Source organism: Saccopteryx bilineata, chromosome 3 (assembly GCF_036850765.1).
Source record: "Saccopteryx bilineata isolate mSacBil1 chromosome 3, mSacBil1_pri_phased_curated, whole genome shotgun sequence".
Lineage (NCBI taxonomy): Eukaryota > Metazoa > Chordata > Mammalia > Chiroptera > Emballonuridae > Saccopteryx > Saccopteryx bilineata.
In genome coordinates this window covers 294,411,199-294,472,338 of record NC_089492.1, presented here as the reverse complement: position 1 = coordinate 294,472,338, position 61,140 = coordinate 294,411,199, and the positions used below count along the sequence as shown (strand labels likewise).

Sequence of the window (61,140 nt, the reverse complement as noted above, 5' to 3'; positions counted from 1 at the left end):
GCAATGGGCAGTGGCAGCTTGTCCTGGGCTTACTCTCTGATTCTGTTTGGACGTGTAATTGTAGGTTGATTGGCCAGCAGTCTAACCCTGTCCTGAATCCCTGCTGAACCAGAAGGTAAGGAGTTTCTCCTTTCCCTCTCCTAGTTGGCTTTAATTCGACCCATAAGTCCCTAATCCATCGTCAGACAGTTTTCTCTGGTCAGCCTCACATTTTGAGAGGTTTGCCATTTTTCTGTCCCCGGGACAGCAGATTCCAAAAGTCTAAGCACTTAGCCAAATCCCTCCATATTCTCTTTGAGCCCCTTCTTAGATGGTGACGACCCCTAAGCAGGATGACTCCACATTCCCAGGAGAGTTTTCTCCTTTGAGATTGTGATTAGAGGTGGGAACGCCCTCTCTAGATTACTAATCTCCCCATTGGGCTCTTCGGAGTCAAAGCCATATGACCAAACCCCGTTGGGCTGTGTTCTACTCATTTTCTTTTGCCATACTTCCTGGCCACAATATAAACTAGACAATGACTCCCATTGGCCTGAAAACGGGACATTCAATTACAATATTCTTCGAGACCTTGACAACTTTTGCCACTGGACTGGGAGGGCATTAGAAATTCCTTATGTGCAGGCTTCCTTCTCCCTTCACACCTGTCCTTTATTTCTGTGCCACTTATTCTACACGCAGGCTGCTTTTGTCCAAAGAAACCTCACCTAAAACCTCCACTCCTAATCTTTCCTTCTCTGTAGACTCCCAACTCTCTCCTTCTCCTGCCTGACCCCAGGGGACATCTCTCTCTAGGGACCGCTCTATGGTCCCTCTGCAAATCTCTTTCACTCGAGTCTCTTCCCTTCAGAAAGCCCCCTCCCTTCGCAGGATGATGTTTTCTCATTCACCTGCAAATACCAGTCTCTCTTTCTCCTCTCCTGCTGTCTGGAGGCCCCTCCCTTCTCCACTATGTTCTTAAATCCCTCCTCCCTCCTTACAGATGGCTGGCTCTCTTTTTCTTCTTTGACCCATCCTACCCCCTCCTCAGAGACTCACTGTGCCTTTCATTACTCCTCGTCCTCTCCCCTCTCCTCAGAGCTCCAAATCTTTTTCACTCCTCTGACCACGTGGCACCAACCACCTCCTCCTCCTCCTCCCACAGATTCTGATCCTCCTTCTTTCCATCCAGCTGCTCACACTGTCCATCCATCTGCTTTCTCTCTTCCTCCTCTCTATGCTGGCAACTCCCTGCATCTCAAAAAACTTAAAAAAGCAGAGTTGTTTATTGAGCTGTGTGAGTGAGTAATCTGTTTTGTCTCTTTGTCAGAAAATATCTCTAGTATAATTTGAATTGAAATTAGTAAAGCAAGACTATACTTTCAGGGATCATTTCTATAGTTTGTTACTAGAGAAGTTTCTCTGATCATGTAGAGTGCCCGAAACCACGAGGAGGAGTTGTAGTGTTCTCTCCTGAGCGTGAAGCTGGCTCTTGGTGTTGCTTGTGCAACTGCCTTTTGCCATTGATGATCGTTCTTTTCTTCCTTTGGGAGAGTAAGAGGGAGAGAACGCAGTCTGAGTGGAAAAAAAAAAAGAAATAAGTAAAGCACGCTCATTTAAATTCCTTAATTCATAATTTGTAAAATCTTTGTTTAATGTGTAATGGTGTCTGTTTCTAAGGCCTTAAGCCAATAATTTCCCACCTCTTAAATCAAAGCTTACTCATTCCCATGGACTCTCCCTGCAATTCCCCCATCCTTCCTGTTCAAAAACCTCCAGGGGCTTATCACCTCATACAAGACTTATTCCTAATCAATGAGGCAGTAGTTCCCCTCCATCCAGTAGTCCCTAATCTCTACAAGTTACTGTCACCCATTCCCTCAAACACCACTCACTTCACAATCCTAAACCTCAAAAATACCTTCTTTACCATTCCTCTACACCCTGACTCATATTTTTTGTTTTTTAATTTATTTTATCTTATTTATTCATTTTTAGAGAGGAGAGAAAGACAGAAAGGGAGAGAGAGAAGAGAGAGACAGAGAGAGAGAAGGGGGAGGAGCTTGAAGCATCAACTCCCTTGACCAGGCAAGCCCAGGGTTTCGAACCAGTGACCTCAGCATTTCCAGGTCGATGCTTTATCCACTGCACCACCACAAGTCAGGCCTACACCCTGACTCTTACTTTCTGTTTGCATTTACCTTTATTTAAACTGACCCAGACACTAATGCAGCCCAGCAACTTATATGGACTGTCTTATCCCAGGGGATCAAAAAGAGCCCATACCTGTTTGGGCAAGCACTAGCTCAGGATTTAGCAGCATGTAATCTCAAAACTAGTACTCTCTTACAATCTGTAAATAACCTACTCCTCTGCAGCCCCTCCCTGCCTGCCTCAAGGAGACACACAGCCACCCTTCTTAACTTCCTCACTATAAAGGAATATCGTGTCTTCTCTGCTAAAGCTCAACTTCATTATCAGTCTGTAGTCTATCTAGGCATTGCCTTTACCCCCACCACCTTAAGTCGCACCCTAGATTGAACTCAGACCCTCCGCAGTCTCCAACCACCTACCACCACAAATCAAATCTTTTCTTTCCTTGGTCTAATAGGCTTCTTTAGACACTGGATTTCCAATTTTGCTCTCTTAGTCAGGCTCCTCAGTGAGATCTTCTGAGCATGGCTTTTCAGGTCTATAATGACCAAGGAAGTAACAGAAAAGACAAATAAGGCCCAAAAGAAGTCAGGAAATACCAGCTTTTGGCTTCAGCACCCTAAAGGGCTTCATAGGATTCCATAATGGCCCTGCTCCTGAGTGGAAAGAAAGGTCATTGAACTGAAGCCCGCCAGGCTTCCTGGCCCCATCAAGGGAAACATTATTGCGGTGGAAAGAGGGACATGAGAAGGTAAGCTTCCCCCCTTGCTCTAGGGAGGGAGGGTTCAGTCTCTTCTACCCTGCTCCAACTACCTGTGACCTGACCTTACCCAGCATGCTGGGAATTACCACTGAAGGCTCAAGGACATCGTTCAAGAGCCTATTTTATTTCTTCCAAGGAGCAGATAAGCTGACTCATTTCTTGTAAACACAAGGGCCATCTACTATGCCTTGCCTGAATATTTGAGTTTTATTTATCCCTCAAAGATCTCTACTATGGGTATTGACAGTCTGATTTTGTTACTTTATTTAATGTATAGTATCTCCTTTATTTCTCTGGTCTCAATGCCCCATGCTTATTGTAGGCTGGGACCTGCTGCTAATTCCAGCTAGAAGCACTGGTTATTAGGACTTAAACTCTAACTTCAAAGTGTAGAAATGTAACCACCCTTTCCCTAAGTAATTGCAGAATTTACAGGTTACTCAGCAAACTGTTCAAAGACTGTCCAAGAGGCGCTTCCAGCATTACATCACCCAAGGACTGACTTTTACATGGACAGGTCCACACACCATGATCCTGACAACTCCCACTGCTGCTAAAGTAGAAAAATGGCATGTCTTATTCCAACTACAAACTGGAAGCTGGTTGGCCTACATATGATAAATATATCAAAAAAACTAAAGATTCTTTTTTTAAAATAATTTATTTTTATTTTTATTTATTTATTTATTTATTTTAGAGAGGAGAGGGAGAGACAGAGAGAAAAAGAGAGAGAGAGAGGAGACACACAGAGAGAGACAGAGAGAGAAAAGGGGGAGGAGCTGGAAGCATCAACTCCCATATGTGCCTTGCCCATGCAAGCCCAGGGTTTCGAACCAGTGACCTCAGCATTTCCAGGTTGATGCTTTATCCACTGCGCCACCACAGGTCAAGCACGGATTCTTTTAAACTGACTTTAGAAAAAGGGAAACTAGGGTACAAAGAAAGTCAACTTAACTGTCACTAAAAGTTAAAGATATTTAAATCAAGAGTCTGACTAGAAATTGTATGGTTTTAATAATAGAAGGTGTAAGATATGGAAATACTTTTGAAAAAAAGGAAAAAGCAAGCCATTATGAAGGCTATTTATTTCTGGATAAGAAAGTTTATGAAAGTTGAAGGTTTATATAAGTTGTAGAAGGTTGATGCAGGTTGTAGGAGGTTTGTACTGAGAGAAAAGTATTTGAACAATCAGAAAACTGGTTTTCAAAGAAGGTTTAATCAGTCACCCTAGCTACCAATCCTCTACTCTCCCCACTTATTAGGGTGGCTCTCTCCTCCACCCTGACCATCTGGAGCTCAGAAACAGAGAAATGAAACCGACCCCTTGTCCTTCTATTCTCTATTCACCTCTCAGCCTGCCTCACCCAATCAGGAGCTTTCTACTTGTGTGAGACCAACACCTATATGTGTGTCTCTACTGATTAGACAGAAACCTGTACCCTAATCTATCTCACCCCAAATATCAACCTTATCCCACCCTGTGAGCCTCTTCCAGTTCCTAGTACATTACCTATCAGTTTAAGGACCAAACAAGCTGTACAAGTAATCCCTTCTTCTTATTGCTTTAGAAATCTCTACAAAAGTAGGTCTAGAGGTAGGGGGACTGGCCACTTCCCTGTTTTATTTCTACTCTCTCTATCTCTAAAGCCCAGCGAATTTGTAAAAAACAAACTAAGTGGCCCTGGCTGGTTGGCTCAGTAGTAGAGCTTCAGCCTGGAGTGCAGGAGTCCCGGGTTCAATTCCTGGCCATGGCACACAGGAGAAGCGCCCATCTGCTTCTCCACTCCTCCCCCTCTCCTTCCTCTGTCTCTCTCTTCCTCTCCCAGAGCCGAGACTCCATTGGAGCAAAGATGGCCCAGGCACTGAGAATGGCTCCATGACCTCTGCCTCAGGCACTAGAATGGCTCTGGTTGCAATAGAGCGACGCCCCAGATGGGCAGAGCATCGCCCCCTGGTGGGCATGCCAGGTGGATCCCAGTCAGGTGCATGCAGGAGTCTGTCTGACTGCCTCCCCGTTTCCAACTACAGAAAAATAAAAAAAATAAAAACAAAACAAAACAAAAAAACTGAGTCACGGAATCAGTGGTTTCACTCAAACTGGGTGTCTTGACTATTGCTTTCATTGGTCCACTCTCCTATTTATTTTCCTAAATTTTGAACCCTGCCTCTTATGTTTGTTCACTAGTTTCTTACAGAACCGCATGCAGACCTTCGCCAATCAGAAAATTGGAAAAACCTACCTAACTCTACACACCAACACTGAAACTTGCGCTCGTGAAACAGAAAAATCTGAAACCCTATATCAGCAAACCTCCTAAATCCTATCTTTCAACCCCTACAGGTCCCCTAACCCTAAAGCTCTCCCATATCCCTGAAAAACTAGGAGAATGAATAGCATTCTCCTCTTAACGCTTCTCGGAATTTTACCCTTCACATAGTAAAGGGACAAGATCGCTGGGTCTTGTTGGCTGAAGAAGAGCCTACAAATGGGCATGAAATATTTTTTTTAGCTCAAGCTAACTGCTCTCTCCAGGGCTGCCAGGAAAGAATATATCTAACTTTACCATGGAAGAACTTTCACCCCCTGCTATACAACCCTCCTTATCCAAATACTTGCCCCTTTCTTTATCAAGTTCCTACAGGGCAGGATGACAGAAATCTCTAGGATTACCTACAATCAAATGCTCCTACACTCCTATTCCCCAATACCCCAAGGAGAACTTCACGAGGGAAGTATCAAATAGGTAGGGATGACAGCAGAAAGAAGGCACCCCTCAGCCCGAGAAGTTCCTTCCTGAATGTTCTTCAAACCCCCTTCCTTTTAACCACACATATTCAGTCCTTCTAAAACTTACACCAACAGGTCCCCTGTTTCTAAAAATCTCCACATGTCCTCCCATTCGAGAGGAACCAGACCAGTATGTCTCATGAGGCTCATCCAGGAGACCATGTATCACCATGTCACTCTGTCCACTCAGCACTCGCAGCAAGCAATTCACAATTATTATCTCGCAAAATATTTTTACTTCCTCACTCAGGTTTTCAGAGACATCACCTGTTTCAGACCTCACAGCATGGAAATTGATGACCTCCTTACTGGATGAGAAACTTGGCTTAGCAAGGGATTCTTGAGTTCTTTCCAGAAGAAGCAATAATTTTTCAATTTTTTTCCTCTTTCTATTGTCACTCCTCACCGTATATTATAAAATTAATAACTGCCTTTCTTTTATATGTAATCACAGAGTTGAGAAATAATAGATATGTAAATTCCAATCTGCTCTCTTGATGTTCTGATTATCTGTCAGACCTCACCCCTACTGGACTATCTGCCCTGAGGCAGAGGAATTCCAAGAAGGTGGTCAACCTGCCCCAAGAGGGAGCATTCCAGAAAGCTGAAATCCTAAAACCATTAAGTGGAACATACCAGAACTTTGGACTCAGTATCCCCTCAGGCTCTCCCAAACACTATATAATTTACGTCTAGTCTGTAACCGGCATTCTTCTCCCCGGGATAAGTGCCCGGCAGAGTTCCTTTCTTCCTTTCAATAAAGCCTGTTACTCTGGTTTTTTCGGACTCCCATGGATTCCAACAATTGAACAGAACATTTCTGTAAGAGCATCACAGGCAAAGAATCCTAATGTAGGTTTGTCTTCCCAGAAGAGTCACCCATGTGAAAGTTGAGAAGCAGTCTTGAGAGACATTTTTGTCTTGGTTGATCAGCAGAGAATACAAAAGAGCCAGAAACAGCTGAGGTGTGGGGCATGTTCAAAAGAATTTTATTTCAGTTCAGAGTATGTCTGGAACCAGGATCTGCACGAGAAAAAAAAGCCTTTCAGAAGACGTGTGCACAGTGTCTCACTTGTGAACAGCTGCAATTTTAACATGTCCCAGAAACCTTCTGCTTGTTGAGCGGTTGGGCAGAGCATTCTTACCAGCTCCGGACATATTCAACAGTTGGCTTCTCACATCAGGGACCAGTCAAATGAAATGTCTACATCTTGGATGACTTCCCAAAGGAGAAAAAATTATTACAACTGGAAAAATTATAAGAAAGCCACTGGGTGCAACAAGACACTTTTTCAGGACCGTGGTGTCCATCATGTAAGACATCGTTTTGTGTGTCCTGAATGTAAAAAATATTTTACAACAGTCTCTATCCTTTGTTATTATCAGAGCCTTCACAGTTGAAAAAGGCCTTATGGATGCAGTGATTATGGTAAATCCTTTCCCAGTAGCACTTACCTTTGTTATCATCAGAGATTTCACAGCGGAGAAAGGCCTTATGAGTGCAATGAATGTGGAAAATCTTTTATCTGTAAGAATGACTCTCATTGACATTAGAGAGTTCACACAGGAGAAAGGCCTTATGGGTGCAATAAATGTGGGAAATCTTGTACCATAAACTCTAAAAATCGTTATTGTCAGAAAGTTCACACCAGATACAGGCTTTCTGTGTGCAGTGAATGTAGCAAATTTTTTTTTTTACTAGCGATGGCCTTCATTATCATCAGAAAATTCACACTGGAGAAAGGCCTTATGTGTGCAGTGAGTGTGGAAAAGCTTTTTCCAGTAGCAGTGGCCTTTGATATCATCAGGGAGTTCACAAAGGAGAAAAGCTCAATGAGTGCAATGAATGTAGGAAGTCCTTTGTTTTAAGATATCAAAAGTTACAGAATTAATATTGATATTTTAGGAAGCTTGAAGAACATTTTATTAATTTGGGCTAGGTGTGGAGAGAGATTTTGAAAATGATCTTTGTACTTGTGTGGTTAGCATCAAAACCAGGATGGCTGATGGCATTGAATTGTAAATGCAGAGGGGAAGGAGAGTTGGATTCTCCGACCTCCCCCCACACCTGTGAGGAAGCTAGTGAGAAGCTAGCCAGGTGGCAGAAGAGAAAAGATTAAATTAAACCTTTTCTTATATTAATGGGCCATTTACAGGCATTTGTCCCTATGGAAACTACCCCTTCTCTCCTGAAAGCATGTAGTTAATGTATGTATCTCTGGACAAAGAAATAGCAAATGAACACTAGAAAATATAGGAATGTCTTTTTTTTCTTTTTTCTTTTTCTTTTTTCTTTTTTCCGAAGCTGGAAACAGGGAGGCAGTCAGACTCCCGCATGTGCCTGACTGGGATCCACCCGGCATGCCCACCAGGGGGTGATGTTCTGCCCCTCTGGGCGTCGCTCTGTTGCATCCAGAGCCACTCTAGCGCCTGAGGCAGAGGCCACAGAGCCATCCCCAGCGCCCGGGCCATCTTTGCTCCAATGGAGCCTTGGCTGCAGGAGGGGAAGAGAGAGACAGAGAGGAAGGAGAGGGGGAGGGGTGGAGAAGCAGATGGGCACTTCTCCTGTGTGCCCCGGCCAGGAATCGAACCCGGGACTTCTGCACACCAGGCCAACGCTCTACCGCTGAGCCAACCGGCCAGGGCCAGGAATGTCTTTTAATATGTAGAGTGACATTACTATTGTGTTACCTTCTAAGTTTTAATGTGTAGAAACGTTTTTTATGAATCCTATAAACAAATGTTATAAACTTGCTAACGAATTGTGTCCCATCCCCTCCTTCATTCTTTTCCCAAACCTGTGTAGGTGAAAACAAAGGTTATAAACTTATGCCATGCCATCAGGCTTTTTTCCTGCCCATGTAAACTAAGGGTATATAACCAGTCCCTAGAATATTAATCAGACACACGATTTGGGATTGCTGCCCCGTGTATGCTATATGTGGCCAGCATATTTATTAAATTTCCTCCTTTAATAAAACTCTTCAAAACTCATCTGGACTTGGTGTCTCTATGAAAACCTGCGGAATTGAAGATTGGGTACTTTACAACACCTTTATCACAAAAATTTCTGTTCATCGTCATCAGAGTTCACACTGGAGAATGGCCTTTACAGTGCAGTGAATGAGGGAAATATTTTCCCTTCAATTTTCACCTAAGCACATGACAGTTCACATTACAGGACATTCTTAGATGTATTGGAAATGTATAGTTTTTAAGTGTTTTAACAACTGTGTAGGTAACTTTGAGGCTTTGTTTGTCTAATTTTAATTTTCTGCACCCAAATGTCTATGGTATGAAGATTTTCCATATGTTTTACTTAGGTGGGAAGCATGTGTGTCTACATTGTACTTTCTAAGGTGTCCAGGACTCTTGCCAGATTTATGTCTTTGCAAAATTCTGTGTCCAAAGTATTTCACCTGTACCATCTAGCAGGTGCCCACTGTTTACATCAACCACCATCCTAATGTCTTAGAGAAGCTGATTTTATTCCTCTGATTTGCTGGAGGAAATTATAGGTAATTGGAACTGTTAGGGGATCAGCACTTCTTTAACTCTGATAAGTTTGACATTGACCTGACTCAGTGTTGACCTGCGAGATCATCGTCTGTGTTCAGTTGCCAGCTTGCAGAGGGACTGCTTTTTCAGGGACCTGATTTCCCTGAATATCTATGATGTATATATTTGCTCAAGCAGTCTTTAATTTTGGATGTTTTATTTACTGTGTTGTAATAAGTAAGTTATAAGTAGATTTTGGCTCTAGGGTGTGAAGAATTCAACAACTTTTACATGGCTCTCAAACTTTCTCTGCCTTCAAAGGAAGGCACAGTGTGGTGCTGAAATTAGCTTTTGTCAAATTTTTTTTTTTTTAATTTTTTTTTTTATCTTTTCTGAAGCTGGAAACAGGGAGAGACAGTCAGACAGACTCCCGCATGCGCCCGACCGGGATCCACCCGGCACGCCCACCAGGGGGCGACGCTCTGCCCACCAGGGGGCGATGCTCTGCCCATCCTGGGCGTCGCCATGTTGCGACCCTCCTGGGTGTCGCCATATTGCGACCAGAGCCACTCTAGCGCCTGGGGCAGAGGCCACAGAGCCATCCCCAGCGCCCGGGCCATCTTTTGCTCCAATGGAGCCTTGGCTGCGGGAGGGGAAGAGAGAGGCAGAGAGGAAGGCGCGGCGGAGGGGTGGAGAAGCAAATGGGCGCTTCTCCTATGTGCCCTGGCCGGGAATCGAACCCGGGTCCTCCGCACGCTAGGCTGACACTCTACCGCTGAGCCAACCGGCCAGGGCCTTTTGTCAAATTTTTATTGTTGCCCATATCCTCCTAGTATAAACTGTTAGATTCAGTGGCCATCATGTGGAGCCTGTATTCTATGAGTTTTAAGAGACTCAGAGATCACTTTGAAGTGTTGGTAGGTGTTCCAACATCACTTGCTTCTGGGAACACATATTTTTTCTTTTTTACAAGGACAGCTAGTATTGGTGAAAGAAATCATTTTTTGAAAGTGTTGCAGGCCCTGGCCGGTTGGCTCAGCGGTGGAGCGTTGGCCTGGCATGCGGGGGACCCAGGTTCGATTCCCGGCCAGGGCACATAGGAGAAGCGCCCATTTGCTTCTCCACCAGCCCCCTTCCTCTCTGTCTCTCTCTTCCCCTCCTGCAGCCGAGGCTCCATTGGAGCAAAGATGGCCCGGGGACTGGGGATGGCTCGTTGGCCTCTGCCCCAGGTGCTAGAGTGGCTCTGGTCGCGGCAGAGCGACGCCCTGGAGGGGCAGAGCATCGCCCCCTGGTGGGCAGAGCGTTGCCCCTGGTGGGTGTGCCGGGTGGATCCCGGTCGGGCGCATGCAGGAGTCTGTCTGACTGTCTCTCCCCGTTTCCAGCTTCAGAAAAATACAAAAAAAAAAAAGTGTTGCAAAGGGCTGTGTGTGTGTGTTTTTTTAATTCACTGAGAGAAGAGGAGAAAGAGAGACAGACTCCTACATGCTCCCTGACCTGGATGCAGCTGGCAATTTTATTAAGGGGCGATACTCTGCCCATTTTGGGCATTGATTCATTGCTCAGCTACCAAGCTCTTCTTAGCTTCTGAGGCAGGTGCAATGGAGAATTCCTCAGGCAAGTCACTCTATTTGACCCATGGCTGCAGGAGTGGGTGAGAGAGAGAGAGAGAAGTAATTGGAGTAGTGGTGGGGAAGCCGATGGGTGCTTCTCCTGTGTGCCCTGACTGGGAATCGAACAAGAAATATCAACATGCTGGGTTGATTCTCTACCACTGAGCCAACTGAACAGGGCTCTATGTGTGCTAATGTCTGCAATTCCATGCCTAACATTTTCACACTAACAACAATACCTGTTATCATGCTTCAAAATGCAATTATTCCCTATTTAAAATATTCAATTTTTCAAGTGATATAAGATAAACTCTCATTTTATGTTTATATTATGCATCTTAGCTTTTTCATTTGAAATGTTTGTCCTACATTACTTTGTTATATTTGTCTTATGTATCATGGTGTAACAAGATAGATTGTTTTGTAAAATTTTCTAGATTTCCCAATGTAGACATGCATAGCTTGATTGTGATGTGCTCAGTTGACCTTCACAGATAACATGTTTTCATATACATGAAGGCAAGACCCTCCACTTGCAACATGATTATAACATAATGAAGGCTCAGATGATGCTTTGAATTTTTTAGAAATAAGTATTTAAGTCAAAGTATGAATATTATTATATTTGACCTATTGCTTAGGCATGCTAGGTAGATTTTAATTCTGTAGCATGTGAACATAAATTTTATATGCACTTGGGAACCAACAAATTAGTATGACTAGTTTTACTGCCATTATTCACTTAGTTACACTGGTAGATAACCCGCATTGTCTCAGGAATGCTCATAATTGCATTTCTTTTTTTTTTTTTTTTTTTTTTTTTAAAGCATACATTTTTTTTTTTTTTTTTTTTTTTTTTTTTTACAGAGGCAGAGATAGACAGGGACAGACAGACAGGAACAGAGAGAGATGAGAAGCATCAATCATCAGTTTCTCGTTGCGCGTTGCGACTTCTTAGTTGTTCATTGATTGCTTTCTCACATGTGCCTTGACCGTGGGCCTTCAGCAGACCGAGTAACCCCTTGCTGGAGCCAGCGACCTTGGGTCCAAGCTGGCGAGCTCTTTGCTCAAGCCAGATGAGCCCGCGCGCGACCTCGGAGTCTCGAACCTGGATCCTTCTGCATCCCAGTCCGACGCTCTATCCACTGCGCCACTGCCTGGTCAGGCTAATTGCATTTCTTTGATGTGCTCAACATGTACCTCATTGTTTGTAATAAACTAGAGGCAGAGGCCTCCAATCAAATATAGGTTGGCTCTAGCCATACTGCTGAATATGCAGAGCTGAGACGTCTATTAGCTTGTGTTTTGTGACATTAAGTTTGCATAGTGGGCCCAACTGAGGCAGTGCACATAAATGTTAGGTTTTTTAAATCAACTTCCCACATTCTACTTGAAGAGGCCACATGTTAGATGGCCTAATGAACAAGAAACAGGACAGGTGCCTGACATCATAAGGAGCAGATCCTGAAGACAGACATGCAAGAGCATCTGCTAAAGTAAGTCACACATGCACGCCATACGTAACCGTGTCCTAGAAATAGGCCCTGGCCAGTTGACTCAATGGATAGGGCATCAGCCTGGAGTATGAGCATCCCTGGTTTGATTCCTCATCACAGCACACATTAGAAATGACCATCGGCTTCTCTTCTCCTCTCTCTTTTTTCCTCTTGCAGCTAATGGCTCAGTTCATTCTAGTGTCAGCCCCAGGCACTGAGGATTGCTCGATTGATTTGAGAAACAGCCCCAAATGGAGGTTGCTTGGTGAATCCCACTAGGGGCACATGTGGGAGTCTGTTCTAGTCTCTCCTCTTCTCACTTAAAAAAATTATGACCTTGCCTGACCAGGCAGTGGCGCAGTGGATACAGCGTCGAACTGGGATGCGAAGGACCCAGGTTCAAGACCCCTGAGGTCGCCAGCTTGAGCGTAGGCTCATCTGGCTTGAGCAAGGCTCACCAGCGCTTGGACCCAAGGTCACTGGCTCGAGCAAGGGATCACTCGACCTGCTGAAGGCTGGCGGTCAAGGCACATATGAGAAAGCAATCAGGCCCTGGCCGATTGGCTCAGCGGTAGAGCATCAGCCTAGCGTGCGGAGGACCCGGGTTCGATTCCCGGCCAGGGTACACAGGAGAAGCGCCCATTTGCTACTCCACCCCTCTGCCGCGCTTTCCTCTCTGTCTCTCTCTTCCCCTCCCGCAGCCAAGGCTCCATTGGAGCAAAGATGGCCCGGGCGCTGGGGATGGCTCTGTGGCCTCTGCCTCAGGCGCTAGAGTGGCTCTGGTCGCAACATGGCGATGCCCAGGATGGGCAGAGCATCGCCCCCTGGTGGGCAGAGCATCGCCCCATGGTGGGCGTGCTGGGTGGATCCCAGTCGGGCACATGCGGGAGTCTGTCTGACTGTCTCTCCCTGTTTCCAGCTTCAGAAAAATGAAAAAAAAAAAAAAAGAAAAAAAGAAAGCAATCAATGAACAACTAAGGTATCGCAATGAAAAACTAATGATTGATGCTTCTCATCTTTCTCCCTATCCTGTCTGTCTGTCCCTATCCCTCTCTCTGACTCTCTTTCTCTGTTTCTGTAAAAAAAATAAAATAAAATAAAGTTAAAGCCTGACCACGTGGTGGCGCAGTGGATAGAGCGTCGGACTGGGATGCAGAGGACCCAGGTTTGAGACCCCGAGGTCCCCAGCTTGAGTGCAGGCTCATCTGGTTTGAGCAAAAGCCCACCAGCTTGGATCCAAGGTCACTGGCCCCAGAAAGGGGTTACTTGGTCTGCTGAAGGCTCGCAGTCAAGGCACATATGAGAAAACAATCAATGAACAACTAAGGTGTTGCAACGTGCAACGAAAAACTAATAATTGATGCTTCTCATCTCTCTCCATTCCTGTCTGTCTGTCCCTGTCTATCCCTCTCTCTGACTAACTGTCTCTGTAAAAAATAAATAAATAAAATAAAATAAAAAGTTAAAAAAATTATGACCTTTACTAGAGTGCATTAGAAAGCACTTAATATTTTTGGTGTATTTTGGGGGTGTATGACCCAATATCCACACTGGGCAGGCCAGAAACTGAGAACCAGGCCCATGCTCTGGGCTGGAAGCCAGACCTGTTATTAACCTTTTATATCTATCTGTCTCTTAACTTTATTTTATCTTCAAACGAAGCAGGAATAATATCTGAACCAATAACTCCATCTGACCACTTATTTTTGGGTGAGCCCACACTCTCTTTGTTCAATATGTACTGCATTTCTTATAAAATTTCACTGTGCTTGCTTCTGCAGTTGTCTTCTCTGAGTTCTTTCTCCCAAAGAACACAAGACTGAAGGCTGAGGATTGAGATCCACTTTTGGAACGACCCTGGCCTGAATGAACTGACAGTACAACTCAGGCTTTTAATCTGATGTCATGTTTTCCACTGGAATTTTATCTATTGTGCCAGCTGTCATTGAGTGTATTTGGTTGAAGTAATTGCTTGATGGTCATTGGTTAAATCCATGACTTTTTGTACTTTTTAGACATTCCTGTATTTTACTTATTTTTATCAAGATATCCTTTTTTTTTTTTTTTTTTTTTTTTTTTTAGATAGAGGGCAGAAAGAGAGAGAGAAAAAGGAGGAGAAACAGGAAGCATCAACTCATAGTAGTTGCTTCCCATATGTGCCTTGACCGAGCAAGCCCAGGGTTTCGAACCAGTGACCTCAGCATTCCAGGTCAAGGCTTTATCCACTGCACCACCACAGGTCAGGCTCAAGATATCTTTTATTACATAGAAATTATCTGTAGAGAAGAAAAAATTTTAATTTATACTTGCTTGCCCTAAAGCTAAGGTAAGCAATTGTGCTCTCCCAGGGATGACAGTTCTTTTTTTTGTAAGTTACATCCTCTCTCTAGAAGTGTCCTCCTATATGTCCTCCTTTTTGATATTGGAAGACTAATCTGTAAATGTCCACAAGTGATTGATGCAGTCAATCCATTGAGTGTGATGTAATGTATTTGTATTTAATGAGTACTTTGTTCTTACAGTGATTATTAAAAATTAATAGGCATGTAAGCATAATTACATTATAAAATATTACAAATGTTTTTATTATACATTTATCTTTTTTTTTTTTGTATTTTTATGAAATTGGAAACGGGGAGGCAGTCAGACAGACTCCCACAGGTGCCCGACCGGGGTCCACCCGGCATGCCCACCAGGGGGCGATGCTCAGCCCATCTGGGGCACTGCTCTGTTGCAACCATAGCCACCCTAGCTCCTGAGGCAGAGGCCATAGAACCATCCTCAGCGCCTGGGCCAACTTTGCTCCAATGGAGCCTTGGCTGCGGGAGGGGAAGAGAGAGACAGAGAGGAAGGAGAGGGGGAGGAGTGGAGAAGCAGATGGGTGCTTCTCCTTTGTGCCCTGGCTGGGAATTGAACCCGGGACTCCTGCACGCCAGGCCGACGCTTTACCGCTTAGCCAACCGGCCAGGGCCGCATTTATCATATTATAGTGTATTATTGTTGCAATGAATAAAATATTTCTTTTATTTACAATATTGTTTTTCTTCAATTAATTTTTATCCTCCATTTCATTGTAAAAAAGTTAGTCACCTTACTAAAGCGCAGTCTGTGCATCAAAGCGAGGAAGGAGCTTGATAACAGCGATGTTCTGGTCATTTTTTGTTTGTTTGTTTGTACAGAAGCAGAGAGACAGAGAGAGGGAGAGAGGCCCAGACAGGCATGAAGGGAGAGAGATAAGAAGCATCAGTTCTTTTTTTTTTTTTTTTTTTTTTTTACAGAGGCAGAGATAGACAGGGACAGACAGACAGGAATGGAGAGAGATGAGAAGCATCAATCATCAGTTTCTCGTTGCGCATTGCGACTTCTTAGTTGTTCATTGATTGCTTTCTCACATGTGCCTTGACCGCGGGCCTTCAGCAGACCGAGTAACCCCCTGCTGGAGCCAGGGACCTTGGGTCTAAGCTGGTGAGCTCTTTGCTCAAGCCAGATGAGCCCGCACTCAAGCTGGCGACCTCGGGGTCTCGAACCTGGGTCCTTCCGCATCCCAGTCCGACGCTCTATCCACTGCGCCACCGCCTGGTCAGGCGAAGCATCAGTTCTTTATTGCAGGACTTTAGTTGTTCATTCATTTGTTCTCATGTGCTTTAACTGGAAGGCACATGAGTGCCCACCGAGTAACTCTTGATCAAACCAGATGATTCAGAACTCAAGCTGACCACCTCGGGGTTTTAAACCTGTGTTCTCCGTGTCTCAGTCCGGTGCTCTATCCACTGTGCAACCGCCTGGTCAGGCTTTTTGGCAATTTTCAAAACGTCATTTGGACAGGGACACTTGAATTTCCCGGCAATACACCTGCGGGAGTCAGAGCCTTAGCTGCAAGAAAGAATGACCGCCTTGGTCTCCAGGAACTACATTACCCAGAAAGCGCTGCGCTGTCGACCGCAGAGAACACCAGAGAAGATCTCGCAAACGGTGTTTTCGCTCAGGTACAAGGCTTAGGGGCGGGACTTCTGTGGTTCTTGCTTGTGGTTGGTAGACTCTTAAGATCAGTCATTGATTCTGGAACGGTGAGTCGCGGTGGATATCGTGAGGAAGGAAAACGGGAGATTCAAGAATCCTGGTTCGTGCACGCAGACGGAAGTGTGTCTCGGTGACGCTCTCCCGGGCGACCTGCGCCAGGGTTGGTACCGGGACCTCCGGGACCTGAGCCACCTGTTTGCCCGCCGCGCCCGCGCGTTCTGGACTCCCAAGAGTCCAAGGGCGATGGCGGCTGCTGTGCTGAGGCGCCTGGCTGAGGTGAGTGCGGCGCTGGGCAAATGAGTTTGTAAACCTTATGTTTGTTTAGTTTCTCACTTTTATTGTTTAAAAATGGCGCTGGGCTGCCTCGTGTGTGCTGGCCCGCAGAGCAAAGCAGCTGATTGCAAATTGTGGGTTGCATTCCTGCCTGAGAAGCGCCATTGTTTTTGCTAATGTGTGCTGGAGGAGACGGTTTTGCACCAGAAAGTTTTTTTTTTTTTTTTTATTTTTTATTATTATTTTTTTCATTTTTTCTGAAGCTGGAAACGGGGAGAGACAGTCAGACAGACTCCCGCATGCGCCCGACCGGGATCCACCCGGCACGCCCACCATGGGACGACGCTCTGCCCACCAGGGGGCGATGCTCTGCCCCTCCGGGCGTCGCCATGTTGCGACCAGAACCACTCTAGCGCCTGAGGCAGAGGCCACAGAGCCATCCCCAGCGCCCGGGCCATCTTTGCTCCAATGGAGCCTTAGCTGCGGGAGGGGAAGAGAGAGACAGAAGAAAGCGCGGCGGAGGGGTGGAGAAGCAAATGGGCGCTTCTCCTGTGTGCCCTGGCCTGGAATCGAACCTGGGTCCTCCGCACGCTAGGCCGACGCTCTACCACTGAGCCAACCGGCCAGGGCCGCACCAGAAAGTTTTGAAAGAAAAGAACAGTAGGGGAAGAAAGATTCTGCCCCCACCACTGGGAGGTGCAACAGGATTTCTTTTTCCTCCCTGTGAGGAAGGAGGGGCAGGCCTCCTCTTACCTAAGTAGAAAGAAATGAATAAAATGCAAAAGAAAGGACCCTGCAAAGGGAACCGAGTCAGGCAGTGATAAATCAACTACATCTCATAGTTCCCTCAAGGAGTGCTTAAGAGTCACTTACAATATAAAGCAACAATAGCATGATCTGTATTTAACTATGGCCAGTGATCTGGAAACCCTTTCCCCCTTATTGACCTCACCGAATCTTTCCTACTACTCTCCTTGAGTCCTGGGAAACCTTAAACAAAGAAATCACATGCCGATTGCTTAGATACTGTAAAACTATATATATTGTTGGAAACCATGGGAGTCCGAAAAGACCAGAGTAACAGGCTTATTGAAAGGAAAAGCCTGACCAGGCCGTGGTGCAGTGGATAGAGCATCGGACTGGAATGCAGAGGACCCAGGTTCGAGACCTCGAGGTCGCCAGCTTGAGCACGGGCTTATCTGGTTTGAGCAAAACCTCACCAACTTGGACCCAAGGTCGCTTGTTTGAGCAAGGGTTTACTCGGTCTGCTGAAGGCCGCGGTCAAGGCACATATGAGAAAGCAGTCAATGAACAACTAAGGTGTCGCAACGTGCAACGAAAAACTAATGATTGATGCTTCTCATCTCTCCATTCCTGTCTGTCTGTCCCTCTCTGACTCTCTCTCTGTCTCTGTTAAAAAAAAAAAAAGAAGAAGAAGAAAGGAACCCTGCCGGGCACTTCTCCGGGGAGAAGGGCACCAGTACAAGCTAGTAATTTATAGGTTGAGAAAGAATCTTGAGCATGTGGGTGTTGAATCAAAAGTCCTCGTATGTCCGGAATGCTCCTCCTTGGGGCGGCTTGCCAGCTTCTTGGAATTCCTCTGTCTGGGGGCGATAGTCCAGTAAGTAAGGATGAAGTCTGACAGATAAGTGGAACATCAAAAGGGCAGTTTGGAATTCCTGGTAAATTCACATATCTATCATTTCTCAACTCTGTGGTTACATATAAAACAAAGGCAGTTATTGCCTTGGCCGGTTGGCTCAGTGGTAGAGCATCGGCCTGGTGTGCAGGAGTCCCAAGATCGATTCCCGCCCAGGGCACACAGGAGAAGCACCCATCTGCTTATCCACCCCTCCCCCTCTCCTTCCTCTGTCTCTCTCTTCCCCTCCCGCAGCCAAGGCTCCATTGGAGCAAAGTTGGCCCAGGCACTGAGGATGGCTCTATGGCCTCGGCCTCAGGCGCTATAATGGCTCTGGTTGCAACAGAGCATCGCCCCCTGGTGGGCATGCCGGGTGGATCCCGGTCGGGCGCATGTGGGAGTCTGTCTGACTGCCTCCCCATTTCCAAATTCAGAAAAATACAAAAAAAAAAGGCAGTTATTAATTTTATAATATACAGTGAGGGGTGACGAGGAGAAAGAACAAAAAAGTTGAAAAATTATTGCTTCTTCTGGAGAGAACTCAAGAAGGAACCTTGCCAAGCCAAGTCCCCCATCCAGTTAAGGAGGTCATTAATTTCCATGCTGTGAGGTCTGAACCAGGCAATGTTTTCGAAAACCTGAATGAGCAAGTAAAAAAATTTTGCGAGATAATAATTGTGAATTGCTTGCTGCGAGTACCAAGTAGACAGAGTGACATGGTGATACATGGTTTCCTGGATGAGCCTCATGAAATGTGCTAGTCTGGTTCCTCTCAAATGGGAGGACATGTGGAGATTTTTAGAGACAGAGAAGCTGTTGGTTTAAGTTTTAGAAGGACTGAGTATGAGTGGTTTAAAAGGAAGGGGATTTGGAGAACATTCGGCGGAAACTTCTCGGGCTGAGGGGCGGCTTCTTCCTGTTGTCATCCCTACCTATTTGTATTTCCCTCGTGAAGTTCTCCTTGGGTTATTGGGGAATAGGAGTGTAGGAGTATTTGATTGTAGGTAATCCTAGAGATTTCTCTCATTCTGGCCTGTAGGAACTTGATAAAGAAGGGGGCAAGTATTTGGAGAATAGGAATGCAGAGATAAAGAGGGTTGGATAGCAGGGGGTAAAAGTTCTTCCTTGGTAAAATTAGAGATATTCTTTCCTGGCAGCCCAGAAGAGAGCAGTTAGCTTGAGCTAAAAGAAATGTGTCATGCCCGTTTGTAGGCTCTTCTTCAGCCAAGAAGACCCAGCAATCTTGTCCTCTTACTATGTGAAGGGTAAAAAGAATGAGAAGCATTAACAGGTGAATGCTATTTATTCTCCTAGTTCTTCAGGGGTAAGGGAGAGCTTTAGGGTTAGGGGACCTGTAGGGCTTGAAAGATAGGATTTAGGAGGTTTGCTGATACAGTGTTTCAGATTTTTCTGTTTCGGGAGGGCAGGTTTCAGGATTGGTGTGTAGGGCTAGGTAGATTTTTCCAATTTTCTGATTGGCGAAGGTCTGCATGTGGTTCTGTAAGAAACTAGTGAACAAACATAAGAGGCAGGGTTCAAAAGTTAGAAAAATAAATAAAAGAGTGAGTGGATCAATGAGAGGCAATAGTCAAGACACCCAGTTTGTGTGAAACCACTAATTCCATGTTTACGAATTTGCTGGGCTTGAGAGAGAGAGAGAGAGAGAGAGAGAAAGAGAGTGAGAGTAGAAATGAGACTGGGAAGTGTCTAGTCCCCCTGCTCCTAAAACTACTTTTTTAGAAATTTTTAAACAACAACAAGAGAAATTACCTGTATAGCTCATTTGGTCCTTAGATTGATGGTTAGTGTATTAGGAACTGGAAGAGGCTCATGGGGTGGGATTAGGTTGACATTTGGGGTGAGATAGATTCAGGTACAGGTTTCTATTTAATTAGTAGGGAGCCACATATATATAGGTGTTGGTCCCACACAAGTAGAAAGCCTCTGATTGGGTAAGGCAGACTGAAAGGTGAATAGAGAATAGAAGGACAAGAGGTCGGGTTTGTTTCTCTGTTTCTGAGCTCCAGATGGTCAGGGTGGAGGAAATAGTCTCCCTTAGCAGCAGTGGGAGTTGTCAGGATCACGGTGTGTGGACCTGTTCACGTGAAAGTCAGTCCTTGGGTGATATAATGCTGGAAGCACCTCTTGGACAGTCTTTGAACAGTTTGCTGAGTAACATGTAAATCCTGCAAATAATTAGGGAAAGGGTGGTTACATTTCTACACTTTGAAGTTAGAGTTTAAGTCCTAGTGACCACTGCTTCTAGCTGGAATTAGCAGCAGGTCCCAGCCTACAGTAGGCATGGGGCATTGAGACAAGAGGAATAAAGAAGATACTATATATTAAGTAAAGTAACAAAATCAGACTGTCAATATCCACAGTAGAGATCTTTGAGGGATAAATAAAACTGAAATATTAGGCAAGGCACAGTAGATGGCCCTTGTGTTTACAAGAAATGAGGTCAGCTTATTTGCTACTTGTAAGAAATAAAATAGGCTCGTGAACAATGTCCTTGGGCCTTCAGTGGCAATTCCCAGCATGCAGGGCAAGGTCAGGTCACAGGTAATTGGAGCAGGGTAGAAGAGACTGAACCCTCCCTTCATGGAGCAAGGGGACAGCTTACCTTCTTGTGTCCTTCTTTCCACAGCACAGACGTGTAAACCAGTGGGGTCAGGAAGCCTGGCAGGCTTCAGTTCAATGACCTTTCTTTTCACTCTGGAGCAGGGCCCTAATGGAGTCCTATGAAGCCCTTTAGGACACTGGAGCCTTAAGAGCGTATGCCATAATCTGGTATTTTCTGACTTCTTTTGGGCCTTATTTGCTTTTTCTGTTACTTCCTTGGTCATTATAGCCCTTAAAAGCCATGCTCAGGCCTGACCTGTGGTGGCGCAGTGGATAAAGCGTCGACCTGGAAATGCTGAGGTCGCCGGTTCGAAACCCTGGGCTTGCCTGGTCAAGGCACATATGGGAGTTGATGCTTCCAGCTCCTCCTCCCTTCTCTCTCTCTGTCTCTCTCCTCTCTAAAAATGAATAAATAAAATTAAAAAAAAAAAAAAAAAAAGCCATGCTCAGAAAATCTCACTGAGGGGCTTGACTAAGAGAACAAATTGGGAATTCAGTGTTTAAAGAAGCGAATTAGACCAAGGAAAGAAAAGATTTGATACGTGGTGTTAGGTGGTTGGAGACTGTGGAGGGTCTGAGTTTGATCTATGGTGAGACCTCAGGTGGTGGGGGTTAAGGCAATGCCCAGATAGACTACAGACTAAGAGTGAAGTTGAGCCTTAGCAGAGAAGACACGATATTCCTTCATGGCGAGGAAGTTAAGAAGGGTGGTAATGTGTCTACTTGAGGCAGGAAGGGAGGTGCTGCAGAGAGTAGGTTATTTACATATTGTAAGAGAGTACTAGTTTTGAGATTGCATGCTGCTAAATCCTGAGGTAATGCCTGCCCAAACAGGTGTGGGCTGTTTTTGATCCCCTGAGGTAAAACAGTCCGTGTAAGTTGCTGGGCTGCATTAGTGTCAGGGTGTGTCAAAAAAACAAAACAAAACAAAAACAGAAAGTAAGAGTCAGGGTGTATAGGAATGGTAAAGAAAACATTCTCTTTTTTTTTTGCATTTTTCTGAAGCTGGAAACGGGGAGAGACAGTCAGACAGACTCCCGCATGCGCCCGACCGGGATCCACGCTCTGCCCACCAGGGGGCGATGCTCTGCCCCTCCAGGGCGTCGCTCTGCCGTGACCAGAGCCACTCCAGCGCCTGGGGCAGAGGCCAAGGAGCCATCCTCAGCGCCCGGGCCATCCTTGCTCCAATGGAGCTTCGGCTGCGGGAGGGGAAGAGAGAGACAGAGAGGAAGGAGGGGGGGGTGGAGAAGCAAATGGGCGCCTCTCCTGTGTACCCTGGCCGGGAATCGAACCCGGGTCCCCCGCACGCCAGGCCGATGCTCTACCGCTGAGCCAACCAGCCAGGACCTATATAAGTTACAAATTAAGAAATTTAAATGAGCGTGCTTTACATGTTTCAATTAAAATTATATTAGAGGTATTTTCTGACAAAGAGACAAAATGGATTACTTACTCACATAGCTCAATAGACAATTCTGCTTTTTTAACTTTTTGAGATGGCAGGGAGTTGTCAGCATAGAGGGGAGGAAGAGGGAAAGCAGACGGATGGACAGTGTGGACAGCTGGATGGAAAGAAGGAGGATCGGAATCTGCAGGAGGAAGAGGAGGTTGAGGTGCTAGTGGTGGCGCACGTGGTTAGAGGAATCAAAAAGATTTGGAGCTCTGAAGAGAGGGGAGAGGACGAGGTGGAGAAGGGCATAGCTGTAGCCGAAGTCGGTGGGGTGGGAGGATGGCTCTAGCCAAAGCCGGTGGGGAGTGGGGAATGTGTCAAAAATGAATAAGAGACAGAGCCGCCCTTCTCTAAGTGGGTGGTGGGGTCTAAGAACACAGTGGAAAAGGGAGGGGGCCCTGGCCAGGAGGGGAGGAGAAAGAGAGAATGGTATTTGCAGGTGAATGAGAAAGAAGATTCAGCGAAGAGAGGGGAGGGGGCTTTCTGGATGGAAGAGACTCAAGTGGAGAGATTTGCAGAGGGATCAGAGAGGGATCCCAAGAGAGGGGTCCCCTGGGAGTCAGGCAGGAGGGGAAGAGAGTTGGGAGTCCACGGAGAAGGAAAGATTAGGAGCAGAGGCTTTAGGTGTGGTTTCTTTGGCCAAAAAACGGCCTGCGTGTAGAACAGAAGGCACAGAAATTAAGGACAGGAGCGAAGGGAGAAGAAAAGTCTGCATGTAAGGAATACTGATGCCCTTTGTTGGGCAGATAAAATGTATTATGCTCACTTTGTTAAAGATTACGCTGCCCACTTGAGGCCGTAGCCCAGGTGATATTAATGTGTGTTGAGAATCCTTGTAGTCTGGGGCTTGGTTTTGGGATTAAGCCTTTCCCACCCTTTTTGATGTAGGGCGGTACAATCCAATCATGCCTCAGAGAAGTGACTTTGTATTAGAGACTTCCCTGTTTTGTATATTAGATTAAGAGTTTGGACTACTACACTATAAAATGGGGACGAAGTGGGAGCTTGGGCTCTCTTGGTTCCTGGGATGATGAGCAGAGAGCAGCAGAAGGAGGCCACGTGGAGTAGGCCAGGAGAAGCAGCCAAGATGGCGGAGTGCTGAGTGAGATGCCAGTTTGTGTAGAGTTTGTATCTGAGATAAGGAAGGAGATGGGGAACTGAGGAGAATAAGGCTGGTGAGCTAGAAACCTTTGATTCTAGGAAACTCGGATAAGTTAGTGGCTTTGTGATTGGGTTTGGAGCCCAGAGTGTATGTTTTTACTTGCCCACCGGGTGCAAGCTAGGATTAAAGACTATGGCCCATCAGCTTTTGGCTCCGTTGTTTCTTTGCCGACTGTCCGAATCCAATGCGAACCTGCATGGGCCAGGAGGCTGCTGTGATAGTGGCCCTGGCCGTGGCTTCTGGCTTTACACCCTTCCCAGTCTGGTGGCAAAAATTATTTAGGTTCCTCAGAATATTGTAATCGAATGTCCCGCTTTCAGGCCAATGGGAGTCATTGTCTAATTTATATTGGGGCCACACCATGTTATGGAAGAAAATGAGTTTTTTTGGCTTAAGGTCAGACAACTTAGTGAGGTTTTTTTTATGAGACATCCTAGAGGGGTCTGGTCAGAAGGCTTATACTCTGAAGAGCTGTGGAGACGGGTGAGCAAAAGGGGATGTCCCCGCCTTTTGTCACTGTCCCAAGAGGAGAACATCTCCATGTGGGGGAGTCTTCCCTGATAGAGATTGTCACCACCTGTGAGGGAGATCTGAGGACAAGAAGTTCGAGAGAGTGGAGAGGTTTGGCTAGGCGCTTAGTCTTTCGTGCAGTCCACTGAGTCTGAAAGTCAAACCCCTCAAAACATGAGGCGTGTCAGAGAAAACCGTTCGACCAGAGAAAATTTTGTGGAAAAGAGAAGCCGACCAGGGAAGGGGAAGGGAGAGACTTCTTACTGTCTGGTCAGCAGGAGTTCAGGACAGGGTTAGACTACCAGCCAATCAACCTACAATTACACATCCAAACAGAATCAGGGAGTAAGCCCGGGATGAGCTGCCTCTGCCCATTGCTTCCCTGGTTGTAAGTTTGGACAGCAAAGAGGGATCATCCAGGCAGTTAGTACCCTGTCCCAGGTTTCAGCACCAAATGTTGGAATCCATGGGAGTCCGAAAAGACCAGAGTAACAGGCTTTATTGAAAGGAAGAAAGGAACCCTGCCAGGCACTTCTCTGGGGAGAAGGGCACCAGTACAAGCTAGGGGGACGAATTTTATAGGGTAAGAAAGAATCTTGAGCATGTGGGTATTGATCAAAGTCCTGGTATGTCTGGAATGCTCCTCCTTGGGGCGGCTTGCCAGCTTCTTGGAATTCCTCTGTCTCAGGGTTGATAGTCCAGTAAGTAAGGGTGAGGTCTGACAGATAGGTGGAACATCAAGAGGGCAGTTTGAAATTCCTGGTAAATTCACGTATCTATCATATATAACCTGTGAGAAAATCAACTTCGGGGAGCTCGTGTTTTGGAGCTACAAACCCTACCTTCCCTGCTGGCTTTAATAAATTCTCCTTCCATTTATAAGTTATCTGAATGACTATCCTTTGTTGAATCACTTCCTGCTACACCTGATCTCTTGCCCTCTGGGAGAAAAGCAGGTTTCTGCTTTTCCTTGGCTTTCTTGTGGCTTTCCTGTCTTGGGGAGACACCAATAAAGAGAATGGCCCACCATCCTTGGGCTGCACTGTTTCTTTACCGTCTGCCTGAATTCAGCAAGAAACCTGTATGGGAATGGTCACAATGTTGGGAACCCTTGGCCTTACAAGCAGTCAGTCATGTCTAGACTGGGAGGCAGAGGCCTCTACTTTCATTCTTAGGGTCTTTGGAACCATAGAAGGTTATGAACAGAGAGGAACATGGGTTTCAAGGTGTCTTAAGTCTTGCTGAGAGAGAGGACAGACTGCAATGGGGTGATGAGGACAGTGAGGCCTGGGAGTTGAGCCCGTGTTCAAGGTCACAGAGCTGGGAAGAGGCAGCACTGAGGACTGAGTCCCAGAGAAAAGACAGTTTGCTGGAGGTCAGAACTGGTTAGACTCTAGAACTGGTTAGAGAGTAGTGGTTGTGTCTTCCCACTGGTTCCAAAGGTGGAAAAACCACTTATGTAAACTGGACAACTCAGGATGGGGTGTCAGCGATTCTCTCTGGTCCTGACACCACCTTGTAGTGTCTGGGGTCCTGATGCCTCTAGTGCAGTGATCAAAGGAGGGTGAAAACACCCAACAACTTGATAAAGGAGGTAGGATTTATTTAGCATGCACAGCTGCATGACCCCGAAATAGACAACAAAATTCGTGCTCCCTGAAGTTAGATTTATTACATATTATATACCTTTACAGCTTGAGCTTTCATGTGACAAATGCTAGATTTCTATGACTTCTTTGTTTGAAGGCCTACATGACTTTCATGTCTTAGGGAGGGGAAGGAGAGAGGAGGCCGGAGGGTCTGTCCTTGATAATCCTTTCATTCATTCTTCTTATTGGAGCTGCAATTTCCTTCCCAGGAACTGATAACAAGCAAATTGCACACCCCTGGTCTGTTATTTTCTAGACTTTTCTGTCTGGTCTTATTCCCTCAGTCAAGAAGACTGAGGTCACAGGCTGGAGTGTAGGATCCCAGACATTGCAGGCCCCACCATTCTTCTGCTTTGTTCTGGTTTCTCCTTCCTCACCTCCAGACTGTTTTCTTGCTATTTTCTTAGTTCTTGGATGCAGAAATCCATGTAATACCCCCAAGCCCTGTGTCCTGAGTACAGGCTATAGGTGAAATAACCATGCCCCAATATGTGCTCATAAATGTAAACAGATCTGGAAGGTTAACCCAGGAGAGTCGCCAGCATGTCAAAATGCTTGTAGATGCCACTGAGTTGAGAATAGGTAGCAGATGGTTCCATTCTTTGTGTTGAAAACAAGGAGCAGGGAACTCTAGATTAATATCTGTAAAATGGCAGAGTGACAGTGTTGGCATCTACAATATAATGGAGATAATGGAGCATTTGCATAGGATAAAGGAGTGGGTCTCTCCTGGGTTTAACAGGCTCTGTGCGTCTGCACAGTGAAAACAGATAATGGGGTTAAGGGAGGTGGCAGGGAACTCAGGAGAAGGCATGTGCTATAACCGTAGTAGTGCTGATGGACCAGCGTTGTTGTCATGGTTCATTGTTTTGTTTTGTGACAGAGACAGAGAGAGGGACAGATAGCGACAGACAGACTGGAAGGAGAGATGAGAAGCATTAATTCTTTGTTGCGGCACCTTAGTTCTTCATTAATTGCTTTTACATATATGCCTGGACCCAAGTTTGAGTGGTGAGAAGACGGTTGTGGATTGTGAAGGGACAGCACATAAAGTGCAGAGTGAAAGGGGTCATTTCTTTGTGAAATTTCCATTGGTTTCTGGGTGACAAATATTGTACTAGTGATCAAAATGAGACAAGGATGACATCAGAGCCTCATTTAGGGCTTTTTCTAGATTTGGGATCCCTTAGACTGCTTCAGTGTTTCAGAATCCTCCTGCTTGAGTACATTAAGCGCTCTCTGGATACTATATATGAAACTAGAAAGCCCGGCAGTCATACGAAATGACCGCTGTTCTAGATATTATAAATTGTAATTAAAATGATTTGTGCAAAGGTGTCTGCTAATTCAAACTGAATTACCCAGGGCAGGCGGCGAGGATGCCCCTTTGCTTACTGCCCCATGGGGTTTCCCCCTTCTACTTGCTTAATTGCTTAAAGTAGAGTGCAATGAAGGAAACCACTAGTGGTACATTTCTTAAGAGCCACCGCTAGCTCAATAAATAAAGGTGATTTAAATAATAAAATGTTAATTCACATGTCAAAGATCTCTTTGTACACATTTCTTGTGTACATCTTTCCATCATTTTTAAGCTCGCCTTGCAGAGGACCATCAATTATTTTTAACTTTACGTCCGTTCTTTCATGAACTCTTGAACAGGCAACATAAAGTTGACCGTGTCCAAATGCAGGCTCAGGTAAAAAAAATGCCAACAGCCTGACCTGTGGTGGCGCAGTGGATAAAGCGTCGACCTGGAAATGCTGAGGTCGCCGGTTCAAAACCCTGGGCTTGCCTGGCCAAGGCACATATGGGAGTTGATGCTTCCAGCTCCTCCCCCCTGTCTCTCTCTCTCCTCTCTCTCTTCTCTCTAAAAATGAATAAACTAAAAAACAATTAAATTTTTAAAAAAATGCCAACACGCTTAGGCGTTTGGCCCTGAGACTTATTGATGGTCATAGCAAAGGCAAGTTTTACAGGAAATTGTCTACGTTTCAATTGAAACGGCAACCCTGTTTGAGATGGAGCCAAATCAATTCTTGGAATGACATGTATTTCACCTTTAGAGGAGCCAGTCAAAGACTTAGCTATTATGACATTACTTTTCAATTGGAGAACCTCTAGTCTTGTACCATTGCAAAGACCCCTTCTGGTGTTAAGATTTCTTAACAGCATAATAATTGCTCCAATCTTTAACCTCAATTTGTGAGGTGGCATGCCAGAAGGCGGGACTATTTGAATGCCGTGGCAACTTCACCCCATTGGCTAGTACAGTTACGCAAGCAACCAATAAGCTATCGGGGACAGACACTTAAGCCGCATATAATAAAGATTTATGGGTGAGTTCACAGAGATCCCTGTGGTATGGAGCAGGAAGGTGGCAGAGCTGAAAGAGACTTTAGTTTCATATATGCGAAGGAAGTAGAGGTTACAAAATGGTGTGTAACAGCTAGAGCATGTCTGAGAGCCTGGTGTAAGAATTTAAGGATGAAGCATAACCCACGTTTGGCCGTGGAATGGAAGCATAATGTGGGATTCTCAGTGGAATTTCTTGGCAGGAAGGATGAGGCCCTGCAGGCATGGCCCTGAGATTAGATCAACTTTTTACACTTGGGGAATGGTAAAAATAGAATTATTGCTAATGTAGAAATCATCCTGATCATAAGCTAATTTGACTAATATCATTGTATCTGTAATACTTCTGTAACATCAGGGTGATTAACTTTCTCATGGACCAACATGAAATTCCTAGTCAATCAATTCACAAACCAGCTGTTGAAAAACACTGGCTTGGGTCTCATTTACCTGCCGTCCCTCTTAGCCCAGCTATTGTTGCTGAGGGCAATAAGATTCAGTAACCGGACTGGGCTGTCTCTGAACTGGAGAGTCCTGGAGAGAGTTGTTTATGAAGAAGGTGTGTAAGGAGAAGGATTGTGGGTTCTTAGAAATACTGTTGTGTAATTTTATTTGTATTAATTCTTACAGGTTCAGGTGACGTTCAAAGATATTGCCCTCTACTTCTCTAGGAAGGAATGGGGCCTTCTTAATGAGGCTCAGAGACGCCTGTACCTGGATGTGATGCTGGAGAACTTTGAGCTTATGTCCTCGCTGGGTAAGAGCCTCACTATCCCCAGTGACCTGGCCTAGGATTTGCATTTCCCTGTGCCTTCTATCCCTGGAGCATGCATGTGTTCACATGTGCACTGTGGGCACTACTTGGTTTTGCAGTGTTCTGGGTACTTACTGTCCTTGGTAGGGCTTGTTTGGTTGCATTTCCCTCTTCTCTTCCTGCAGCGCCAACACCTGATGTACTGAACTCTTATATTGATGTTTACATCATGTGGCCTAATATAATTGATTTTTATGAGTTTGAGCACAGATTACTCCAGCAGAAAAAGTTCTCCAAAAAGCCTTTTGTGGAAGAAAAAGTAGTGGATCCAGCCCTTATTTCTGTGTCTCATTGTATGCTGGCATCTTTCCTTGGTGAGGTCTCCACCACTGACTTTTGGGGCAGAGTAATAAGCAACTACCATTTCTTCAGAGTTTAACTTACATTTATTGGAAATCATCCCATAGAACAGGGGTCTCAAACTCAACTCAGTATGTGGGCCGCAGAGCAAGATCACAGCCTTTCGGCGGGCCGCACTAGGTCTACAAAAGGCAACTGTTATGCAACACTTTTCAGTGTCACAAAACGACCAGAAACTGTAGTTCGTGGATTAGTCTCCGGGCCGCAAAAAATTGTTGGCGGGCCGCATGCGGCCCGCTGGCCGCAAGTTTCAGACCTCTGCCATAGAATCATGCCTAACTGACAGATGTTCATTTATGTTGAGAAATCTTTCCTATAAGGTCAACATATAATTCACCAGCATTTCTTTTTGTTCAGGTTGCTGCTGTGGAGCAGAGGATGTGGAGGCTCCCACTAAACAGAATGCTTCTGAAAAAGTGTCACTGGCAAAGGATTCTACTCTGGCCTTGTCTTCCCAGAAGAGCCACCCCTGTGAGAGTTGTGGCCTCGTCTTGAGAGACATTTTCAACTTGGTTAAGCAGCAGGAATCACAGCTATTGAAATGTGGCGCATGTGGAGAACTATTTTATTTCAATACAAAGTGTCAGGACCATGAGAATCAGTACATGACAAAGAAGCATTTTGAAAGACATGTGGACAGGGTCTCACCTGCAAAAGGCCACAATTTCAATGTGTCTCAGATGCCCTTTACCTGCCAGGAGAGAGGACTGGACATCATTACTGAATCTAGACGTGTCCAACAACAGGCTACACATACCAGGGACAGGCCAGATGAAACCTCAGGGTCTCGGGTGACTTTGCATACCAGAAAAAAGTATCATCAGAAAGTTCACACAGGAGAAAGACCCTATGAGTGCAGTGAATGTGGGAAATCTTTTTCCGGTAGCAGTGGCTTTCGTTATCATCAGATAGTTCACACTGGAGAAAGGCCTTATAAGTGCAGTGAATGTGGGAAATCTTTTTCCAGTAGCAGTAGCCTTCGATATCATCAGAGTACTCACACAGAAGACAGGCCCTTTGAGTGCAGTGAATGTAGGAAAACCTTTACCACAAAAACTTATTTACGTCGTCATCAGAGAGTTCACAGTGGAGAGAGGCCGTATAAGTGCAGTGAATGTGGGAAATCTTTTTCCAATAGATCTTACCTTCAATATCATCAGAGAGTTCATAGTGGAGAAAAGCCTTATACATGCAGTGAATGTGGGAAATCTTTTTCCAGTAGTAGTAGCTATAGATATCATCAGAGTACTCACACAGAAGAAAGGTCCTATGAGTGCAGTGAATGTAGGAAAACCTTTACCACAAAATCTTATTTACATCGTCATCAGAGAATTCACAGTGGAGAAAGGCCGTATAAGTGCAGTGAATGTGGGAAATCTTTTACCAGTAGCTCTTACCTTCAGTATCATCAGAGAACTCACAGTGGAGAAAGACCTTATCAGTGCTCTGAATGTGGCAAATCTTTTATCAGCAATTCTCAATTTAGTTATCATCAGAGAGTTCACACTGGAGAATGGCCTTATGAGTGCAGTGAATGTAGGAAATCCTTTATCACAAAAACTGCTTTCCATCGTCATCAGAGAGTTCACAGTAAAGAATGGCCTTATAAGTGCAGTGAATGTGGGAAATCTTATTTCTGTATCGATACCTTTCGTCGTCATCAGAGAGTTCACAGTGGAGAAAGACCTTATAAGTGCAGCGAGTGTGAGAAATCTTATTTCTGTAGCTCTAACCTTGTTTGTCATCAGAGAGTTCACACTGGAGAAAGGCCTTTTGAGTGCAGTGAATGTGGGAAATCTTTTTCCAGTAGTACTGGATTTCATTATCATCAGAGAGTTCATGCTAGATAAAGGCATTATCAGTGCAGTGTATGTGGAAACTCTTTTTCTATCAACTCTCACCTGTGTGAACACATGAAAGTTTATATTAGAGGACAATCTTAGAAGTATGAGAAATATACAGTTTTTTTTGTTTGTTTTGTTTTTTTGTATTTTTCTGAAGCTGGAAACGGGGAGAGACAGTCAAACGGACTCCTGCATGCGCCCGACCGGGATCCACCCGGCACGCCCACCAGGGGCGACGCTCTGCCCACCAGGGGGCGATGCTCTGCCCCTCTGGGGCTTCGCTCTGCCGCGTCCAGAGCCACTCTAGAGCCTGGGGCAGAGGCCAAGGAGCCATCTCCAGCGCCCGGGCCATCTTTGCTCCAATGGAGCCTTGCTGCGGGAGGGGAAGAGAGACAGAGAGGAAGGAGGGGAGGGGTGGAGAAGCAAATGGGCGCTTCTCCTATGTGTCCTGGCCGGGAATCGAGCCCGGGTCCCCCGCACGCCAGGCCGACGCTCTATCGCTGAGCCAACCGGCCAGGGCCGAGAAATACACAGTTTTTTTAAAAAGTGTTAACAACTGTGTAGGAAACTGAGGCTCCATTTTTTTTATTTTAATTTTACACACCCAAGTGTTAATAGTAAGGATATTTTTTATATTTTACTTAGTTGGAAAGCATGTGTCTCTATGTTGTACTTTCTAAGGTGGCCAGGACTCTCCAGATTATGTCTTTTCACATTTCTGTGGCCAAAGGTATTTATTTCACCTGTACCATCTAACAGGTACTCACTGTTTACATCAGCCACCATCCTAATGTCCTTAGGGAAGCTGATTCTTTTCTCTGATTTGTAGGAAGAAATTAATAGTGTGTGCTCTTAGGGGGTCAGCATTTATTTAACTCTGATGAGTTGTGACATGGACCTGACTCAGTGTTGACCTCAGAGAACATCATCTGTGTTCAGCTGGCAGCTTGTAGACAGACTGACTTCAGGAACCTGGTTTCCCTAAATACCTGTGATGAATATTTCCAATGTTGATGTCACCAATGCAAGAAATGCCAGAGCCATATCCCACTGGCTTGTAAAATAATGAATACCCATTTGTTTACTTATCTTTAATTGGATGTTTTATTTACTATATCATTAAGGATATAGTGGATTTTGGCTCTAGAGGTGTGAAGAGGTCAAGAACCTTTACACGGGTCTCAAAATTTTTCTGCCTTCGAAGACACAGTGTGGTGCTAAAATCAGCTTTTGCCAAATTTTTATGGTTGCCCATATCCGCCCAGAATAGCCTGCCAGATTCTGTGGCCCTCATGTGGAGCCTGGATGCCATGAGTTTTGGGAGACTCAGATCACTTTGAAGTGTTGGTAGGTATCACAACATCAGTTGCTTCTGAAAGGACAGGATTTTTTTTTCTTGTTACAAAGACTGCCAGTATAGGTGAAACAAGTCATTTTTGAAAGTATTGCCAACGGCCCTGTTTCCACTTCTTTTTAATTCAGTGAGAGAAGGGGAGGCAGAGAGACTCTTGCCTGCACCTTGACAGGGATCACCTGGCAAGCCCACAAAGGGGCGATGCTCTGCCCATTTGGGATATTGCTCCATTGCTCAGCAACTTAGCTCTTCTTAGCGCCTCAGGCTGATGCAATGGAGTATTCCTCAGCACCCAAGGCCAACTCAGTGTAATCGAGCCATGTCTGCAGGAGTAAGAGAGAAGAGAGGGAGGGGTGGAGAAGCAGATGTGTGCTGTTGAGCGCCCTAACTAGGAATTGAATCATGAACATCAACATTCCAGGCTGACGCTTTTCCACTGAACCTACCAAACAGGGCATCATGTGTTGTAATGTCTACACTTCCATGGTTACTGGTCACTTGGGTGCAGGACCATAGGGATTAAAGAGGAACCCCTGATTGCTACAGAAGCACTGGCCTCATAGGGGTTGTGGGGGTCCAAATCTAGGCACAGGCTAGATGGATTGTGACTTGTAAATGTGCATCCAGAAATGTTTCTGTGAAAAGAACTGCAGGATCAGTATGTACACAAATTATATGGTTTCTTGCCATGTTTATCTTTTGTGGTTGAAGTCATTGTCATTGAAAATAAACAAATGGCTTTATAATTTTTGTGCCTTATCAAATATTATACCCAGGCAGGAAGCTAAGATAAAGAAAAGTATCTGTTGTCTACAGATATGTTTATTTTTTTATACCTCGGCAGCATTTCTATTGATTGAAAAACAGTCCTTCATTGTTTGGTTTTTTTGATGTCACTAAGGAAAGACCCTTCAGGGGAAATGAGAATATGGATAAAACATAGTTACAAATGTATTTTCCAAAAGTTATTGGGCAAATTGGTTTATATTTAGCCTCAACATATGTGTGAAACTGTAACTCACCGTAGTCCTAATACTGTCACTGTGGGTTTTACTTCATATCCTTTTACAGTCTCTCCCTGCCATTCACAGCTCTCCAAGTATTCACCAATTTACTTTCCTTTTTTGTTTTGTTTTATATTTTTCTGAAGTGAGAAGCAGGGAGGCTGAGAGACAGACTCTAGCATGTGACCTCCCGGGATCCACCTGACAAACCCATTGAAGGGCAATTCTCTCCCCATCTGAGGCGTTGCTTTGTTGCAACTGTAGCCATTCTAGCATCTGAGGCAAAGGCCATGGAGCCATCCTCAGCACCATGGCCAACTTTGCTCCAGTAGAGCCTTGGGGAAGAGAAAGAGGGGGAAAAGAGGGGGAAGGGTGGAGGAGCAGATGGGCACTTCTGAATTCCCTGACTGGGAATCCAACCTGGTACTTGCACATGCCGAGTCGAAGCTCTACCACAGAGCCAACCAGCCAGGACTGATTTACTTTCTAGTTTAATAGATCATTTTGCGTTTCCCAGACTATGTATGATGGGAATAATACTGCTTTTTCTGCTAATATTTATGTTGCATAAATACTTAAGGATTCATTAATGTTATATAGATAGCTCCTTTTCCTGACATTCTTTTATTGTATCATTATTTCTTTATCTGTTCATTTGTTCATGGAGATTTATTTCTCATGTTTAAATATTGAAAATAAAGCTAGTGCAACTTTTTGTGTAATTTTATTTTTTAAGTTAGAGAGAGGGAGAGGGACAGAAAGAGGATAGGTAGGAAGGGAAAGAGATGAGAAGTGTCAGTTTTCACTGTGGCATCTTCATTGTTCATTGATTGCTTCTTCGTATGTGCTTTGACCAAGGGGCTACAGCAGACCGAGTGACCCATTGTTCAAGCCAGCGACCTTGGACTTCAAGGCTTTGAATTCTGGGCTCAAGCCAGCAACCGTAAGATCATTTCTATAATCCTATGCTCAAGCCAGAGACCTGGCGCTCAGGGTGTTGAGCCTGTGCTCAATTCAGTGACCCTGGGGTTTTGAACGTGTATCTTTTGTGTCCCAGGCTGATGATTTTTCAACTGCACCACCACCTGGGCAGGCTGCACATAAAATTTTTACTAAATTTTCTGAGATAGGGGCTATTCCAAACTTGAGAGGATAAGACTAGTACTTGGAAATAATGGTTACAAAGCAATTTTACATTTGGTGCCCAGATGGCTTCAATGTTGGTATTCATGAAGATTTGGAATGTGGGCATCTGTACTTGATATATGGATTTTTGATCCCAGCATCTCTCAGCCTTTTCAGAAAATGATTATTTCACCTGGAAATGCAGTGACAGTGTATTCTGGGGGTCTTAAATTTATATCTAGAAGGGAATTACGGTTAAGCAAACTACAGAAATGTATTAATGTGGGTTTATAATGATTACTCAAATAGCTAGAAAAGAAAAGGCTCTATGACTCTTGAGAACTGATAAGTATCAATGAGTAATAAAGGACTGAGTTCTAAGATGAGAGAAATAACGTGAGCTGTGAGTCTCCTAAAAATTTGGCTACAAATAAAATTATTTCTACAATTTTTTTTTATAATTTTATTTATTTATTTAGTGACAGAGTCAGAAAGAGGGATAGACAGGAAGGGAGAGAGATGGAAAGCATCAATTCTTCGTTGCGGCACCTTAGTTGTTCGTTGATTGCTTCTCATATGTGCCTTGACTGGGTGGGGGGTGGCTACAGCAGACTGAGTAACCTCTTGCTCGAGCCAGTGACTTTGGGCTCAAGCTGGTGAGCCTTGCTCAGACCAGATGAGCCTGCGCTCAAGCTGGCGACCTCGGGTTCTCGAACCTGGGTCCTCCGTATCCCAGTTCGACGCTCTATCCACTGCGCCACCGCCCAGTCAGGCTGTTTGTACAATTTTGAGTCCTTAAATTCATGAAAATTTGAGGAAAAAATAGTGAAAAGAGAAATATGTAGTAAGGTGTGAAGAAAAATTTAGAAGCATGGGAAGGAGAGCCACGGTGACATGTTTCAGTGCTTCAACAATCATCTAATTATCTCAACTGCTTCAGGGGTTCACCTAGGTCTGCATTATACATCAGTAAATAAATCTGTTCACTACCTAGCTTCTTTAGAGCCTTTATTAATACCTAGCCCATGGCCCTCTGGCTGGCTCAGTGGATAGAGTGTTGGACCAACATGCAGATCCTGGGTTTGATCCCCATTCACGGAACACATGAAAAGCTACCATCTGAAGCCAACATCTGCTTCTGTTTTCCTCCCTCTCCCTCTTCTCTGTCTCCTCTTTTGAAGCTTGTGGCTCAGCCCCAAGAACTGAAGATAGCTTGATTGATTTGAACACCAGTCCAAGATGGGGGTTGCCAGGTGGAGCCGAGTCAGGGCACCTGTTGTAGTCTGTCTAGCTCCCTTCCTCTCACTTAAAAAACAAAAGGCGCTACCCTATGAGTCAAAAAAAATTTGCCTGACCTGCGGTGGTGCAGTGGGATAAAGCATCAACCTGAAACACAGGTCACCAGTTCGAAACCCTGAGCTTGCCTGGTCAAGGCACATATGGGAGTTGATGCTTCCTGCTTGTACCCCTACTCTCTCTCCCTCTTTCCGTCTCTCTCTCTCTCCTCTGAAAAAAATTGAAAAAACACAGTTAAAAAGAATTCTATGTTATAGTAAATTATAAGGTAACAGGTGCTATAGAAAAAAAAGAGAACAGCAACCAAGAAGGAGAAACTTGGTTCCTGAGGGTTTTAAGTGCTCACATTTAAATGAGAGGAGAAATATTTTATTACATCCGGAAGACATTCCATGGATAAGAAAAAACTAACAAAATTTTCTTGTGTTTACAGTTTGGTTGAGTGTCTGAACACTTATATGACTGTTGTGCCATTTGCAGGGTGCTAGAGACTTTAAATTTTTTTATAAGTTTTTATAATTTCTGGTAAGATTTTCGATTTTGCCCTGGCCGGTTGGCTCAGCGATAGAGCGTCGGCCTAGCGTGCGGAGGACCCGGGTTCGATTCCCGGCCAGGGCACACAGGAGAAGCGCCCATTTGCTTCTCCACCCCTCCACCGTGCTTTCCTCTCTGTCTCTCTCTTCCCCTCCTGCAGCCAAGGCTCCATTGGAGCAAAGATGGCCCGGGCACTGGGGATGGCTCTGTGGCCTCTGCCTCAGGCGCTCGAGTGGCTCTGGTCACAACATGGCGACGCCCAGGATGGGCAGAGCATCGCCCCCTGGTGGGAAGAGTGTTGCCCCTGATGGGCGTGCCGGGTGGATCCCGGTAGGGCGCATGCGGGAGTCTGTCTGACTGTCTCTCCCTGTTTCCAGCTTCAGAAAAGTGAAAAAAAAAAAAAAAAAAAAGACTTTCGATTTTTCTTAAATCTTACATTAGCTAGTTTTAATGTTTTTCAAGTTTTTGTTTATTTTCCTGTGATATTTGCTCAAAAAATTTAAATAGGTTTTGTGCAAAAGTACTCATTTTATAATACATATTACATATACACATTGGCATAATTTCTTGATTATTAAATTTTATTTGATTTTAAAGTTAATGTTCCGGCATGACGTGTAGGTCTCAGTGGATAAAGCCTTGACCTGTAATGCTATGGTTGCTGGTTTGAAACACAAGCTTGCTTGGTTAGGGCACATAGGAGAAGCAACTAATTAATGCATCCTGTTCCTCCCCCTTCTCTCTCTCCTCTCTAAAATTAATAAAATCTTTTTAAAAAGATACATAGGGGAATGAAATTTATTTTTTAAAAGGTTTATGTTCCTAAAATGCCCTTAAGAATTGCAGACTATCATGTCACCACACGGTTTTTTTTTGTTTTTGTTTTTTTTCCTGAAGCTGGAAACGGGGAGAGACAGTCAGACAGACTCCCGCATGCGCCCTACCGGGATCCACCCGGCACGCCCACCAGGGGGCGACGCTCTGCCCACCTGGGGGCGATGTTCTGGCCCTCCGGGACGTTGCTCTGTTGCGACCAGAGCCACTCTAGCGCCTGGGGCAGAGGCCAAGGAGCCATCCCCAGCGCCCGGGCCATCTTTGCTCCAGTGGAGCCTCAGCTGCGGGAGGGGAAGAGAGAGACAGAGAGGAAGGAGAGGGGGAGGGGTGGAGAAGCAGATGGGCGCTTCTCCTGTGTGCCCTGGCCGGGAATCGAACCTGGGACTTCTGCACGCCAGGCCGATGCTCTACCACTGAGCCAACTGGCCAGGGCCTCACCACACTTTTTTTGTTTGTTTGTTTTTTGACAGAGATGGAGTTAGAGAGAGGAATAGATAGGGACAGACAGAAAGGGAGAGAGATGAGAAATATCAATTCTTTGTTGCATCTCCTTAGTTGTTCATTGATTGCTCTCTCATATGTGCCTTAAAAAGCAGTCTAAAGTTGACTGGGTGACCCATTGCAAAGCCATCAAGCTTGGGCCCTACCCGGCGACCTCAAGGTTTTAAAACTGAGTTTTCGCGTCCCAGTCTGAAACTCTATCCACAGTGCCATCACTTGGTCAGGCTCACTACACATATTAAATGTTTGAATAAACTGACCAGTGATGGTACAGTGAATAGAGCATTGGCCTGGGACTCTGAGGACCCAGGTTTGAAAACCTGAGGTATGTGGCTTGAAGCCTAAGATCGCTGGCTGGAGCCCAAGGTCACTGGCTTGAGCAAGGTGTCACTGGCTCAGGCGGAGCACCTGGGGGCTTGATATTTCAGCATCAATAAACCCTTCAAAGCTGCCATGAGAGATAAATGGAACCAATGGATGAAGTCTTCTGGGAACAATTTTTTTAAATTTTTTAAAGGATCTTATTTATTCATTTGAGAGAGGAGAGAGAGAAGGGAGACACAAGGGGGGAGGAGCAGGAAGCATCAACCCCCATATGTGCCTTGACCTGGCAAGCCCAGGGTTTTGAACCGGTGACCTCAGCGTTCTAGGTTGACGCTTTATCTACTGCGCCACCACAGGTCAGGCTTCTGGAAACAATTTGACACAAGGAGTAAGAATGAAGAAACCAACTATTGTAGAAGTTTGTACCTGGGTGAAAAGGTCTTGGGATAATATCAAGATTGAGATTGTTGTCAAGTTATTTAAGATGTGTGGCATTTCAAATGCCATATATGTAACTGAGGACAAGGCAATATATGAAAACAGTGACTTGCCATCAGACACAGATGAGGACAAACTAATGAATAGGAGTTTTGACAGTGATGAGGAGTTGTATGAATTTTAATGATAAATGCAACTTGAGTTCAATAACTTTATGTAATACATTTTTTTTTTCAAATTTTGGGTCCCAAAGTTATGGTACATCTTATACAAGGGAGCATCTTATACATGGGGAAATATGATATTTTTAAAATTTCTGTAAATGTAATTTGTGACTATATATTTTTTTTTTTTTTTTTTTTTTTTTTTTTAGAGGCAGAGATAGACAGGGACAGACAGACAGGAACAGAGAGAGATGAGAAGCATCAATCATCAGTTTCTCGTTGTGCCTTGCGACTTCTTAGTTGTTCATTGATTGCTTTCTCACACGTGCCTTGACCACGGGCCTTCAGCAGACCGAGTAACCCCCTGCTGGAGCCAGCGACCTTGGGTCCAAGCTGGTGAGCTCTTTGCTCAAGCCAGATGAGCCCGCGCGCGACCTCTGGGGTCTCGAACCTGGGTACTTCCGCATCCCAGTCCGACGCTCTATCCACTGCGCCACCGCCTGGTCAGGCTGTGACTATATTTTTAATATTACTGCATTTACAATGCTATACATATCATCCTCTCCCCTGTAAATCTTTTTTTTTTTTTTTTTTTTTCATTTTTCATTTTTCTGAAGCTGGAAACAGGGAGAGACAGTCAGACAGACTCCCACATGCGCCCGACCGGGATCCACCTGGCACGCCCACCAGGGGGCAACGCTCTGCCCACCAGGGGGCGATGCTCTGCCCATCCTGGGCGTCGCCATGTTGCGACCAGAGCCACTCTAGCGCCTGAGGCAGAGGCCACAGAGCCATCCCCAGCGCCCGGGCCATCTTTGCTCCAATGGAGCCTCGGCTGTGGGAGGGGAAGAGAGAGACAGAGAGGAAGGCGCGGCGGAGGGGTGGAGAAGCAAATGGGCGCTTCTCCTGTGTGCCCTGGCCGGGAATCGAACCCGGGTCCTCCGCACGCTAGGCCGACGCTCTACTGCTGAGCCAACCGGCCAGGGCTGTAAATCTTTAAATATGTGTGTAGGTCACAAGTTACCTTCCCTTGTGATAATTAGAGAAGCATTTTTTAATTTATTGATTAGAGAGAGAGAGAGAGAGAAAGACAGGATGGAGGAGAGGCTGGAGAAGAGAGAGTGAGAGGAGTCAACTCATAATTTCTTCACTTTTAGTTATTCATGTATGTGCCTTGACTTGGAGGGGAGGTATTCAAGCCAACCCAGTTACCCCTTGTTTAAGGCAGAAACCCTGGGCTTAAGGCAGTAACACCGTGCTCAGCTTGGCAAGCCTTCAGTCTAGATCAGGGGACTCAAACTCAACTCAGCATGTGGGCCGCAGAGCAAGATCACAGCCCATTCGGCGGGCTGCACTAGGTCTACAAAAGGCAACTGTTACGCAACACTTTTCTCACTGCAGTTGAAAACAAAAAAAAATCAGTACAAGCACAATCGTACATGCAGTTTACTCAGTGTCACAAAACGACCAGAAACTGTAGTTCGCATCACAACTGCTGTTAACTAAGCTAATATCTAGCTAGGATGCTAGAGAAATGAAAAATACAAGTAGGCCCCTAGGCTTACTTAATTTTATCCAAAATATTTTGAACTTCGTGGATTAGTCTGCGGGTTGCACAAAATTGTTCGGCAGGCCACATGCGGCCCGCGGGCCGCGAGTTTGAGACCCCTGGTCTAGATGGTGACCATGTGATTTTGAACTGGGATTCCAGGTGCACCTACACCGGTCACACACACAGGTATTTTCTTACTAACCAAAATACCAATAAATTTGCCAGAATTTAATTTCTTTATTATTTCAAATTTTTATTATTTTTTTATTGGTATTGAAATTATTATTAAATACACTCTCATTTATGCTTAGGGTATGCATTCTGTTTTTCATTATTTCTACAGTTTGTGGCTCTGGACAGTGGGAGCAGTGGATAGAGCATTGAACCAGTGTGCAGGTTTTTCAGGTTCAATTCCTGTCAGGACACAGGAGAAATGACCATCTGCTTCTGTCCCTCACTCTCTCCCCCTTCTCTACCTCTTTCTCCTACAGCCAGTGACTCCAAATGGCCCTGGGTGTTGAGGATAGCTCATTCTTCAGAGCATCAGCCTCAGACAGTAAAAATAGCTCAGTTGATGGGAGCATTGCCCTCAGACGGGGTTGCCAGGTGGATACCAGTCCAGCACATGTGTGAGTCTGTTGCACTATCTCACCTCCTCTCACTTAAAGAAAAAGAAAAAGAAAGAAAAGAAATTGAGCTACATTCTTGTGTTATATTTATCGTATGTATGATGGTGTAACTAGATGATTTGCCTAGTAAAATTTTCCAGATTGTCTAATGCAGCCATACCTTGCTTGATTTGAAGCGCTTTATTGACCTTCATCGATAAATGCATTTTCTAAAACATTAAACAGGACTATCCACCCACAAAAACATTGTATCACAAGAAAGGTACAGATGATAGTTTGCTTTCTGTTTTAGTCAATAAAGTATTTTTTATTTATTTTTGTTTTGAGAGAGAAGCTGGGAGAGACAGAGAAAAATCGAACTGCTCCTTTATGAGCACTGATCAGGGAATCAAATCAGCAACATCCATGCTCTGACACATAAGGCAAGGAGAGGGAAACATTTGCTGTTTCACTCAGTTGCACATTCTTTGGTTGTATCCCATGTGTGTCCTGATTGGACATCAAACCCACAACCTGGTTAATAGAGGCAGTGCCGTTAACTGAATGAGCAAACCAAACAGGACCTAATAAAGGACTTTAAACTTAATGTGTACACATTACTTTTTGTGTATGTGTATTTTTCTGTAGTGAGAAGCAGGAAGGCAAAGAGACAGACTCTAGTTTGCACTCGACCGGGATCCATCATGCATTCCCACCAGGGGTTGATGCTCTGCCCATCTGGGGCATTGGTCCGTTGCAATCAGAACCATTCCAGCACCTGAGGCATTGGCCACGGAGCCATCCTTAGTCCCCAGGCTGACTTTGCTCCAATGGAGCCTTGGCTGCATAAGGGGTGGAGAGAGATAGAGAGAGGACAGGAGGAATGGTGGAGAAGCAGGTGGGTGCTTCTCCTGTGTTTCCTGGCTGGAAATTGATCCTGGAACATCCACATACTTGACCTATACTCTACCACTGAGTCAACCAACCGAGGCTTGTACATTACTATTTTTTTTTGACAAATATTTTTGTTTTTTTAAAAGATTTTATTTATTCATTATAAAGAGGAGAGAGAGAGAGAGAGAGAGAAGGAGGAGGAGCAGGAAGCATCAACTCCTATATGTGCCTTGACCAGGCAAGCCCAGGGTTTTGAACCGGCAACCTCAGCGTTTCCAGGTTGACGCTTTATCCACTGCACCACCACAGGTCAGGCCATTACTATTTTTTGACATAACTTTATACCACACTTCATAGACTACAGTAATATATGTTATAAACATAAATTTTATATGCACTGGGGGAATTACAAATTAATGTGACTAGCATTATTGGCATATTTCCTTGGTTGGTCTGGAACCCAACCAGCATTGTCTCTGGAATGCCTGTAATTGCATGTCTTTGATGTTCTCAACATGTTCTTTATTGTTTAAAATAGATAAGATGCAGAATCATCAGTTCAAATCCAACCTAATCCTCACCTCTCTGGCACAGGCAGAGCTGAGACTTCTGATATACTCGGGGCAGATGACCATAAATATTCGTGTATGTTTTTTGACGTTAAATTTGCATAAGGGTCTGAACTGAAGCAGGACAGATAGCATGAACAACTTCAGCCACCTGTCCCAGTCATGTTCTGCATGAAAAACCTTGATGGCAGATGGCCTATGCATCATGAAACAAGATGCCTTGCAGTCAGAAAGAGCACATCCTGAAGAAAGAAAGGCAACACCAGCAGGCAAGGGAAGCTGCACGATAGGACCAGTGACTACCACGCCCTAGAAATCACTTCTACCTGCGATGCTAGAGCACACTTAGTAGTCTGAATGTATTCTCGGGGAATATGCAGTGGTGGGACTCAGCGAGTTAACAGCAGTTCAGCAGTACCAATGTCTAATTTTTGTTGAATTCAGTGAACCAGATTATTAAATGTCACTTGTAATCAGGGTTGTCTCTAAGGTTGGTGCCTGCGCAGCCACCCAATGTGAAAATCACAAATTTACACTTCTTACTCTTTTTTTAATGTTTGTCTGCATAACAGCTTATTCTTGGGCATGTAGAAATGTTCATTCCTTCCATAGGAGAGAAAAATTGCAAGTGCAGATGCCAATCAAGAAGCAATATGTAGGCCTGACCTGTGGTGGCGCAGTGAATAGATAGAGCATCAGACTGGGACAGAGACGACACATATTCGAATTCCCGAAACCGCTAGATGGAGAGATGGCTCACCAGCTTGAGCCCTGGGTTGCTGGCTTGAGTATGGGATCATACACGTGACCCCATTGCTTGAAGCCCAAGGTCACTGGCTTGAGTCTAAGGTTTCAGGCTTGAGTAAGTATTCACTAGCACTGCTGGAGCCCCTTGCTCAAGGCACATATGAGAAAGCAATCAATGAACAGTTAAGGTGCTACAATAAAGAATTGATGCTTCTCATCTCTCTTCCTTCCTGTCTTTCTGTCCCTGTCTGCCCTGTTCACTATCTCTCTCTGTGTCTCAGAAAAAAGGAATGTGGAAATATCTTAAATAAGAGTTTTATTGTTATTTCATGTATTATTTATTTTTATTAATATTTTAAAAGTTATAACAATATAGTTTTGTGTACCTTTTTATTCTCGTTTAAGTATTAAATGCGTGAAATAATAAACTACCTTTTGGTATATATTTTTTAATACTGAAAACGGTCATTAGGACAGAAAACTGGTGGTTAAATTAGTTGAATCCATCCACTGGGTATAAGCCCTCAAATCCACTCCTGTAGCAGGCTAAGGAATTAGAGAACTCCTCTTTGGACTGTAGGAACTTCATTACCCAGAATGCACATTTTCGGGTTGGCTGTACTGTAAGGCGGAACTTCTGTCTCCTTAGCGCTGGCATTTTCTCCCCTCCACGGAGTCTCACTGAGTCAGGAGCTTCCGGTCATGGTGAGATTGGATGTGAAAGGTGAAAAAGTGGAGTTCCTGCGGCAAGTGTGAGGCTCCCTGACGATACTTGGGGACCCGTAACAGGGCAGACAGCGACCATGGTGCCGGGCCTTCTCCTCATCCGCCTCTGCCACCCCACTCCGCCGGAGAGTCCGATTGCGGAGGCCGAGGCACGCGGTTGAAGTGAGCATGTCCCCGGGACCCTCACCGCCTTATCCCTCCGAACTGGGAGCCCCGGTCCAGGGACCGGTCACGTCCTGCAGCCCGGCCCCAGCGTCCCGGACCGTGATATGTTGGTGGGTGACACCCGGTGTAACAGAGCTGGCAGCAGTGACAGGCTGAGGGGCTGTGGACCCGGGAGAGACCCGGAAAACTGCGATTCCTCTTCTATCTTCGTGAAACAGTCTGAGGTGCAGCCACGTCTTCACTGAGAGGCTGAGGGTTGTACCTCATTCTGAGAGTCCTTGGAGCAATGGAAGGTTGTGAACTGAGAGGGTCACAGCCTGCATTATGTGGGGTTTTTTTTGTTTTTTTACAGAGAGTCAGAGAGAGAGACAGAGAGATAGGGACAAACAGACAGGAACAGAGAGAGATGAGAAGCATCAATCATCAAGGCACGCGGGCCTTCAGCAGACCGAGTAACCCCTTGCCCAAGCCAGGGGCCTTGGGTCCAAGCTGGTGAGCTTTTGCTCAAACCAGATGAGCCCGCGCTCAAGCTGGTGACCTCTGGGTCTCAAACCTGGGTCCTCCGCATCCCAATTCGATGCTCTATCCAGTGCGCCACCACCTGGTCTGGCATGTTAGGTGTTTATTAACTGGTTAAATCCTGCTCAGAGAGAGAACAGAGTGGAATAGGGGGATGAGGACAGTGAGGCCCAGGGCGCAGCGTCCTTGTGGAAGGTCACAGAGCTCATCAGAGGCAGCACTGAGGACTGAGTCACAGAGGAGGTCACCAGACTTCAGGGTTGGGCAGGGATAGAAAGGGACCTGCTTACCTGGAGTGAAAGTGTGGTTGTATGTGACTTCCTACAAGATCTGAAGTTCAAAAAAAAAAAAAAAGGCTTGTTTTGCTAAACTATTTAGTTGGTTATAATTATTAATAATTTATAGCTGGGTTCGTTAGGTAGTTCACGACCTAAAATGAAAGTAATTAGGAGTTAATTGAATAGGCAAATACACTCATATTAAGCCACATACCATAGATTTTAATTCAGTCATGGTTAAGATGAGTGGCCGGCTCAGTTTAGGTTGTCGCTTTTGTGGGGTCCCCAACAAACTTGCTTGGAGAGGCACAGAGCTTTGCGGCAGTTGCCAAATGGTTGTCGTGGGCCATGTGGAGTCTGAGTTGGCATCTCAGGCAGCTGACTTGATCTTCACCCTGGCTACTTATGTTTGGTTTGGCCACAGCTCACGTCATTGAGTTGCATTATCACACCTGAAACATAAGTCACATATTGGCTTCATAAGGTTGACAGATGGAGTTACCAGAAAAAAAGAGTAACCCTATTACACCCTGGTAATTGGGCCTTAATTAGGGGGCTTTTATGTAAAATATAGTTAATCTAATCTTCACATGGTACTGGCACTCAGTTAAAACATGAAGTTCCCTCAGAATGGCATAAACTGGTTACACCAAATCACTGTCCTTTTTACATTTCATATTAATTTGATTTCATGTTTACTGTAACAACTCTGTAAACTAGAAAAGAAAGGACAGCATGTCACACTTTTTCCCTGGTGGTGACACTACGTTATTGTGTCTCCAGACTCTTCCCTAGGTATTTATTTGGCTCTTGAATATGGGGACCCTCAGGATACCTTGAACCCTCATTTCCTGAGTGCCGACCAGAGGTAACATCAGGATGCTCCCGTTTCTGGTGTCAACATAGGAAATGTTCAAAGGTATATCAAATTTATAAAAATGTTTATTTGAGCCACAGTGACTACGATTACCAGAAAATTAAATATCAACAGTGCGAGAATATGCTCCAGAAAACGGCAGTTTTGCTACCTATTTCATCAGAATCAAAATCGGAAGTCATACAAGGTTTACCTGAAATATATTGGTGATAGATTATGGAGGAGGAACAAAGCAAAACAGGAAATTTTATGACTTCTATAACAAGTGAAAATAAGCACATACTGCTTTTACATTGGGGAGGGTATGGTAGTTAACAGTTACTTAACATAAAATAACATTAAGGGGTTTTATGGACGTTACTCAATTGCAGTGTTTGTGTCATGAGGGATCAGGGAAAAGGTAATTTTCCTGACATTCCAAAGGTCTGTTATCAAAAAGACGGTAGACAGCATCAGTTAAGGTAAAATGTACTATTTTCAGGGAAGACAGTGGCCTAGGACATGACTACCTACCATGAAAGGTTTAATTTCAGTCATTCTCTATAGTTATTTTCAGCCTCCATGCTTGTAAGGCTGCTATACAGGCTCCCGCTGAAATTGTCAGGTTTAGTATATGGCCCGCCCGTATTCCTTTGGTCTACCCTGGCAGCAAATACAATCAGTTATGGAAGGTTATTCAGGGAGCAACACCTGCATGTGGGAATGCTTGGAGGAGCCACAGAGCTGAGATTCTGGACCTGAAAAATCTAACCTGAAAATGGCTCAATGATGATTGAGTCTTCTGTTGTGGAGATAATGGGGACTTTGCACTGGATGAAGGAGTTAGTCTCTCATTGGTTTAAGAGGCTTCCTGTACCTGCATAGTGTAGACAGATTATGGGTTAAGAGAGGTGGCAAAGAGCCCAGGACTAGGCAAATGCTGTAATCCAGAGCATTGCTGCTTGACTAGAGTTGTGGCCATGGAGGTAGAAAGAAACGTTGAATTATTATTTTTCTCCCCTATTTACTTATTTCTTTATACAGAAAGAATCAGAGGGAGAGAGGAAGGGAGAGAGATGTGAAGGGTCAACTCATTGTTTCAGGACTTTACTAATTTATTGATCACTTTTTATATGTGTGCCTTGGCTGGGAGGTGCCAAGAGAGTCACTGAACCCTTGCTCAAGCCTGTGAACTGGGGCTCAAGCTAATGCCCTTGGGCTTCAATCCAGTGGCCATGGGATCATGTCAATGATAACAAGCTCAAGCCCAGATTTTGTACTCAAGTTAGTGAGCCTGTGCTCGAGTAGATGAACCAGCGCTCAAGCTGGCCATCTTGGAGTTTAAAACCTGGGACCTCGCCTGACCGGGTGGTGGCACAGTGGATGGAGCATCGGACTGGGATGCGGAGAACCCAGGTTCGAGACCCCAAGGCCGCCATCTTGGACCCAAGGTCACTGGCTTGAGCAGGGGGTTACTCGGTCTGCTGAACGGCGGCGGTCAGGGCACATATGAGAGAGCAATCGATGAACAACTAAAGTGCTACAACGAGAAACTGATGATTGATGCTTCTCATCTCTCTCTGTTCCTGTCTGTCTGTCCCTACCTATCCCTCTCTCTGACTTTCTCTCTGTCTCTGTAAAAAAAAAAAAAAAAAAAAAAAACCTGGGACCTCAGCATCCTTGGTCAATAATGCTCTATTTACCACACCAGCACTGGTCAGCCTATTGGCTCTTTATTTTTTTTTTTTTTTTTTTTTTTTGGCTCATTTTAAGAACCTAGTAGAGTTTCAGATTTGCAGCTGTTGGAGGAAAAGGAGGAGTTGATGATGACACAAGGGTTCTTGGTATTAGGAGCCAGAACTTTGGAGGATGCATCAACTGGACTGGGGAAGTTAATTTAATTTTCTTTGTCAATATTATAAGATATTTTTGGTTAAGAGTTTCGAAAGTTTAAAAGAACAGTGAGTGGAGCCATCAGGTTGGCAGCTGAACACATAGGCCTGGATATTTGGGGAGTGTTCGGCATGGAGACATAGAAGAGTGCTAGCTCTTTTGTGCACTAGGGTCGTGCTGTGAATGACCAGGGGGCTACAGCAGAGCAAGTGACCCCTTGTTCAAGCCAGCAACCTAGGGTTCAAGCCAGTGACCTTGGGCGTCAAGTCAGTGATATTTGGGCTCAAGCCCACGCTCAAACTGGATTAGCCTGTGCTCAAGCCAGCAACCTCGGGATTTCTAACCTTGGTGGTGTGTGTCCTAGGCCACCGCTCTATCCCCTGTGCCATTGCCTGGTCAGATGTGGGGGTAAGATTTCTATGTATTATGATTGTGGGTTCTCAGAGATTCACTTGTATTACTTCTGTCCTGGATTCACTTGTATTACTTCTGGCAGATTGGTGTGACCTTTGGGAATGTTGCCCTGTACTTCTCCAGGGAAGAATGGTGCCTCCTTGATGAAGCTCAGAGACACCTGTACCTGGATGTGATGCTGGAGAACTTTGCACTTATGTCCTCACTGGGTAAGACCCTGACTCCTGAGGCACACTCTTGGGTGTGCCTGTGCCCCCTTTTACTCAGGCTGGTACCTTGCTTTTTCTATTTTATTCTCTAAGAGACCAAATGGGACTTATACCCAGGCGCCAATGGAAAGCAGCAGCTGGACTTTGAGTCACCCTGATTCTTTTTCCAGGGATCTTCATTGTTTCCCCACTGTGTCCAGCTTTAATAAACTTAACTCTCATTAAAAAAAACCCACAAGCCTGACCTGTGGTGGCGCAGTGGATAAAGCGTCGACCTGGAAATGCTGAGGTCGCTGGTTCGAAACCCTGGGCTTGCCTGGTCAAGGCACATATGGGAGTTGATGCTTCCAGCTCCTACCCCCTTCTCTCTCTCTGTCTCTCTCTCCTCTGTCTCTCTCCTCTCTAAAAAATGAATAAATAAAGTAAAAAAAAAAAAACCACAAAAAAAAAAGCCTGACAGGGGGTGGCACAGAGGATAGTGTCAAAGTGGGATGCAGAGGACCTATGGTCAAAACCCTGAGGTTACCAGCTTGACTGCAGGCTTATCTGGATTGACAGTGGGCTCACCAGCTTGAATGCAGAATCAATGTCTTGTGTGTGGGATCATAGACATGACCCCACGGTCACTGGATTGACGCCAAGGTTACTGGCTTCAATAAAAGTTCCCTGACTCAACTGGAACCCCTGTCAAGTCACATATGAAAAAGCAATCAATAAACAAAGTCTGCAACTACGAGTCGATGCTTCTCATTTCTCTTCCTTTCTTTCTATCTTATTCTCTCTGTCTGTCCTTCACTTAAAATTTTTTAAAATTTTGTTTCTATATGTAGCTTGGTAAGTTTCCTTAAATTATTTATTTTAAAGTCTTTCTTTTTTTGTGACAGAGAATGAGAGAGGGCCAGATAGGGACAGACAGACTGGAAGGGAGAGAGATGAGAAGCATCAGTTCTTCACTGTAGCTCCTTTGTCTCCTTTGTTGTTCATTGATTGCTTTTTCATATGTGCCTTGGCCAGGGAGCTCCAGCTGAGCGGGTGACCCCTTACTCAAGCCAGTTACCTTGGGCTTCAAGTCAGTGACATTTACGACAGGCCTGCAACTGTGTGCTCAAGCTGGTGAGCCCCCACGCAGGATGGATGAGCTCGCAATCAAGGCAGTGACCTCGGGGTTTCCAATGTAGGTCATGTGGGTCACAGGCCAATGCTCTTTCCATTTCACCACTGCCTGGTCAGGCACCCTGCCTTTCTACTTTGTGTTTTATCTTACACTTATATCTTTGTGTTGTTGTTATTGAGATCTTCAACATTTGCTGACCTTTTAGTTCAAGCAGTAAATAACAGCCATTTACTCACGGTCTAACTCGCCTGTCTTGAAATTAATCCTATAGAATAGTGCCTAGCTGTGACAGATGGACATTTGTGATGAGGTTACCTCTGCTTATCAGGTCAACATATGTTTCACCAGGGTTTTTGTTGTTGGTCAGGCTGCTGCTGTGGAACAAAAGATGTGGAAGAACATATTGAAGAGAACATTTCTGTAAGAGTGTCAAAGGCAAAGAATCTTAATATAGCTTTGTCTTCCCAGAAGAGTCACCCATGTGAAAGTTGTGGAGCACTCTTGAGACACATTTTTCTCTTGGTTGATCAGCAGGGAACAGAAAACTGCCAGAAACTGTTGGGGTGTGGGGCATGTTCAAAACAATTTTATATCAGTTCAGAGTATGTTCAGAGCCAGGCTCAGCATGTGAAAAGAAGCCTTTCAGAAGAGGTGTGCACAGTGTCTCACTTGTGAAGGGCTAGAATTTTGACATGTCCCACAAACCTACTTGTTGGGAGGTTGGGCAGAGAATCCTTACCAGCTCTGGACATCTTCAACAGCCAGATACTCACACCAGGGACAGGTCACATGAAATGTCTACATCTTGTGTGAATTCTCAAAGGAGAAAAAATTATTACAACAGGAAAGAATGTAGGAAAACCACTGGTTACACCTTATATCTGGTTTGGCCCAAAAGGTGAAATGAAATGTTTACATCTTGAGTGACTTCTAAAAGGAGAAAAAATTATTGTGACAGGAAAGAATGTAAGGAAGCCACTGGGTGCAACAAGACACTATTTCAGGACCATGGTGTCCATAATGTAAGAGAGAGTTTTGTGTGTCATGAATGTAAGAAATATTTTAGAACAATCTCTGGCCTTCATTATTGCCAGAGTCTTCACACTGGAAAGAGTCCTTATGAGTGCTGTGAATGTGGGAAATAATTTTTCAGAAATTGGGACCTACATATTCATCAGAGAGTTCACACAGGAGGAAGGCCTTACAAGTATTGTGAATGTGGGAAATCATTTTTCAGAAATTGGGACCTACATATTCATCAGAGAGTTCACACAGGAGGAAGGCCTATTGGGTGCAATGAATGTGGGAAATCTTTTACCGTAAACTCTAAACTTTATTATCATCAGAAAGTTCACACAGGAGAAAGGCCTTATGTGTGCAGTCAATATGGAAAAAATTTTTTTTACTAGCGGTGGTCTTCATTATCATTAGAGAATTCACACAGAAGAAAGGCCTTGTGAGTGCAGTCAGTGAATGTGGAAAATTTTTTTCCAGTAGCAGTGGCCTTCGATATCATCAGGGAGTTTACATGGGAGAAATACCCTATGAATACAATGAATGTAAGAAATCCTTTATCACAAAAACTGCTTTCCATCATCATCAGAGAGTTCACTCTAAAGAAAGACCTTATGAGTGCCATGATTGTGGCAAATCTTTTATCAGGAAGTCTGGCCTTCGATATCATCAGGGAGTTTACATGGGAGAAATACCCTATGAATACAATGAATGTAAGAAATCCTTTATCACAAAAACTGCTTTCCATCATCATCAGAGAGTTCACTCTAAAGAAAGACCTTATGAGTGCCATGATTGTGGCAAATCTTTTATCAGGAAGTCTAACCTTCGTTATCATCAGAGAGTTCACACTGGAGAAAGGCTGTATGAGTGCAGTGGTGTGGGAAATCTTTTCACTTCAATTCTCAGCTAAGTACATGAGAGTTCACATTAGAGGACAATCTTAGATGTATTGGAAATGTACAGTTTTTTAATAAGTGTTAACAGCTGTGTAGGTAACTCTGAGGCTCCATTTGTCTAATTTTAATTATATGCACCCAAATGTCAATGGTATGGAGATTTTCCATATGTTTTACGTAGGTGGAAAGCATGTGTGCCTATGTTGTACTGTCTAAGGTATCCTGGGCTCTTGCCAGATTTATCTCTTTGCAAATTTCTGTGGCCAAAGTTACTTCACCTGTACCATCTAGCAGGTGTCCACTGTTTACATCAGCCACCATCCTAATGTCTTTAGAGAAGCTGATTTTTTTCTCTAATTTGTTAGAGGCAATTATAGGTAGTGTGAGCTGTTAGGAAATCAGCATTTCTTTAACTCTGATAAGTTGTGACAGGGACCTGACTCAGGGTTTACCTAAGAGGTCAGCACCTGCGTTCAGCTGGCAGCTTGCAGATGGACTGCCTTTCAGGGACCTGGTTTTCCTAAATACCTGTGATGAATATTTTCAGTGAGGAAGTCACCAATGCAAGAAATGCCATAGCCATGTTCCAAAGTTTTGTAAAATAATGAAGGCCTTTTTTTCAAGTACTCTTTAATTTTGGATGTTTTATTTACTGTGTTTTTTAGGTTATAAGTTGATTTTGGCTCTAGGGTGTGAAGAGGACAACAACTTTTACATTAATCTCAAACTTTCTCTGCCTTCAAAGGCACACTGTGGTACTGAAATTAGCTTTTGCCAAATTTTTGTTTTTGCCAGTACTCTGGTCCTCATGTGGAGCCCGAATGCCATGAGTTTTAAGAGACTCAGAGATCACTTTGAAGTGTTGGTAGGTGTTGAGGCATCAGTTGGTTTTTGGGAACACATGACATTTTTTCTTGTTTATGAGGACTGCCAGTATTGGTGAAAGAAAACATTTTTGAAAGTGTTGTAAAGGGCTGTGTATCTTTTTTTTTTTTTTCAGTGAGAGAGGAGGAGACAAAAAGACTCCTGAATCCTGCCTTACCGGGATCCACCAGGCAATTTAAGAAAAGAGTGATAATTTTCCCATTTGGGGCATTGCCCCATTGCTCAGCAACTGAGCTCCTCTTAGCGCCCAAGGAAGATGCAATGGGGCATTCCTCAGGAGCTGAGACTGCAGGAGTGGGAGAGAGAGAGAGAAGCAAGAATGAGGGTGGAGCCTGACCTGTGGTGGCGCAGTGGATAAAGCATCAACCTGGAAATGCTGAGGTCGCTGGTTCGAAACCCTAGGCTTGCCTGGTCAAGGTACATATGGAAGATGATGCTTCCTGCTCCTCCCCCCTTCTCTGTCTCTGTCTCTCCTCTCTCTCCCTCTGTTTCTCCTTTCTAAAATGAATGAATAAAATAAAATAAAAATTAAAAAAAAAAAGAATGAGGGTGGAGAAGCAGATGGGTGCTTCTTCTGTGTGCCCTGCCTGGGAATCAGACCAGGGACATCAACATGCCAGGCTGAAGCTCTACAACTGAGTCAAATGAACAGACTGCCATGTGTCCTTTTTTTTAAATTAACTTTAATGGGGTGAGATTGATAAATCAGGGTACATATGTTCAGAGAAAACATCTCCAGATTATTTTTGACATTTGATTATGTTGCATACCCCTCACTCAAAGTCAAATTGTCTTCTATCACCTTCTATCTGGTTTTCTTTGTGCCCCTCCCCTCCTCCACTCCCTCTCTCTCATCCCCCCCATAACCACCACCCTCTTGTACATGTCTCTGAGTCTTGTTTTTTTTAATTTTTTATTTATTTATTCATTTTAGAGGAGAGAGAGAGAGAGAGAGAAGGGGGGAGGAGCAGGAAGCTTCAACTCCCATATGTGCCCTGACCAGGCAAGCCCAGGGTTTTGAACTGGCAACCTCAGCATTCCAGGTCAATGCTTTATCCACTGCGCCACCACAGGTCAGGCCTGAGTCTCGTTTTTATGTCCCGTCTATGTATGGAATCATATAGTTCTTAGTTTTTTCTGATTTACTTCTTTCACTCAGTATAATGTTATCAAGGTCCATCCATGTTATTGTAAATGATCCAATGTCATCATTTCTTATGGCTGAGTAGTATTCCATAGTATATATGTACCAAAGCTTTTTAATCCACTTGTCCACGGACGGACACTTGGGCTGCTTCCAGATCTTCGCTATTGTGAACAATGCTGCCATAAACATGGGGGTGCATTTCTCCTTTTGGAACAGTGCTATGGTGTTCTTAGGGTATATTCCTAAAAGTAGAATAGCTAGGTCAAAAGGCAGTTTGATTTTTAATTTTTTGAGAAATCTCCATACTGTTTTCCACAGTGGCTGCACCAGTCTGCATTCCCACCAGCAGTGCAGGAGGGTTCCACTTTCTCCACATCCTCACCAGCACTTATTCTGTGTTGTTTTGTTGATGAGCACCATTCTGACTGGTGTGACGTGATATCTCATTGTGGGTTTTTTTTTAGTTTTGTTTTGTTTTTTACTCGTTTTGACACCTTAGTTGTTTATTAACTGCTTTCTCATATATGCCTTGACTGTGGGCCTTCAAGCAGATGGACTAACCCCTTGCTCAAGCCAGCAACCTTGGGTCCAAGCTGGTGAGCTTTTGCTCAAACCAGATGAGCTCGTGCTCAAGCTGGCAACCTCGGGGTCTCGAACCTCAGTTATCTGCATCCCAGTCCCATGCTCTATCCACTGCGCCACCGCCTGGTCAGGCTCATTGTAGTTTTAATTTGCATTTCTCTAAGGATTAGCAATGTTGAGCATTTTTTCATATGCCTATTGGCCATCTCTATGTCCTCTTTGGAGAAGTGTCTATTCATTTCTTTTGCCCATGTTTTTTTTGTTGTTGTTTGTTTGTTTTTTGTATTTTTCTGAAGTTGGAAACGGGGAGGCAGTCAGACAGACTCCCTCATGCACCCGACCAGGATCCACCCAGCACGCCCACCAGGGAGCGATGCTCTGCCCATCTGGGGCATTGCTCTGTTGCATCCAGAGCCATTCTAGCGCCTGAGGCAGAGGCCATAGAGCCATCCTCAGTGCCCAGGCCAACTCTGCTTCAATGGAGCCTTGGCTGTGGGAGGGGAAGAGAGAGACAAAGGAAGAAGAGGGAGAGAGGTGGAAAAGCAGATGGGTGCTTCTCCTGTGTGCCCTGGCCGGGAATCGAACCTGGGACCCCTGCACACCAGGCCAACACTCTACCACTGAGCCAACTGATCAGAGCCTTTGCCCATGTTTTTGTTTTTTTTTTTTTGTTTGTTTGTTTGTTTGTTTTGGTATTTTTTCTGAAGCTGGAAATGGGGAGAGACAGTCAGACAGACTCCCGCATGCATCCGACTGGGATCCACCCGGCACGCCCACCAGGGGCTACGCTCTGCCCACCAGGGGGCGATGCTTAGCCCCTCCGGGGCATCGCTCTGCCACGACCAGAGCCACTCTAGCGCCTGGGGCAGAGGCCAAGGAGCCATCCCCAGCGCCCGGGACATCTTTGCTCCAATGGAGCCTTGGCTGTGGGAGGGGAAGAGAGAGATAGGGAGGAAGGAGGGGGGGTGGAGAAGCAAATGGGCGCTTCTCCTATGTGCCCTGGCTGGGAATCGAACCCGGGTCCCCCGCACACCAGGCCGACGCTCTACCGCTGAGCCAACCGGCCAGGGCCTTTGCCCATGTTTTGATTGGATTGTTTGTCTTCCTGGTGTTGAGTTTTACAAGTTCTTTATAAATTTTGGTTATTAACCCCTTATTAGACGTATTGTTGAATATGTTCTTCCATTGTGTACTTTGTCTTTTTATTCTGTTCTTATTGTCCTTAGCTGTGCAAAAGCTTTTTAGTTTGATATAATCCCATTTGTTTATCTCATCTTTTATTTCACTTGCCCATGGAGATAAATCAGCAAATCTATTGCTGCAAGAGATGTCGGAGAGCTTACTGCCTATGTTTTCTTTTAAAATACTTATGGGTTCACGGCTTACATTTAAATCTTTTATCCATTTTGAGTTTATTTTGGTGAATGGTGTAAGTTGGTGGTCTAGTTTAATTTTTTTGCAGGTAGCTGTCCAATTTTCCCAACACCATTTATTAAAGAGGCTGTCTTTACTCCATTGTATGCTCTTACCTCCTTTGTCAAGTATCAGTTGTCCATAAAAGTGTGGGTTTATTTCTGGGTTCTCTGTTCTGTTCCATTGATCTATATGCCAGTACCAGGCTGTTTTTAGTACAATGGCTTTGTAGTATAACTTGATACCAGGAAGTGTGATATCTCCCGCTTTATTCTTCCTTTTCAAGATTGCTGAGGCTATTCGTATTCTTTTCTGGTTCCATATAAATTTTTGGAATATGTGTTCGATATCTTTGAAGTATGTCTTTGGTATTTTAATTGGTATTGCATTGAATTTATAAATTGCTTTGGGTAATATAGACATTTTAATTATGTTTATTCTTCCTAACCGTGAGCATGGTATATGCTTCCACTTGTTTGTATCTTCCTTTATTTCTTTTATCAATGTTTTATAATTTTTCGAGTACAAGTCTTTAATCTCCTTGGTTAAATTTACTCCTAGGTACTTTATTTTTTTAGTTGCAATAGTGAAGGGGATTGTTTCCTTAATTTCTCTTTCTGACAGTTCATTGTTGATGTATAAAAATGCCTCTGATTTCTGAGTATTAATTTTATATCCTACCACCTTGCTGAATTCATTTATTAGGTCCAGTAGTTTTTTGACTAAGACTTTAGGGTTTTCTATATACAATATCATATCATCTGCAAATAATGATAGTTTTACTTCTTTTCCAATTTGATGCCTCTTATTTCTTCTTCTTGTCTGATTGCTGTGGCTAGGACTTCCAGGACTATGTTGAATAAGAGTAGTGAAAGGGGCCCTGGCCGGTTGGCTCAGCGGTAGAGCATCAGCCTGGCGTGCGGGGGACCCGGGTTTGATTCCCAGCCAGGGCACATAGGAGAAGCGCCCATTTGCTTCTCCATCCCCACCCCCTCCTTCCTCTCTGTCTCTCTCTTCCCTTCCTGCAGCCAAGGCTCCATTGGAGCAAAGATGGCCCGGGCGCTGGGGATGGCTCCTTGGCCTCTGCCCCAGGCGCTAGAGTGGCTCTGGTCGCCGCAGAGCGACACCCCGGAGGGGCAGAGCATCGCCCCCTGGTGGGCAGAGCTTCGCCCCTGGTGGGCGTGCCGGGTGGATCCCGGTCGGGCGCATGCGGGAGTCTGTCCGACTGTCTCTCCCCGTTTCCAGCTTCAGAAAAATATACCAAAAAAAAAAAAAAAAAAAGAGTAGTGAAAGGGGGCACCCCTGCCTTGTTCCTGATCTTAAGGGGATTACTTTTAATTTTTGCCTATTGTGTATGATGTTGGCTGTGGGTTTGTCATAGATGGCCTATATCATGTTGAGGTATGTTCTCTGGATTCCCACTTTGCTGAGAGTATTGATCATAAATGGGTGCTGGATTTTATCAAATGCTTTTTCTGCATCTATTAAAATTATGTGGTTTTTCTCCTTCCTTTTGTTTATGTGATGAATCACATTGATTGATTTGCAAATATTGTACCAGCCTTGCCTCCCTAGAATAAATCCCACTTGATCATGGTGTATGATTTTTTTTATATATTGCTGGATCCAGTTTGCTGATATTTTGTTGAGGATTTTAGCATCTATATTCATCAGGGATATTGGCCAATAAATTTTCTTTCTTTGTGTTGTCTTTGCCTGGTTTTGGAATCAGAATTATGCTCACCCATAAAAGGAGTTTGGAAGTCTTCCTTCCTCTTGAATTTTTTTTATTTGTTTATTTTTTTACAAAGACAAAGAGTGAGTCAGAGAGAGGGATAGACAGGGACAGACAGACAGGAACAGAGACAGATGAGAAGCATCAATCATTAGTTTTTCGTTGCACATTGCGACACCTTAGTTGTTCATTGATTGCTTTCTCATATGTGCCTTGACCGCGGGCCTTCAGCAGACTGAGTAACCCCTTGCTGAAGCCAGCGACCTTGGGTTCAAGCTGGTGGGCTTTTTGCTCTAACCAGATGAGCCTGCACTCAAGCTAGAGATCTCGGGGTCTTGAACCCGGGTCTTCTGCATCCCAGTCCGATGCTCTATCTACTGCACCACTGCCTGGTCAGGCTCCTCTTGAATTTTTTGAAATAGCTTGAGAAGGATAGGAGTTAGTTCTTCTTTGAATATTTGGTAGAATTCACTTGTGAAGCCATCAGGCCCAGGACTTTTCTTTGTTGGGAGTTTTTTTTAAGTGTTTCAATCTCATTTGTTGTAATCGTTCTGTTTAGGTTTTCTGATTCTTCCAGATTGATTTTTGGAACATTGTATGTTTCAAGGAATTTGTCCATTTTATCTAGGTTTTCTAGTTTTTTGGCATAGAGTTCTTCATAGTATTTTCTTACAATATTTTGTATTTCTGTTGTGTCAGTTGTTATTTCTCCACTCTCCTTTCTAATTTTATTTATTTTAGTCCTCTTTTTTTCTTGGTGAGTCTGGTTAAAGGTTCATCGATCTTGTTTATCTTTTCAAAGAATCAGCTCCTGGTTTTATTGATCCTCTGTATTGTTTCTTTAGCCTCTATGTCATTTATTTCCTCTCTGATCTTTATTATTTCCTTCCTTCTACTACATCTGGGCTTTACTTGCTGTTATTTTTCTAGTTTTTTTAGATGCAGGGTTAAGTTGTTTATTTCAGTTTTTCCTACCTTCTTAAAGTATGCCTGTAGTGCTATGAACTTCCCTCTCAGTACTGCTTTTGTTGTGTCCCATAAATTTTGAGTTGATGTATGCTCATTATCATTCATTTCTAGGAATTTATTTATTTTTTCTTTGATCTCATTTTTAATCCATTTGTTATTTAAACCTACTATTTAGTTTCCATGTGTTTCAGAATTTTTGAGTTTTTCTGTTGTGGTTGATTTCTAGTTTCATGCCATTGTGATCAGAGAAAATGCTTGATATGATTTCAATCTTTAGATTTGTGGAGACCGCTTTTGTGCCCTAACATGTGATCTATCCTAGAGAATGTACCATGAGCACTTGAAAAGAATGTATATTCTGCTGCTTTAGGGTGAAAGGTTCTGAAGATATCTATTAAATCGAGTTGATCTAATGTGTCCTTTTTTTTTTTTTTTTTTGTATTTTTCTGAAGCTGGAAACGGGGAGGCAGTCAGACAGACTCCCGCATGCGCCCGACCAGGATCCACCCAGCATGCCCACCAGGGGGCGATGCTCTGCCCATCCGGGGCATCACTCTGTCGCAACCAGAACCACTCTAGCGCCTAGGCCAGAGGCGAAGGAGCCATCCCCAGCACCCGGGCCATCTTTTACTCCATTGGAGCCTCGTCTGTGGGAGGGGAAGAGAGAGACAGAGAGGAAGGAGAGGGGGAGGGGTGGAGAAGCAGATGGGCACCTCTCCTGTGTGCCCTGGCCGGGAATCGAACCTGGGACTTTCACATACCAGGCCAATGCTCTACCGCTGAGCCAACCAGCCAGGGCCGGATCTAGTGTGTCCTTTAAGTATGCTGTTTCTTTGTTAATTTTCTTTCTTGAGGATCTATCTAGTGATGTTAGTGGGGTATTGAAATCCCCTACTATTATAGTATTGCTATTGATCTCGCCCTTTATATCCATCAAAGTCTGCTTGGCCCTGGCCAGTTGGCTCAGTGGTTGAGCGTTGGACTGGCATGCAGGGGTCCCGGGTTCAATTCCCGGCCGGGGCACACAGGAGAGGCACCCATCTGCTTCTCCACCCCTCCCCCTCTCCTTCCTCTCTGTCTCTCTCTTCCCCTCCCACAGCGAGGCTCCATTGGAGCAAAGATGGCCCAGGCGCTGGGGATGGCTCCTTGGCCTCTGCCTCAGGCACTAGAGGCTCTGGTTGCAACAGAGCGATGCCCCCTGGTGGGCAGAGCATGCCCCCTGGTGGGCATGCCGGGTGGATCCCGGTCAGGTGCATGCGGGAGTCTGACTGTCTCTCCCCGTTTCCAGCTTCAGAAAAATACAAAAAAAAAAAAAAGTCTGCTTTATATATTTAGGTGCTCCTATATTAGGTTTGTAAATATTTATAATGGTTATATCTTCCTGTTGGATTGCTGCCTTTATCATTATGTAGTGGCCTTCTTTATCTTTTACTTAGCCTTTGTTTTAAAGTCCATTTTGTCTGATATAAGTATTGCTACCCCAGCATTTTTTTCATTTCCATTTGCATGAAATATTTTTTTCTATCCTTTTACCTCCAGTCTATTTGCACCTTTTATTTTAAGGTGTGTCTCTTGTAGACAGCATATGTACGGGTCCTGTCTTCTTTTTTTTAATCATTTTTATTAAATTTAAGTGACATTGATAAATCAGGGTACATATGTTGAGAGAAAACATCTCCAGATTATTTTGACATTTGATTATGCTGTATACCCCTCACCCAAAGTCAAATTATCGTCCGTCACCTTATATCTGGTTTTCTTTGTGCCCCTCCCCTACCCCATCCCCCTCTTCTTCCTGCCCCCCACCCCTCCCTCCCCCCCACCCGGGTCCTGTTTTCTTTTTTTTATTTTTATTTTTTTTTGTATTTTTCTGAAGCTGGAAACAGGGAGAGACAGTCAGACAGACTCCCGCATGCGCCCGACCGGGATCCACCTGGCACACCCACCAGGGGTGACGCTCTGCCCACCAGGGGGCGATGCTCTGCCCCTCCGGGGCATTGCTCTGCCGCGACCAGAGCCACTCTAGCACCTGGGACAGAGGCCAAGGAGCCATCCCCAGTGCCCAGGCCATCTTTGCTCCAATGGAGCCTTGGCTGTGGGAGGGGAAGAGAGAGACAGAGAGGAAGGAGGGGGGGTGGGGAAGCAAATGGGCGCTTCTCCTATGTGCCCTGGCCGGGAATTGAACCCGGGTCCCCCGCACGCCAGGCCGATGCTCTACCGCTGAGCCAACCGGCCAGGGCCAGTCCTGTTTTCTTATCCATGCAGCTACCCTATGTCTTTTGATTGGGTCATTTAATCCATTTACATTTAAGGTTATTATTGATATGTAGTTGTTTATTGCCCTTTTATTCTTTAAAACTGTATTCCTCTTTTGCTATATTCTTTTCCCACTTTTATCTGTTTATAACAGGCCCCTTAACATTTCCTGCAGCATTGGTTTGGTTGTAATAAAATCCTTGAATTTTTGTTGTTTTTTGCGGGGGGAAGCTTTTTACAATATTTCTCCTTCAATTTTAAATGATAGCCTTGCTGGATAAAGTAGTCTTGGTTGAAGGTTCTTGTTCTGCATTACTTTGAATATTTCTTGCCATTCCCTCTGGCCTCAAGTGTTTCTGTTGAGAAGTCGGATGTCATCCTATGGGGGCTCCTTTGTAGGTGATAGGCTTTTTTTCTCTTGCAACTTTTTTTTTTTTTTTACAGAGACAGAGGAATAGACAGACAGGAACGGAGAGAGATAAGAAACATCAATCATTAGTTTTTCATTGTGGCACCTTAGTTGTTCATTGATTGCTTTCTCATATGTGTCTTTTTTTTTCTTTACAGAGACAGAGAGAGAGTCAGAGAGAGGGATAGACAGGGACAATCAGACAGGAATGGAGAGATGAGAAGCATCAATCATTAGTTTTTCATTGTGTGTTGCAACACTTTAGTTGTTCATTGATTGCTTTCTCATATGTGTCTTTTTTTTTTCCTTTACAGAGACAGAGAGAGAGTCAGAGAGAGGGATAGACAGGGACAGACAGACAGGAACGGAGAGATGAGAAGCATCAATCATTAGTTTTACATTGTGTGTTGCAACACCTTAATTGTTCATTGCTTTCTCATATGTGCCTTGATGGTGGGCCTTCAGCAGACCAAGTAACCCCTTGCTCGAGCCAGCGACCTTGGGTCCAAGCTAGTGAGCTTTTGTTCAAACCAGATGAGCCTGCGTTCAAGCTGGTGACCTCAGGGTCTCGAACCTGGGTCCTCTGCATCCCAGTTGGACGTTCTATCCACTGCAGCACTGCCTGGTCAGGCTCTAGCAACTTTTAATATTTTCTCTTTATCATTTAGCTTTGGTATTTTAATTATGATGTATCTTGGTGTAGATTTCTTTGGGGTTCTCTTTAATGGAA

General features: G+C 44.6%; 1 protein-coding gene, 1 non-coding gene and 2 pseudogenes across 2 annotated transcripts; all 4 read left to right on the top strand.

Annotated features, from left to right (window-relative positions):
* Positions 1–1,349: 1,349 nt before the first annotated feature.
* LOC136332553 (small nucleolar RNA U3) lies at positions 1,350–1,563 on the top strand. Its single transcript, XR_010730768.1, has one exon. It is a non-coding gene; the product is annotated as a small nucleolar RNA U3 (small nucleolar RNA).
* Positions 1,564–16,372: 14,809 nt separating this feature from the next.
* LOC136331787 (zinc finger protein 256-like) lies at positions 16,373–34,056 on the top strand. The gene is made up of 3 exons (XM_066270813.1): positions 16,373–16,584; positions 28,596–28,722; positions 29,497–34,056. The coding sequence occupies exons 1-3, from the start codon at positions 16,552–16,554 to the stop codon at positions 30,987–30,989; spliced, it is 1,653 nt and encodes a 550-aa protein (XP_066126910.1). The 5' UTR covers positions 16,373–16,551; the 3' UTR covers positions 30,990–34,056.
* Positions 34,057–43,821: 9,765 nt separating this feature from the next.
* Positions 43,822–50,003, top strand: LOC136330107 (zinc finger protein 211-like; annotated as a pseudogene).
* A 142-nt stretch (positions 50,004–50,145) lies between these two features.
* Positions 50,146–51,036, top strand: LOC136330106 (zinc finger protein 530-like; annotated as a pseudogene).
* The last annotated feature ends 10,104 nt before the right edge of the window (positions 51,037–61,140 follow it).

Coding starts and splice junctions, on each gene's coding strand:
- LOC136331787 (XM_066270813.1), top strand. CDS start 16,552: ATGGCGGCTGCTGTGCTGAGGCGCCTGGCTGAG. Junction 16,585..28,595: donor TGCTGAGGCGCCTGGCTGAG/GTGAGTGCGGCG, acceptor TAATTCTTACAG/GTTCAGGTGACGTTCAAAGA. Junction 28,723..29,496: donor TGAGCTTATGTCCTCGCTGG/GTAAGAGCCTCA, acceptor CTTTTTGTTCAG/GTTGCTGCTGTGGAGCAGAG.